The sequence below is a fragment of the Cibotium barometz genome, chromosome 42 (assembly GCF_041138505.1).
Source record: "Cibotium barometz isolate CiBa-2024 chromosome 42, ASM4113850v1, whole genome shotgun sequence".
NCBI lineage: Eukaryota > Viridiplantae > Streptophyta > Polypodiopsida > Cyatheales > Cibotiaceae > Cibotium > Cibotium barometz.
In genome coordinates, this window is record NC_141087.1 from 5,981,909 (window position 1) to 6,053,997 (window position 72,089).

General features: G+C 40.2%; 2 protein-coding genes across 2 annotated transcripts; both read right to left on the reverse strand.

Moving 5' to 3' along the window:
* Window positions 1–37,285: 37,285 nt before the first annotated feature.
* LOC147614110 (uncharacterized) lies at window positions 37,286–39,888 on the reverse strand. Its single transcript, XM_086780398.1, has 2 exons — window positions 38,953–39,888; window positions 37,286–38,089 (listed from the first exon to the last, which is right to left on the reverse strand). Exon 2 carries the CDS (start codon window positions 37,799–37,801, stop codon window positions 37,493–37,495), a length of 309 nt encoding a protein of 102 aa, XP_086636524.1. The 5' UTR covers window positions 37,802–38,089; window positions 38,953–39,888; the 3' UTR covers window positions 37,286–37,492.
* A 1,846-nt stretch (window positions 39,889–41,734) lies between these two features.
* Window positions 41,735–45,853, reverse strand: LOC147614111 (butanoate--CoA ligase AAE1-like). Its single transcript, XM_086780644.1, has 3 exons — window positions 45,703–45,853; window positions 45,388–45,597; window positions 41,735–43,505 (listed from the first exon to the last, which is right to left on the reverse strand). Exons 1-3 carry the CDS (start codon window positions 45,763–45,765, stop codon window positions 42,054–42,056), a joined length of 1,725 nt encoding a protein of 574 aa, XP_086636770.1. The 5' UTR covers window positions 45,766–45,853; the 3' UTR covers window positions 41,735–42,053.
* Window positions 45,854–72,089: the final 26,236 nt, after the last annotated feature.

Genomic DNA, 72,089 nt, shown 5'->3' on the forward strand with positions numbered 1-72,089 from the left:
GACTACCACACGCTTCTTGAAGCTGATGTTGTTGTTGATTGGGTTGCCCTTACACTATTCATGAGCCTCATACCTAGATTGAACTTATCTATGACCTCGGCTCTACCTCTCCTTGCCAAGAACACTTAAATCCAAATGAATTAATTCTTTTATTACTTTTAGGTGGAGGTTGGACACTCTTTTTGGCAATAGTTCCTTTTAGGTGGAGAAGGATTCTTTATCAATAGTTACTTTTACATGGAAGTTGGATACGGAAGGCACTCTTTGTCAATAGTTACTTTTATGTGGAGAGAAGGCACTCTTTGTTAGTAGTTACTTTTACATGGAGGTTGGATACGGAAGGCACTCTTTGTCAATAGTTACTTTTAGGTGGAGGTTGGATACGGAAGGCACTCTTTGGCAATAGTTACTTTTAGGTGGAGAAGGCATTCTTTATCAATAGTTACTTTTACATGGAAGTTGGATACGGAAGGCACTCTTTGTCAATACTTACTTTTATGTGGAGAAGGCACTCTTTGTCAGTAGTTACTTTTACATGGAGGTTGGATACGGAAGGCACTCTTTGTCAATAGTTACTTTTAGGTGGAGGTTGGATATACGGAAGGCACTCTTTGTTGTCAATAGTTACTTTTAGGTGGAGGCTTGATAGGGAAGAAGACACTCTTTGTTTTGACGAGAACACGTGAATAATTATTTTGTTACTTTTATGCAAGGTTAGGTAAAAGATAGGACACTTCAAAAATTCCTTTGTTACTTTTATGCAAGGTTCGGGAAAAGATAGGTTCGACTTAGCCCATGACAAATTTGTGCAAAGGTGGTTCAAATTTGTGGGAGAAGGAGAAGAATAATTCTTTAGGACAAATTTGTGCAAAGGTGGTTCAAATTTGTGGGAGAAGAATCATTCTTTTCAAAATTTTCAAGTTTTAGTTCTTATTTGCAAAATTTATCACCGATACTGCCAAGGATGCTTCCTCATCTCCACATAGCAGCTCAAATCATTAAGATAAAATGCATTCATGTTGTTTACTAAATGGCTCATTAAGGAACTATATAGACTAAGCTTTAGAAACCCCTTAGGTAATAAAGCACTAAAAATTCTAGGGAAATTATGTGAATGGAGTCTCTTGAGATGAATTAGGGCCTACATTAATTCAACATGTGCATTATGAACATTATGGTCTCATCACTTGCACTCGTATTGATATTAAATAAACCAAAACTTAATTAATCCAAGGAGGGGTGTGTCTAAGAATGTTGAATGGCTCAGAATGTTGTCTTGTCTTGTATTTTTGTTTTAATGTTGAATGGATCAGAAGAATGTTGTATTGTATTTTTGTTTTAATGCTGAATGGCTCAGAAAGTTGTATTGTATTACATTTTTGTTTTAATGTTGAAGCATAATGATGGCTTAGAACGTTCCTCTTACTCGAGAACAAGAAGTCATAGAGATCGCATTCCAACATCTAGCGAGTAATAGGGCCTTAGCACTTTCCTACTTTGAGAAGTATAAACAATTCTACTTTAGTCAACCATACCATTAACTACTCATGTATTATCATATCTAGTACCCATAAGAGAGAAAGTTTAGTATCGAGATAGAAATTGATTTTATAATTTTCTATATTTCCAACTTATGCTTGATAATGGAAAAGGTAGGTCTTATTAAAGACTATAAAATCCATGGGGCAAGCTTCTATAACTTAGATTAGTATTAATCCTTTGTTGAGTCACTTGAATTCGTATCTTCCACATAGGAAGTTTGTAATGTTGCTCAAAATATATTTTTTTGTTTATTTAGAAGCGAGTGACCTTAAGATAATATAATAGAACTTTAAAAATATATAGATGTTATCCTTTGCTAATATCTTGTATTTTTAAAGTTATTAATAAGAAAGAAATTTATCTTTTAGAATCATGAATCATGCCAAGAAGTCTTCACGTCACGTCACTCTAGTGTGGAGGAACTAGATAATGATCTTTGTGAATCAATTCATATGTCCCAGCTTAGTGCCTTCCATTAGTGAAGGAAACAACTTGGCTAAATCAGTGAGGAACTAGATAGTTGCAATGGATATTTTGAAATAACCAAGTATAATAAATGTAGCAAGATGTCATTAGCACGACTCAAAAGTATAGGAGTAGTGCATGCCAATTGGAGAAATCACATCGAAGCCAACCACCTCGACCAAGATTAGCTAAGGTGGGATGACATAAAGAGGCATTTTTATAGGAGATTTTTTCCATCCGGCTATGAAGATGATATAGGATGAATAAGTTTTTAGAGTTGTCCCAATAAGGCAAGATGTGGAGAAATATAATGAGGCATATGCTGATTTGATTCGTTCCACTCCACCTATGGATGAGACTACTCTCCTTAATAGGTTCATCCAAAAATTGGATTCCCCAATCGATATGCTTGTTAAGAACTTTAAACCAGATTCTATTGTGCCAAGGTAGTAGCCCGTATGGTGGGGGAGTTCACCAAAGCCTTTCCCAAGGATCCCAAGGAGACTACCAACCAACCCCAAAAGTTATCCCCTGCTCCAAAAAGATCTTCAAGACCTGCCAAAGATTCTAACATGCCAAAGCCAAAGAGTGGCAAGGGATAGGGAAGGAATCATGGATCTGAAAGTGGACCAAGAAGTGTGGACAGTCGATCAATGATTGATGGAGTATTTCAAGAACTCAAAAAGGAATGAAGATGTTTCAAATGCAAGAAGTCACGTGATGAATAATTGCCCTAATTCCGCAGTTTCTGTTTACCCCAAAAAGTATGCCACCAAAGGGGCTAGTGCAAACACTACATGATATCAAATTGGAAACTCCTTTGCCTAGTAGAACACATGATCATTCAATTAATCTAGGATGATAATTCCTAAAATATGGTAGGAAGTCCTTTTTTCATATTATGAATGAAAATGTTTTATGTGTTTATTTTACAAAAATTTTGCCATAGCTCCGCTGCTATTACTGATAGTTCTCAATTTAATTGAAAGAATGAAGTTTAATATTATTGATATGATTAGAATGACCACTCATTGGATCATTATCCAATTATGGATTGTTTCATAATTTCTCTATGAAATAAATATCATAAAAGCATTAAAAAGCCATTATTTTGGCCTCCAATTAGACAAGCATAGAAATTACTTTTGGATTAGAGAAATGCGTCATGAGAAGCTTCATTTGGATTGAGAATAGGTCATAGGAATGACCTTTCTTTGGGGGGAGAGAGAGAAATGCTTTAAAACCATTAAAACTAAGCACAAATGGAAATTTTTGGCTCAGATTTTAATACAATCTAGATTCTAGAGACCTACTATCTTGATGCAAAGCAACTAGGGACCTCTAGCCCAAAATTGGGGTAATCAAAGAAGAACTTCCCAAACCAGGTAGCTACTTCTAAAGTTGTTATTATCGTCTTGCTGATCTGGAAGAAGATAAAGGAAGAATCGATGTCACAATTTAGCATCACGGAGAAAATATACGTTTTTCTATTATTCAAGCACCAACGACGTATCAAGGCAAGCCATTTAAACTCTTAATTGATTTTGGTAGCACATATTCATTCATCATGTCGGCTGTTTGCAAAAATTGAATCTAAATTAAAGGCAAGGTAAACCAATTCAAGTTGAATCTAAATTAGAGGCAACGTAAACTAATGCAAGTTGAATTGGCCAGTGGGAAGACACTTCTCACTCGCCATGAGATAGCCAATATCCATAGACACCAACTTTATTGAATGCAAATTTAGAGTCTTACCCTTAGGCTTGTATGATGGGATATTCTTGGAATGGAGTGGCTCACTTAGAATCATGCAGATATCCACTATTCCAAGGGAGCCATAACTTCTATGAATCTTTATCAACACAAGACGACGCAAGCAATTCGAGCAACTAGAACTCCCACCTTGTGACTTGTAAAGGTATCAAAATTATTGAAGGAGCTTAGAAAGAAGCAAGCCATCTATGTCATCAAAATTAACCCAACTCGAAAATAATTAGGTTCATTCTAACAAGCTTGAATGGGTGAGTGAATATGTTAATTTATTCCCTAAAGAGTTAACAGAAATGCTCCTAGTTGGTGAAGTAAATCACAAAATTGAGCTAATTCTAGGTGTGCATATGATAAGATGGTTGTTCTTGAGGCCATTGAGCTCAAGGAACAATTGAGATAGCTCTTAGAATATAACTTCATTCAACCCATTGTATCACTATGGGGGTGCACCAACACTTTTCTAGAAATGGTTCCTATGGTGTTGGCAATGAGCACGAAATTGTTATTGTCTAGACCTTAGCAATAGACACTCTATAATTGTATGATTCTTATGAGGTAAATTACACACCAAATGATATCTCTTTGTGGGAATACATGTGCTTGTCCCCTTCTTGAGTTGTTGGTTGGGGTTGGATACCCTTGGGGTTATCCCTACTACCACCTGAGCAGATTCTCTACCAACGCATCCATGCTCATGTCCTTAACTAGGACTGTAGCTAGTGCTGTTTGGGCACTCTTGGCTGAGGATGAGGCTTTGGATGATGCATACCCTATCGGTTTAAGTGGATGACTTCTACATCCTTATCTTGTAGGTTGTCTTCTACTAGGTCTGTTGGCTCATAGCACTCCTTATCTTGTAGGTTGTCTTCTACTAGGTCTGTTGGCTCATAGCACTCATCAAAGATGTAGTGCCTAGACCTATAGAGATGTTCATGAAGTGTCTTACTCTTAAGACCGACCATAAATCGATTGATGAGTGTGATAAGTCATCCAGTCTTTCATGGGTGCCGCATCTCATGTGGAGATACTTGGTAGCAATGTAATCTTGCATCTCATGTGGAGATTCTTGGTTCTAGCGGTGTAGTCTCACATGGTTTCTTCCTCCTTCTGCTTGAGGTTATAGATCTAATGTAATAGGGCTCCATCTAGCTCCACTGGGGTAGCATGGTTTCTCCCTCCTCCTACTTGAGGTTATAGATTTGTACAATAGGGCTCCATCTGGGTCCACCCACTAGGCAAGAATCCCACTATGAAAGTGTGTCTCAAGACCTCATAGCTAGCCTTTTCATGTGGATTTAGTGACCTAAACTACTGGCTTGCTGCTTTACCTTCAAGGTAAATTCTGAAGAATGAGTAGATCTTACTGGGATCATCAATCTTTCCATGGCCTCACAAATTTGATCGAACTTTTCTAGGTACTGAATGGGATCTCCAGTTTCATCAAATTTTTTCATCATCCTTGAGATGTGGATTGGCTTAGTTTTGCCCAACTTTGAGCCTCTAGGTGCTACATTGGATCTCCCTTTCCATTTCAAACATCATCCTCAGCATCATGTCTTTTATATATTCACATCATGGTGGGACGTAAGGAGGTTGGTTGCACAAGACCCTCTATTTTAGGGTACGAGATCTCTTACCCTAAGGGGTTAGGTTGCTTGTGGTTTCCAATGGCACTTGTCCTTTGCCAGCCTAGCCTTGAAGCTGTATGCCCACCATGGTGAATCACACGTTTTGTAAATGCTCTCATGGATCCCCTTAGTTTGAGGTAGTCTCAAATACTTTCTCTTTTCCCTTCTTTGTGTTCCTTGTTCCTTGTCTAAAACAGAGAAGAGATGGAATTAGTTCCATGGTAAAGATGCTTGTATAATGGGCTCATGTGGAGAGCAGGACTTCTGTTTGCACTATGTGTGCTTGTTGTTGTATGTACTGTGGAACGCTTATCCTTGGTGGTACATCAAAAGAGACATGTCTCCTTTTCTAGCTACGGTTGTTGCGATATTTACTGGTCATAGTCTTCTTGGGATAAACCTAGCTTAGGATCGACACCAAATGTTTGAAACATTGTGGCATTTAACATGGTTTGACTGCTTCCTCCAGGAGTGAACCTTGAGGTTTTAGGTCCTACTCCTAATCCTTAATTGGAGCTCCCCCCAAAGTGGTTAAATAAATTATTTATAAAATTTAAGGCATTGTTTATAGAGCGGGCTAGTCATTTTTTGGGACCGAAGCTTGGTGGGCTTGAGGAGGGTTGGTTTGATGCACTGCAATTGTCTATATTATCATTTCCAATAATTAGACTAGCTTGGGTTTTTTATTTTGTTGCTAGGCTTATGTGTCAAAGTTTATGACTCTAGACTCACATCTCCATGCCTCCTCTAGGCTCATATCTATAGACTCACATCTATAGGTTCACATCCCTATACTTTCCTCTATAAACTCACATACTATATTAGGTATACCTACCTCCACACTCACTACAAGCTCATGTTTGAGGCATTAAGAGGGTAGGGAATCTGTTGGTCAAATTTGCCTTTCAAAAGGTCTTCTCTCCCTGCTAGCTTGTTTCACCACTGTCAAGGCAGGGGAGCCTACCTTAGGCAAGCTACCACTTCACTTGGCTGGAAAGCTACTTGAATCTGTCGGTCAAGATACCACTTGGCCCACTCCTTGAATATGCTTTTTTCGTTAATGAGGAGAGGCCAGATCTCGGACTATTCGTGTCTACAAGTTCATGTGTCTAGACTCATGGCTTATGTGTCTGGGCTCATGGCTCATGTCTCCAGGCTCACATTTGTAGGCTCACATGTCCAAATTCATATCTTTTTACGCCGGACTATAGGCTCATGTCCGCTACTCGAGAGTTGGTTTGGATTTGAAGTATTTGGGTCTAGATTTGAAGTTAAAAAATAATGAATATATGGGTGCTACAAATATATTATGCCTCTTGTACACAGTGATGCTCATAAGTTTGAGATAGAAGGTCTTCCAAGTGAGGAAGATTTTTTAGAAATACAGAGAAGATTGAATATTGAGCACATGAGAAGGAGGAGTGTGGAGTGGCGGGGGGAGTATTCTTCTTCTTCTCCTCATTCAACGAATGCAAAACTTGTCAACAATGAAAACCAAAAGGTATTAAGTACTCTTTTCATAGTTTAATTCAAGTACTCATTTTTGCCTATATAATCAAGTACTCTTTTTTATAGTTTAATTGGGTTTATATTAAAATCTCATATTTTTTTTGTAGCTTGTGGTCTTTGAAGATGATTTTTTGAGTTGAGGTAAAGGCAAAAGAATAGTTGGGCTTGGAAAAGATGCAACATTGGCAGAATATATAAGGTGGCTCGAGAAACCACAATTCTTGGTATTTAACTCAAAATTCTCCAATGATCAAGTAGTGGTGCCATTATTTATCATCAAAACACTTTCTAGATTTGTAGGTGGATATCCAATATGGTGGAATGTACACAAATTGATGTTTCTAGAGAAGGAATTAGCACTGTATACATTCGGATTTAGACCATGAGTTTTTTCATTCACAATAATACTTACCATTTCACAATTTATCATATGCACTTGGATGTGGACTAGAGGATCCAAGTAATCTTCCAGCTTATGGAAAACATGAGCTACTTTGTTACAACAAAAACCTCATAGTTTTGAGGCCACAGATTGAAGATAGGTCAGGGAATGATCTCCCACCAAAAAAGAGAAGATTATGTGAACAAAAAAGATACCATATCTAAGCACAAGGAATGAATTGTGAAATATGGTTATTGAATTCTGATGTAAAGACCCATTTGTTGGACCATTGACGCAATGCTCTCCATTGAAAACATTTAGATGCTGCATTAGATGTGTGACATGCATGTTGTCTTCTTTGTTTCTGAACAAGTTGTACTACCATTTGTATCTCAAATTCTTTATTTAGTTCTTTCAATCTGATCCACTGAAGTATTTTGCGATAAAACCACTGGAATGCCTCTAGCAAACTATTTGCTCTTATTTGTCCACCATTTCTCCTTGTGTGTTGGAAGAATGAAGTCCTGGCTTTTTGATAGTGGGAATTCTCCATACCTTGAGTGTAATCAAAGAGGTAGGCTTCCATATTTACTTGCAAAATATGGCAAATGATTTGGCCTAGAATTAGGGAAATTTTCTCAAAATGATCGTGTAAGAAATGCCACCTTAGCTTAGAGAAAGAGTATGTAAAAATGGTATCTACATCAAAAAGCGTAGCTTTATGGTAAAACAATTGAAAATAAAATAAAATAAACCCAAATCATGACAATGAAACTCCTTATAACCGAAATCATCATGAAACTTTATGCCTTTTTAAATTCATCTTTATTACAAGTAAATGGTGATGGAGAATTTTCATTGGAATGGAACTTGGCAAGTGATTTAAAAATAATCAATTGTATGTACAACAATAAAATAGATCCAACTATTAGCATCCATGTATATATTGTACGGGGATAGCCAATGAGCTTGATACCACAAGTATTGGACCAATCTACTTGATCAATGTCTATATGACATTCTTGGATGAGGGGTGCCCCTAATTATGTGGACGTCTCTTGCCATGTCTTACTCAAGGCTAGGAGATCTTGCACAATTCCTGATGTTGCAAAAGTATCTCCCTCTTCAGACTGTTGATGTAGTCATTTGCTACTTCTTACTAGGTAACCTAGTCTTTTTGTCTCCAAAGTTAAACTTAATTTTCTGTGAGGTTCTAGATCCATTTAATCTCTGTGTTTTCTAGAATTATCTATGGGGGTGGCAAGAGAGGGATTCCCACCATAGTGGCAGTGATGACTAGAGATGTTACTGTTAGAAGTCATCTCCTATCTATATTCATACACCAGGGCCTCTGTTGTGGGTGTGCCCGCCCTGTATAAGGTGTTTTATCATTTTTCCACACTCCTCGTATTTTTCCCTATTTTTTCCCATTTTTTTCTAATGGTGGGAGGGTTGCCAGAGGATGCCAGGAGCACTCCAGTGCTGGTCGACTGCATGTTTATCAGTCGCTACTGGGCTGCTGGCCGACTAGATTTCCTCAGTCGTGGGCATTCATCTGTGGCCGACTGCATTTATGCAGTTGTGGGACTTTTTTCAGCAGTCGTCGTGGGCACTTTATCTGCTGGCCAACTGCCCTCTCAGGGATGTATATATAGGCCCCTTGCCCCCACCACTTCCTCATTCAGTTTTTCTCGGGATCTTGTGTATAGAGAAGAGTTTACACACCTATCTCTCTGTGTTTCTTGTGCTGTTTATTTTTTGCAGTCTACTTGCTCTTGTCTACCCAAGTTTGGTTATCATTTTCGCTACATATTCTGACATGGTATCAGAGCCCTAGGCTCTAGACAGATCTTGGGCGTTTTTCTGAGCAAGAGGGGGAGCGTTAGGCTGTTGATTGGTGGACTGTTTTGGGCTGAACGGGAAGAGAAGGTGCAAGAGGAAGGCCGGCCAAGGTGCAAGAGGAAGGCCGGCCAAGGTGCTGGACAGCCACTTGCAGGTTTACAGATTTTTTTCCCACCCACCGACCCTTTCAGGTTACTCTCCGCGATGGCAGATTTACTAGAGATGGCTGAGAAGCACGTGAAGATTCCGACTCTCCCCACGTTCCCAGTGGATCGTTTGTTGGACGGGTCCAATTACGGCATCTGGAAGGTCATGATGGAGTCAGTTCTGGAGTCATATGACCTTGCTGATTTTATTATCATTGGGGTGCCACAGCCGGAAGCTGAGGAAGGGGAGTTATTCTCGATGAGGAAGGACCGAGAGGCACAGGCACACATGTGGGATCGTGTCAATGCAAGGGTCCGGTCGTTTATTTTCCTCAATTGCACACCACAAGTGATCAATCATGTGAAGCACATGACGCTGGGCGAGAGGCATATGGGAGCACTTGGCTTCTTTTTATAACAGAATGTCACCCATGAAACGGATCTCCTTGGAAGTGCAGATGCGGGTTATGAACCCTGCAAAGTCTTTGACGATGCGAGAACACATTAACAAGCTATAGGCCCTTCAGCAAGAAGTCCTACAAGCTGGGAAAGAGATATCATCTGAAGATATGGCCATCACTTTGCTTTCCCACTTGCCTGGTCAGTATTTTGCTTTCTATTCCTCGTTGATCATGAGTGGCAGGCTCAGCACCATTACTTGGGAGGAGCTTGTGCCAATGGTCTTGGACCAGGAGGAACGTTTCACGAACCCTCCTCACGGCGGAGGTTCGGAGGCCTTAACTAGCCAATGGTCGAAAGGCCGGAATTCCAACAAGGGCAAAGGGAAGGCTTCATCGGAGAAGTCTTCTGAGAAGAAGCCTGATCCAGAACGAGAGAAGCTGAAGGCCGAAAGATCTTGTAATGATTGTGGCGAGAAAGGCCACTACTGGAGGAAGTTCCCTAAGCGGACAGGGAAGAGTGCTGATTCCTCAGCCTCAGCTGCAAAGACTTCGGCATTTGTGCACTTAGAGATGGTGGACTCCGATGCTTCATCATCTTCAAGCGAGGAGGTAGTTGGCTTCACCGCGAAGGATACCCGGGAATGGATTCTCGACACAGTGGTGCTTCCAGGCACATGACTCCATCCCGTGACTTCTTTCTGGATCTGAAACGGCAGTCAGGTCGTATCTTTATTGGTGATAACTCCACTATTCCGATACATAGTGAGGGCCGGATGGAGATTATTCCCAACGGCAAGGGGGGCAAGCATGCTTCCCGTGTTCTTTATGTCCCTGCTCTGGGTTTTCATCTTCTGTCAGTGCATGAGGTATGCAAGACTGGATTTCGGGTGGAATTTGAGGAGTATTCAGTTGCTCTAAGGGACCGTGAGACATGCAAAGTTGTTTGGAAAGGTGGTGTGGAGAATGGCATCTACAAGCTCTCTACACTCTCCTCATTGACAGGCTCTCAGGTCGGAGATTTGTGGCACTTTCGTTTTGGCCACTTAAATGTGGATGCTTTGCGGCGCGCCTTCCGGGACCAGACGGTGGTTGGCTTGCCAGATGTTGGTAACAGGCAAGGACGCTGCAGTTCTTGCATACATGGTAAGCAGCACAGGGAATCCTTTCCGAAGTAGGCTTCCAGGCGGGGCTTTGAAACCATTGGAGTTGATTCACATTGACTTGTGTGGACCCTAGTTATTACCATCCTTGGGAGGATCTCTCTACTTCATGCTGCTTGTTGATGATTGTACCAGATTCACGTGGGTCTCCTTTCTTTCCCAGAAGGACCAGGCTTTTGCTCGGTTCAAGGATTGGCACGTGATGGTGGAGAAAGAGTCTGGATATCAGGTTAAGACTCTCAGGGCTGATAAAGGCGGAGAATACGGCTCGACTGTATTTTTCAGGTTTTGTGCAGATCATGGCATCAAGAGGGAATTGGCCAATACCGGATCGCCTTCGGAGAATGGAGTTATTGAACGTAAGAACAGGACTATGGTGGAGATGGCGAGGACCATGCTGGAGCATCGTGATCTTCCACGTCCACTTTGGGGTGAGGCTGTGGCAATGGCTGTCCATACCATTAACCGCTCTCCGACGACTTCTGTACCCCATATGACTCCATTTGAGGCATATTTTGGCAGGAAACCCGATGTCTCGCACTTCTGTGTCTTTGGGAGTGACGCGTATGTACATATTCCGAAGAAGCAGAGGGGGAAGCTTGACTCCAAGTCCCGCAAGCTGGTATTTGTGGGGTATAACTCTCTTTCCAAGGGATACAGGTTGTATGATCCAGAGAGGAATGAGATTGTTGTCAGTCGAGATGTGGTCTTTGACGAGCATGTTCCAGTATCCATTGTCGAGGAGCTGCCACTTCTTGGAGATCTAGAGGAGTCTGATGATGATTCCCAGTCTTTCATTCCAGTTGATCCACCTCAGTCATCACAGGAGGTTGAGCCCATAGCTAGAGTTGAGCCCCCACGACCACAGGAGGCTCCACGATCTGTTCGAGTACCTAGGTGGTTGTTAGACACCCTTCGGGAGTCAGGTGTCATGGAGCTACCCTCCGAGTGGACCACAGAGGACGGCCCTCAAAGATCACATCGAGTCCGAGATAAAAGCAACACGGCGGAGCTTCTTCAGGTGAACTATGCCTTGATGTCTCGTATCATGCGGGACAAAGAGCCCACTTTCGTAAAGGAAGCCCTTTCACAGGATACTTGGAGGAAAGCCATGCAGGTGGGACTTGATGCCATCGAGAAGAACAACACTTGGGAGTTGGTACCGAGGCCGTTGAAGCGGTCAGTCATTGGTGTCAAATGGGTCTTTAAGACTAAATATGCATCTGATGGGTCGGTGGACAAACACAAAGCGAGGCTTGTGGCTAAAGGTTATGCTCAGCGGGGCCAGGCATCGACTACGAGGATACCTTTACACCGACAGCGCGGATGACCACGATTCGGATCGTTCTTGCCCTTGCTTCTTCTCAGAGGTGGCATGTGTATCAGATGGATGTAAAATCTGCATTCCTTAATGGTGACCTGCAGGAGGAGGTGTATGTTGAGCAGCCTCCCGGCTTTATTGTTCTAGGATCGGAAGGGATGGTTTACAGGTTACGTAAGGCCTTGTATGGTTTACAGGTTACGTAAGGCCTTGTATGGTCTTAAGCAGGCTCCCAGGGCTTGGAATCAGAAGATTGATTCCTTCTTTATTCGGACTGGATTTCAGAGATCGGTTGCAGATCCGAACTTGTATCTATTTCGGGAACGTGGCATGGTCACACTTATCATCCTTTATGTGGATGATCTCATTCTCAACGGCGGTCATGTGGAGCACATTGGAGTGACGAAGGCTGCCTTGTCAAAGGAGTTTGAGATGACCGACTTAGGCTTACTCCACTTCTTCTTGGGATTGGAGATCTGGCAAACCCAGAAGGGGGTTTTCATCTCTCAGCAGCGGTATGTTCATGAGTTGCTTAAGGCCTTTGGGATGGAGAACTGCAAACCTATTACTTCGCCGATGGACCCGAACACAAAGTTAACCGTTACAGATCCTTGTGAGCCAGTTGATGCCTCGCAGTACCGGAAGTTGGTTGGTTCATTTATCTGGTTGGCTGAACACCAGATTGGACTTGAGCTTCTCCATGGGGCTGTTGAGCTCTTTTATGCAGATGCCATTGAAGACTCATTGGCCAGGGCCTCTGTTGTGGGTGTGCTCGCCCTGTATAAGGTGTTTTATCATTTTTCCACACTCCCCGTATTTTTCCCATTTTTTTCTAGTGGTGGGAGGGTTGCCAGAGGATGCCAGGAGCACTCCAGTGCTGGCCGATTGCATGTTTATCAGTCGTAGGCTACTAGCCGACTGGATTTCCTCAGTCGTGGGCATTCATCTGCTGGCCGACTGCATTTATGCAGTCGTGGGACTTTTTTCAGCAGTCGTGGGCACTTTATCTGCTGGCCGACTGCCCTCTCAGGGATGTATATATAGGCCCCTTGCCCCCACCACTTCCTCATTTAGTTTTTCTCGGGATCTTGTGTATAGAGAAGAGTTTACACACCTATCTCTCTGTGTTTCTTGTGCTGTTTATTTTCTGCAGTCTACTTGCTCTTGTCTACCCAAGTTTGGTTATCATTTTCGCTGCATATTCTGACAGTTACCCCATTGTGGGTTGTGGTAGGGTCTTCTTTTGGCTTTCCTACTCCTTTGGTTGGGTCTTCTTCTGGCTATCCTACTCTTCTTCTCCTTATATTTGGCTTCCTTATCCAATGTCCTCTTGACGTTCTTGGTCTGGAGTGGGGGTATCCTATTTGTCTTGCTACTTCTATTGGTTCTCCAGCATAGTTGTTCCTTGGAAGAGAGCTTTTAGATGTGTTCCCATCTTTATTCTGCTCGTTGCTTTTTTTCAAGTTGGCTATTTTCTCTTTCACGTTGAGAACCTCTACCCATGCCACCTTGGCCCCAACACTTCCTGCACCCACTTATCCTCGGGTCAAGAATAAGACATCTCTATGATTGTGCCTCATCATCAAAACAATCTTTCATCCTGGTGAGTGCGGGCATAATCACTTCGATGTGCTTGGGCATCCTTTAAATCTGTGTGTCTTACTTCCCATCTATCAAGATGGCCATGCACAAACTACTTCATCTGATAATAATCGAGCAAATCATCTTGAGGAATCCCAAATTGCTGATTCAAACCAGATCATGATGCAAAACCCCATTTACTGGTAGATTTTCTAGTTCTTATGCCAATTGATACTTGGGTTGATTTACTGAGCACAAAGATGTTCAAGTGTATATTTCTACCTCACTTGAGGGGGAGTAATTCTATACAAGCTCGTGAAAAGCAAATTATGAAGTCTCATGCAGCAAGATCAAAGATGAAGAACAAACCTTAAATTATGTTTCTGATCATACATGCTATTTTGGATCCAGGTTGACTACATTGTGATTTGTAGTATACATGCATAACATAATGTAAATATGCTATAGCATGTAGATTAGGGTACAACTAGGGTCTTTCCACCACCTGACAAAACCTGGCACTAGCTAGGTATCTACGAAGCACTACAAACATGGGTGCATCTTGCAATTGTTCAATTTGAAAATAATACCGAACACCTTACCTACAAGACCTTGCTGGTCTTAAGGGGGAGTGTTGAAGTGTAAGACCATTCAGGTCTTGAAAAGTGGACACTGTTGAAATATACAAGTGAATAGGGTGTGTGCGGGAACAAGCCCTTGGTTAGAGGCTGTAAAAGAGAATCTGTAAATGTGAGAGAACATGTGAAAATGTGAGAAGAATCTATTGGGAGAGAATAAAGGGTAGCATGAGAAGATTTAGGAGGTGTGGAGATATTCTGGGAGAGGTGGAGAGAATCAAGCAAAAGAGGTGGAGTGAATCAAGGAGAAATCAGTGGGATTAGATGATTTGATGTAAACTCTATAAATTGAGGCATTGGCCTAATGAGAATTTGCTGGTTTTTGATTATCCATGCCTACATTAAGCTATTTGTTAATTACTCACGTCTTAATTATTTGCTAAACACTTTGTTAATGATGTTGATTCTAGTATTTGATCCACCATAGCTTATCACATTGCTTTAATTTCAACATGGTATCAGAGCCATGCCTAGAATCCATCAAGTTTATGAGCCCATTATCTAGTTAATTAGGATCAGTAGATAATTAGAAAATGATCAAATTTTTAGTTATTTTTCAACTCACCTCTGTACCCCCAGCTGGTGGAGGAGCTCTAGCTCCTTGCACACATCAAATTAGGCCCATTTCTTCTAGCCCTACATAGCCAACCCACAAGTGCTCCAGCCAGTCGAAACAGAAGCGCAAACCGCCGAGGGAATGAGGAGAAATCACGATTTTTTCCAGCGCAGTTTTTTTTTGAGAAAATTGCAAATCTTGTCTTCATCCAATCAAATTGCTCTAATTCCTCATAGATCCAAGGGTTTTCAAGCATGCTCTACAAGCTGGTGAAGTCAGAATTCAATTTGATCAAGTCTACAGAGATACAAGCTCTTCATCCTCATCAAATTTGCAGCATGTGACTTTGGTAAAACAGAGATTAAGCATTCAATGTTTGGTTAAATCTTCTGTTTCTTGGCTTAATCCTCTACTAGACTAATTGCTATTGATGTCCTTGAAAGGATTTGAGCTCATTTGAACTCTAAGGCCTCAGATCTGGGCTCCTCGCTATACTCTGTTTTTTGCACACAAAATAGAGAATTAATTTGCTAATCAGTGCTAATCACTATATTTTGGTACAATTGAGGGTTCAAATTAACCATTAGGTATCTGATACAGATCCCTATAACTTCATATTGCAATTCGGAGTTGGTTTGATACTCCAACCATTTCGTACAAAAAATTGGTTACCCTTGATTTAATGTAATTTCTGGTAAAATTATGCTGATAAAATTGTGGTAATCATCATTTTGCATTTAACCCTTGGTTAATGCCTATAAATCTCACTCAAATTCAAGATTATTCACAGCCAGAGTTGCATTTGGGAATGTGCATAAGAATGAATGCTATATGCATTATGTATTGGGCACATTACATCAGTGTAAAAATGGGATCAGACACTGCCCTTGTCCAGAATAAGGCAAGAGGTAAGACCTCCCGCATAGATTTGGGTTTGCATTGCATAATGACACAAGATAAACATCAAAAGCCCAAAATAACTGTCAACAAAACATTTAAACATGTTGCTCACATGGAGCAAGAAGACCTGACGGACAAGCTCATGGCCCCAGCAATGAAAGAAGAAGAACATCTCTTTCCAAGAGGAGGATCCACACCAAGAAGAAAAGCTAAAGGAAGCATTGTAGGAAGACATGGACACGAGAAGAGAAGCTGCCACAAGAAGACTGAAAGAAGAGGAAGACATGGACGCGTGGAGAGAAGCTGCCCCACGACAAGAAGATTGAAGACAAGAGAAGATGTAAGGCTCCAAAGAGTGAGAAGCCATGTGAAAATCTCTGAGAGAGAGAGAGAGAGAGACCCCACGACCCAATGTAACCTGCCCCAACAAAGTAAAACCACCTCTGAGCCACCGATGATGTAGGCCACATGGTAGATGTATATGTGAGCACTTTAGTCAAGGTCGCGAGCACTTGTATAAGCCTTGGACACATAGAGAGAGAGTGTGTCAAGGACTATGAGTTTAGGGACTTAAGGCACTGGTCGCGGGCTATCAACAAGTAAGAGAGAAACTTGGTATAGGGTCTAGGTGTGCTAAGTTAACTTGAGGGGAGGTGTGCTAGACACTGGTCTCGTGGACTATCAAGTAAGAGGGAAACTTGGTATAGGATCTAGGTGTTCTAGGAATATTCACTTGAGGGGAGGTGTTGAAATATACAAGTGAATAGGGTGTGTGCGGGAACAAGCCCTTGGTTAGAGGCTGTAAAAGAGAATCTCTAAATGTGAGAGAACCTATGAAAAGGTGAGAAGAATCTACTGGGAGAGAATGAAGGGTAGCATGAGAAGATTTAGGAGGTGTGGAGATATTCTGGGAGAGGTGGAGAGAATCAAGCAAAAGAGGTGGAGTGAATCAAGGAGAAATCAGTGGGATTAGATGCTTTGATGTAAACTCTATAAATTGAGGCATTGGCCTAATGAGAATTTGCTGGTTTTTGATTATCCATGCCTACATTAAGCTATTTGTTAATTACTCACTAATCACATCTTAATTACTCACTAATCACATCTTATTTAATTACTTATCACTTTGTTAATGATGTTGATTCTAGTATTTGATCCACCATAGCTCATCACATTGCTCTAATTTCAACAGACACCCAGCACCAAAAAGACATGCAACCCTTTGCATGAAGGTAGTTGCTAATAATGTAATAACCCTTTGCATGAAGGTAGTTGCTAATAATGTAATAACCCTTTGCATGAAGGTAGTTGCTAATAATGAAGGTAGTTGCTAATAATGTAATAACCCTTTGCATGAAGGTAGTTGCTAATAACGTAATAACCACTCATGCAATTACACATCAATTATTTGTGTGTCTCTCCCTGCATACTATATATGTGTATTCTGAGAGAGAGGCTATGGCACATACTCTGATATATGTGTATTTAGAGAGAGAGGCTATGGCACATACTCTGATATAAGGGGTTGTTTAAAACTCCCTCACATGCATCATTTAGCTAGGAAACCTGAGTTGGGGCCAAACCCACCCTTTTAAAGAACATTGGGGCTACCAAGAAATCATGATCCCAAATAGCAAAATACCCCAATACAAAAAGGAGCTCGCGGGAATATAGCCACCTTGGCATAGTTGCTATATCTTTAAAGATGCGGTCTATTGGAATGCTTATATTGAATTCCCTCATGAATCAAGGGCATATCTTCAAGAATACATATAAACTCCAATTTAGGAATTTTGGCACTTATTCAAGTGCCATTTTTAAAAAGGTGATGTATTTCAATTGCAAAAAAATGATGTAAAAGCCTTTTTAACTTGATGAGTGTGATAGATTTTTTCAATACATGTTAACATTGACTATAATTCTATCCATATTTTTATATTGCAATAGGAAGAATACAAGTTTGTTAATTTATAGTATTGTATATTTCTTTAGTCATAAAACTTGCACATCGGATTGATTATTGTGCAAAAATATCAAGACATTCATTCAATGTACCATCTTTTAACATGTCAATTTGAAACCATTAACTCAAGTACCTTGTGCTACCACTGACAACATTTTGTAAATTTTTTTGCTCAATGATATGAGCCATGTAATGCTTAGATCTAACTTGAGAAATAAATAAGCCTTGAGTTAGAGCCTCAATATCATGAGGGGGCCTTGAGATACCTTGCTCAGACTTGAATTTTTGCTTAAGATTGAGTTCTATACCTAGGCCCAAACTTAAGTTTGAGCTTTCATCTCTTGAGGGAGCTTTAAGGTTCTCATGTAGACTTGAGATTGGGCACTACAATATGATAGGCTCAAAATTGAATTTGAGGATAAGGCTAAGTCCCAACAATCCCAAGTCTGAAACATAGGTTTGCTTAAGCACTAAGACCTAGGCTCAAACTTAAGTTTGAACCTTAATTTCTTAAGGGAGCTTTGATAGCCTATTGTAAACATAACTTTGAGCACTAAGGCCTAGGCTCAAACTTGAGTTTGAGTCTAAGGCAAAGTCCCAAGGACGAAGTGTAAAACTTGGGTTTGTTTGAGCACTAACACGTAGGCTCAAACATAAGTTTGGGCCTTAATATGTAGGCTTTGATAGGCACAATGTAGTAAACTTGAGTTTGACAACCAATCTACCTAAGGTCAAACTTGAGATTGAGCCTAAGGTTTATTTTGAATTCTAAGCCTTGAAACTAAGATTTATTTGAGCACTTACCTAGGTGCTTAAGCTCAACGCCAAGTCCCAAGCTCAAGCTGATTTAAGTGTGAATCAAAACTTGTAAGAGTTTATAAGAAAAATGCATTCATGAAAGAATGCAAAGCTTGTTAACAAAAAAGAGGCGGATGTGGGAGATTGTAGTCTAGATGATTTGAGTACTAGCGTGCTAGCAAAGCTTGATAACATGGTTACCAACTTCATAAATCTTGATAACATGGTTACCAATGCTGAGAGAGAGAATTCTACGTACACGCCATGAATTGAAAGAGGTTGATTCTTGGTGATGGCAAAGAGATGCGATGGTGAACAAAACCCGACTCCAGAAGAGTGAATAAAACCCGCTAGAAAGAGACACTCTCAAGAAAAATCATTCAGATTACCTTTACATAAAAAATATAGGTGCTTGCTCCCTTTCAAAGCCTTGAAAATTTCCCCCTTTGGGTAGCTCAAGCTCAAGTTTGAGCCCTCTAAAACTTATTTAGCTCGACTTCTATGAAATTTTTCCTTCTCAACACCCCCTTTCAAAATTCTCCATCTTATCACTTTCTCAAACTCATGTGAGATACCATAAAACGAGCTTCTCAAACTCATGTGAGATATCACAATGGTGGTTTTGAGCTTCATGATCTTGGAGCTTTGTAGGTGAATTTAAAACGAAATCTTACGTTTTCAGCAAGGGAGTTCAATAATCTTAATAGTTGTAAGGTTTTTTTTTAAAACCATCATTATGAGGACTTGTGTGCTCAAACCAAAAATTATTTCTCATGTAATTGGAAGCAAAAAAAATTGTACCATGGATCCACTTTGATCAATTTTCTCTATATGTACTCCCCAAGTAGTGGGAGAGAGAAAAAAATTAGCCAAGGTTTAGTTTCTTAGTTTGAAGTTTTTGGCCCTTGAACTCATAATATTATGCAGATCCCCATGCTCTATAGTCTCTTAAATTTGAAAGTTCTAGTACTCAAGTTTTCAAGTATAAATAAGGTTCAAAATATTCCAAAATCTTGATTTTTTTCCAAAATTCTGAAATTGGTCTTCAAAGGGGAAAGTGCCAAAATTGTAAATTTTTCCCAAATTTCATAAATTGGTGTTTCTACAAGAATGCACATCTTCAAGAATATGGTATCCAACATTCAAGACCACTTGAATGGCAAGAAGGTGTTTCTCACTCTCATGTGCTACTCGCATTGTTTCGAGGAGATTCAAGGCCAATTCTTGACACTCTTGGGGCACATGAAGAATACATCTTCTCAGGAATGCACATCTTCAAGAATACATCTAGATCTAATGCACATCTTCAAGAATACATCTTCTTGATCCGATGCACACCTTCAAGAATACATCTTCAAGAATGCACGTCTTCAAGAATGTGGCAAATAACATTTGGGACCACTTGATTTTCAAGGTGTTTCTCACTCTCAGGTGCCACTCGCATTGTTTCAAGGAGATTCAAGGCCAATTCTTGATACTCTTGGGGCACAGAAAGAATACATCTTCAAGAATGCACATCTTCTAGATTTGATGCACATCTTCAAGAAAATGGCATCCAACATTTGGGACCACTTGATTGGCAAGAATGTGTTTTGCACTCTCAAGCACATCTTCTAAATCTAATACACATATTCAAGAATACATCTTCAAGAATGCACATATTTAAGAATACATTTCAAAAATGTGGCATCCAACATTTGGGACCACTTGATTGGCAAGAATGTGTTTCTCACCTCTCAGACATCACTCGCATTGTTTCGAGGAGATTCAAAGCCAATTTTTGATACTCTTAGGGGATAGGTGTTGAAATATACAAGTGAATAGGGTGTGTGCGGGAACAAGCCCTTGGTTAGAGGCTATAAAAGAGAAGATGTAATTGTGAAAGAACCTGTGAAAAGGTGAGAAGAATCTACTAGGAGAGAATAAAGGGTAGCATGAGAGAATTTAGGAGTGTGGAGTTATTCTGGGAGATATTCAGGGAAAAGAGAAGAGGTGGAGAGAATCAGGCAAGAGGTGGAGATATTCTGGGAGTGAATCATGGAGAAATCAATGGGATTTGATGCTTGATGTAAACTCTATAAATTGAGGCATAGCCCTAATGAGAATTTTGCTGGTTTTTGAGTATCCATGCCTACATTAATCTATTTGCTAATTACCCACTAATTATGTCTTAATTATTTGCTAATCACTTTGTTAATGATGTTGATTCTAGTGTTTGATCCACCATAGCTCATCATTATGCTCAAATTTCAACATGGTATCAAAGCCATGCCTAGAATCCATCAGATTTATGAGCCCATTATCTAATTAATTAGGATTAGTAGATAATTAGCAAATAATCAAAATTTTAGTTAGTTTTCACTTCACCCCTTCACCCCCAGCCAGTGGAGGACTCCATTCTTCTTGCACACACAACAATAGCTCAAAATCTTCTAACCATAGCTAGCTAACATCTTTGGGCTCCAGCCTATGCAAAAAACGCAGCAAATCGCCGGCGCATTCAGGAGATTTTCGTGTTTTTTCCAGCGCAGACTTTTCTGAGGAAAATGAACATTGCAGCTTCATCAAATCAAATTGCTTCAATTCCTCTTAGCCCCGAGGGTTTTCAAGCATGCTCTACAAGCTAGTGAAGACAGAATTCAGTTTCATCAAGTCTACAGTGAGATCCAAGCTCTTCATCAAATCTGCATGTGACTTTGGTAAAACAGAGATTAAGCTTTTTGTTGCCATATATATATAGGCAGTGATGTGTGTGAACACACTTAGGACCGCCGGGGCACTTTTTCCCTCTTTAGGAGGTTTTTTCCCCTGGCTTGTATATACGCCCATCCTTCTAGGGCTAACTTATCTTTTGTACATTGACACAATCTAATACACTTTGTGTTGTGTGCATTCTTGCTTCTTCTTCTCCAAGCTTTGTGTGCTTTCCTGTAACCCTAATTCCAACAATTGGTATCAGAGCAGGCATCGGCTCCCAGGGCTACACTGCCAGCACCCTCCGACTCACGTTCTCCGATTGAGGTGAGCTTTCACGAGCGCTTGAAGGTCCCTATACTCTGCAAATAAGCCCGTTGGGCATTGCGTTCTCAGAATTTGCATTTGAGGTTGTTTCGGGCTCCATTTTTGCATTTCAAGTTCTGCACAGGTGTTTTCGTCATTTTCTACAGAATTTTTAACAGTGCAGTTTTCTGCAAAACAGGCATATGTGTTCTATTGTGGACCGTGCTACATAGCACAAGTTGTCTTCTGTTCAGTGTCTGCTTCATTACAGGTAGCTTTTGCATCAGTTTCAGTCAGTGGCCATGGCTGATAACAGCAATGATGTATTTCGCATGTTGTCTGCTGAAGACAAACTGGATGGAGACAGCAACTACCCACTTTGGGTATACATGATGCAGCATGTTTTGGTTGCAAAAGGAGTGTGTAACATTGTGCAGGGTATGGATGTACGTCCAGGTTCTGTGGATGTAGGATCTGTTGAGGATGTTGCAGGTTCTAGCAGCTCTACTGTTGCTGCTGTTTTACCCACTGCTGAACAAGCTCGTTGGGATGGTAAAGATGCGCAGGCTCATGCCTTGATTGCACTTTCTGTCAAACGTAACATCACCCCACATATTCGTTCAGCTAAAACAACAAAACAGGCTTGGGATATTCTAGCTGGTTTGTATGCAGGTCGTAACAAGGCAAAAATCGCTTACCTGCGTAAAGAGCTAGAATTGAAGATTATGCAAGAAGATGATGACATGAATGTTTTTCTTGCTGAGATTAAAGATCTCAAAGAACAGTTGATTTCTGCAGGTGAGATTATTCCTGATCATTCTCTTGTGCAGACTGTTCTTGATGCTTTACCTGAGACATATCAGACTTTTGCTTCCACGTGGAGACTTCTTAATGAGGACAGACCTGATGCTGTCAAGTATGATACTTTAGTCAACAAGCTCTTGCAAGAAGCGCAGTCCAGGCAAAACAGGGCCAGGCAGCATGCAGTTGATCAAGCATTTATTGCTGCCCAGCAAAACAGAGAAGAAGTGGTAAGGCAGTCCCTTCCACTGTTTCTTCTCCTATTAGTAGGTCTGCAACTTCTTCTCCTTCCACAGGTAGCAACAATAAGTCTGAGAAGGCTCTTGATAAAGGCAAGAAAAAGACCAGGTGTAACTATTGTAAGGCAAATGATCATGTCATTAAGAATTGCCCTAAGCTAAAGGCTAAAGAGGCAAAGAAGAAAGAGTCAAATGCAGCCACAATAGCGGATGCTTCTACAAATGCAGATTCTGCAAATGTTGTGCAGGATACATTAGCGTGTATTGCCAATATGACCCTCTGTACATGATGCATGTTTGGCAGTTTTTGTTGACTCTCATGTATGGTATTTTGACAGTGGTGCTACAAAGCACATTACCTGGCATCGTGATATGTTCACTTCTCTTGAGGCTGTCCCTAATGGGAATATTATCACATGTACCAATAATGCTTCTTACCCAGTGAAGGGCATTGGTAAAATTATGCTTACTACTGCAAATGGCAGCGCTTTCACACTTTCAGATGCTTTGTATATGCCAGGGATAAAGAAGAATCTATTGTCTGTCTCTGCGCTTGCTAGACTTGGACTTGTAGTCAAATTTGTGGATGACAGATGTACTGTTCATGATTTAACTTCTGGTGATGCGATTATTGTATCTGGCACCTTGTTTCGTGGGCTGTATAGGCTCAATTCTTATGACAAGTGTGTGGAAGATTCAGCAAATGCAGTTTCTGATGAAAAGGCAGTTTCAGATGCAAAACTATGGCATGCTCATTTTGGTCATCTGAACTTTGCTAGTTTGCTGCGTTTGCAGAAATTTGATATGGTTGCTTCATTGCCCCCTCTTGAGGCACCATTGAAACATGTTTGTGAAGGCTGTATTTTGGGCAAAATGTAGCATTCTGCGTTTCCAAAGGATGGTTCTGTGCGGGCCACTCGCAAATTGCAACTTGTACATAGTGATGTATGTGGGCCTATGCAAACTCCGTCATTTGGTAAACACTTGTACTTCGTGACTTTCATTGATGATTACTCAAGGCATGCATGGGTATATCCACTGAAGGCAAAGTCCAAAGTGTTTTTGTGCTTCAAACAGTTTTTTCTTATGGTTGAAAATGTATCCAATTGTACTGTGGGCACCCTCCGTTGTTCTGATCGAGGGGGGGAGTACATGTCTAAAGAGTTTGATGCATTTCTGGCTAGTCGTGGGATAAAACACCAATGTACATTGCCGTATACCCCTCAGCAAAATGGTGTTGCTGAGAGGAAAAACAGGTCACTTATGGAGATGGCACGATGTATGGTCAAGAGCCAAGCTTTGCCACATGCGTTTTGGCTTGAGGCTGTCATGTGTGCTGCATATGTACTCAACAGGTGTCCCACTAAGGCCTTGCAGTCTATTACTCCATACGAAGCTTGGCATGGCAGGAAGCCTTCTATTGGTCACTTACGTGTCTTTGGTTGCTTGGCCTATGCTTTAGTGCCTATGCAACAACGCAAAAAATTGGATGATAAGGCTGTCAAATACATTTTTGTTGGCTACAGTGCTGAGAGCAAGGGTTACAGATTGTATCATCCGCAGTCAAAGCGTATCTTGATTAGTCGAGATGTTGTTTTTGTAGAAGATGCTATGCAGCCTTTGTTATCATGTACCAAAGAGACAGGTGTGAGCTCACGGGATGTATTTGATACATTGTTGCCTCTGTTTACAGGTGGGAATTCAAATGTAAGTCCTAATGAGGCAAATATTCAGCCTATGCAGATTTCAAACGACATCATAGATCATCCTATTTCTGATGCAGATTTACAGGATGTAATTTCTGAGGATAGGGCTGAAAATGAGCAGGCTAGAGGTATGCCTAAATGGCTGGTGCAAACCTTGCGTGATAGTAAAATTGATGCACCTACATCTAGTCGTACTCGTTCAGGTTTTCAGCATGCCTCTTATGCATCAGATTGTTATGCTTTGGCTGTGTCTAGCATGTGTGAAGAGGAAGAACCTCTTTCATTTGATGAGGCACAAAAATCAGAAAATTGGTTGGCTGCAATGCAAAGTGAATATGATGCTATAATCAAGAATGTTACATGGTCTTTGTGTGATTTGCCTATTGGTAAAAAGGCAATTGGATGTAAGTGGGTTTTTAAGTTGAAACGAAAGCCAGATGGCAGTGTTGATCGCTATAAGGCTAGACTTGTTGCAAAGGGTTATGCTCAAGAAAAGGGCATTGATTTTGATGAGACCTTTGCTCCCACTTGTCGTATGACTACCATTCGTAGCATTTGTGCATTGGCAGCTCATAATGGTTGGAATGTACATCAGCTGGACATAAAGACTGCTCTTGAATGGAGATTTGCATGAGGAGGTGTATGTATCGTTTCGCAGCCTCGTGGTTTTGTTCAAAGAGGGCAGGAAAACAAAGTGTGCAGGTTGAAAAAGGCTTTATATGGTTTAAAGCAAGCTCCACGAGCTTGGTATGAAAAGATACATGCATATTTGACTGCACATGGGTTTCAGAATAGTCCAACAGAAAGCACTTTGTATGTTAAACGTGTGGATGGTGTACATCTAATCATTGCTCTCTATGTCGATGACATGCTGCTCACAGGACCAAATGAGAGTCATATTGCTGATTTTAAGGCTGATTTGAATGCCTCTTTTGAGATGTCAGATTTGGAGCATTTGCATCATTATTTGGGGATACAATTTAAGCAGTGTGATGGAGGTATTGCTTTGTGTCAGACAAAGTATATTGAGACATTGTTGCGGAGATTTGGCCTTGAAGACTGCAAGCCTATTGCTACTCCAATGGAGACAGGTTTGAAGTTGAGTCTTCATGATGCTGGAGATCACTTTGATGTCACACTCTATCAGATAGCTGTTGGTTGCCTCATTTATGTATGCATTACGAGGCCGGACATTCAGTTTGCAGTCTCACAGGTGAGCAGGTTTATGCATAGCCCAGGGTCTCAGCATTGGAAGGTAGTTAAACGCATCTTTCGCTACTTGAGTGGCACCATACATCTTGGGTTTTTTTAAGGGGGGGTCATTGCCGCCAGATTTACATGCTTTTTTAGACTCAGATTGGGCTGGTTGCTATGACACAAGAGTGTCCACAAGTGGTTTTTGTTTCATGCTCGGTAGCTCATGCATATCTTGGTTGAGCAAGAAGCAACCTACTGTGGCCACTTCTAGTTGTGAAGCTGAGTACAGGGCAGCTTTCACAGCTACGGTTGAGTGTGTGTGGCTCAGACGGCTTGTGGCTGACTTGGGTGTTGGACAGGAGTCTGCCACCTCTATCTTCACTGACAGTCAGAGCGCATTGGCAGTTGTGAGAAACCCAGTTTTTTATGCTCGCACAAAGCACATTGAGGTGCATTATCACTATGTCAGGGAGAGACTCTCAGAGTAGGAGAGATCAGCTTGGCCTATGTGCCAACACAGGACAACCTCGCCGATCTTTTCACAAAGGCGCTTCCTCGTGAGAAGTTCGAAGCTTTCCGCAAAGCTTTGGGCTTGCTCCCCTTTGTGGACTGATCTACTTCGGGCATGGCACTCCCCTATACATGAGTGCCAGCTCTCGTTACACCATCACTCCCAGGGGAGATTTGTTGCCATATATATAGGCAGTGATGTGTGTGAACACACTTAGGACCGCCGGGGTACTTTTTCCCTCTTTAGGAGGTTTTTTCCCCCGGCTTGTATATACGCCCATCCTTCTAGGGCTAACTTGTATATACGGTACATTGACACAATCTAATACACTTTGTGTTGTGTGCATTCTTGCTTCTTCTTCTCCAAGCTTTGTGTGCTTTCCTGTAACCCTAATTCCAACACTTTTAATATTTGGTCAAATCTTATGTTTCTTGGCTTAATCCTCTACTAGACTCATTGCTATTGATGCCTTTGAAAGCATTTGAGCTCATTTGAAGTGTAAGGCACCAGATCTTGACTCCCTGCATACTCTATTTTTTGCACATAAAATAGAGCATTAATTTGCTAATCAGTGATTAATCAATGCTAATCACTGTACTTTGGTGCAATTGAGGGTTCAAATTAACCATTAGGTATCTGATATAGATCCCTATAGCTTCAGATTGCAAATCGGAGTTGGTTTGATACTCCAACCATCCCGTACAAATTGGTTACCCTTGATTTAGTGTAATTTCTGGTGATTTTATGCTGATAAATTTATTGTAATCATCTATTAAACACCAGATTGAGTTGTAAAAGGGTAGACACTTCCCTTGAATCTTGAAATTGGATCAAGAGGTAAGACCCCCTTCACATCACCATGAGTTCAGCACAGGAAATAGCCAAATTTAATGGGGAGCAGTTTTATACATGGCAGACAAAAACCATGTATTTGCTGATGAGGAAAAATCTGTGGGGATTAGTTGAAGGGAGAGATGAATGCCCAGAGAGAGGAGAAAATGAGTGGAAGAGTAGGAATGAAAAAGAATTGGGACTTATTGCACTCAGTTTAAATGATGAAATCATTCATCACATCACAGGGATACAATGGGCAAAAGATGCATGGGATGAAAATAAATTATTTGGTACACAAGCAAAAAATTCAAAGATAAATCTGTTAATGCAATTCTACAAATTGGACATGAAGGAAAGTGAACCTTTAATCACACACTTGAACAAATATAAAAGCATTAAGCAACAGCTGGCAGCTATTGGCAAAAAGGTAGAAGATGATGAAGCATTAGCTGTACTTCTGAAGAGTGTGGACAAAGGAGATTATGAAAACATTGTAGCAACACTAAAGAATGTACCTGAATTGAAGATACACGAGATAGAAGCCGCTCTACTAGAGCAAGAGAGCAGAGGCAAAGAGAAGAAAGGGCTCAACTCAACAGCAGGAGAAGAAAAAGCATTCTTCACCCGAGGAGGATTCTCTCGAGGACGAGGACGAGGAAGAGGCAGAGTAGGAGGGAGGACCTTCACTTGCCACAAATGTGGAAAGCCAGGACACATGGCGAGAGACTGCAGCAAACCCAGTGAAGAAGGAACGACATCGGCAAACTTCATGGAGGCTCCAAAGGAAGTGGAGTCGGATCATCTTTTCTGAGAGAGAGAGAGAGAGAGAGACCCCACAACCCAATGTAACCTGCCCCAACAAAGTAAAACCACCTTTGAGCCACCGATGATGTAGGCCACATGGTAGATGTATGTGTGAGCACTTTAGTCAAGGTCGCGGGCACTTATAGTAGCCTTGGACACATAGAGAGAGAGAGTGTCAAGGACTATGGAGTTTAGGGACTTGAGGCACTGGTCGCGGGCTATCAAGTAAGAGGGAAACTTGGTATAGGGTCCAGGTGTGCTAGGATTATTCACTTGAGGGGAGGTGTTGAAATATACAAGTGAATAGGGTGTGTGCGGGAACAAGCCCTTGGTTAGAGGCTATAAAAGAGAAGATGTAATTGTGAAAGAACCTGTGAAAAGGTGAGAAGAATCTACTGGGAGAGAATAAAGGGTAGCATGAGAGAATTTAGGAGTGTGGAGTTATTCTGGGAGATATTCAGGGAAAAGAGAAGAGGTGGAGAGAATCAGGCAAGAGGTGGAGATATTCTGGGAGTGAATCATGGAGAAATCAATGGGATTTGATGCTTGATGTAAACTCTATAAATTGAGGCATAGCTTTGTGAAGTCATGACAAAGTGGGTGCAAAAGTATGAAGAAGAAAAAAATGGTAAGAAGGGATTTTAAGAGACATCGTAGACACTTGCCATGCCTAGAAAACCTAGAGCTACTTCCAAAAGATTGTGATATCAAATGGCTAGATGAGGCATGGACCAAGAATAAAGAATTGGAGAAATGATAATGGATGAGGATGCAACCCTCATGTAAGTGCATCTCTTTTCTTCATATAAATGATATGCTCTTACATTGATGTCTAACTTTTGTATATATATTGTGTATATTTCTTATGGTAGTATAAGGTTGATGTCTTCAATAGTGCAATGTGGTATGAGGGAATAAATTTTCCCATAGAGCACGTGGATTCAAAGGGAACAAACCAAGATATGGAATCATTGCAAATTTTGAGCAAGAGAATCAACGAGATACCAATATTCTCAACGACAAGACTAAGGAGAAATTCAAAACATATTAGAGGTTCAATTAACAACTTCAAAAAAAATTATATTGGATATCAAGTGGTTCAAGGTGGTATCTTGAGGTTCTCATGCAATCGTAATAAGAAGGCATCCAAGTGGGTTTATGGCAATCAACTATAAAAAACAAACGTTGGTCTTAGCTTAGAGCTGTGGTGATTGTAAAGCAAAGACCAAGTGCAACTTTGAATAGAGAGAAAGCAATAAGGATTTATCCAAATACCTAGGTGTCCAAGCTAGTGGTAAGTAGGGACTTCAACACAGCATTGGTGGGTACATTGGTGGGTGCATGAGACTTATTGGTGGGTACATGAGACTTATTGCAATCTCTTCACAAGACTTGAGAATTTCTTTGAAATTTTTAGGGTTCTTTGCCTAAACTTCATCAACAAGCATCACATGATCAATGTGCTTGCATTCATATCTAATTGCTAATTATTGCAAGTCAATCTTGTCCTTATCACCATTTTAAGCGTGCTATTTTTCTTAATCTTCAACATTTCTTGCATTTCATCAAAATGCATTCAACATCTTGCAATAATGGAAGGGATTAAGAGATTTGGGCTTTTCTTGCCCCATACAAATCCTCGTTGACTATGATAAGTTTGGCCTAATCCTCATAAATAATCCACTTCTTGCCTTAAATAGCTTGGAATTAATGCAACATATTGTGCATTTGAGCATGGTATCTTCACCTTATTGTTGTAAGAATGGGGGTTGCTTTTAAGTTTGGCATTTTTGCATCTCAAGAAACGTGATCAAGCCTCATTAACACTATTCATACGCTTGCATTCATGCTTATGCTTTATCAAGCCTCATTAGCATTATTCATGCTTATGCTTTATCAAGCCTCATTAGCATTATTCATGTGCTTGCATTCATGCTTATGCTTTATCAAGCCTCATTAGCATTATTCATGTGCTTGCATTTATGCTTATGCTTCCATATTGCCTTGGTTACTTGTGGATTGTTCTTGATGACCATTTGGCAACTTGGACAAGAATGGAGCAAAATCTTGCAATCTTGAAAGGTTGTTGAAGCCTATGGATGTCATGAACATTGCCTAACCTTGCACATAACCTTGAGTTATGGTTAATTGTGTGGAACCATTAGAGCAAGTACCATGAGTATAATGAAATTTTATAATGGCATGATGTATAAATGCCATTGTTGTAAGTGATCCTACATTCTGCAAGGTCTTCTCAAGTTCATATAATCTAGATTGTGGAGAGGGTACCTTGGCACATCGGCGAGGATGCCAAGGGGAGAGTTTCTTGAATCTATCTATTCGTGGTGGTTATCTTGGAAAAGCATAAAAATAGAGGATTAGGTACACGGATGTGATGATTTGGCCTCAACCCTTGCTTTGGACATAAACTTGGTAAGGGGGTGAGAAAGCTTGGCCAAGAGATTAATAAAGCATTAAAGTGCTTCATCAACTTGGCACCGACTTCTATTAATTGCATTCGGGAAATGGGGCCCAAGTGATTCAACTCATTGGCAAGTGCAAGAGCATTGTTGTTTATGTTGAGATTTGGCACCAAATGAAAAGAAGATGCTATCTAATTTTTGACAAGATCCATGCATGGTGGCTACAGGCTAAACCCTAAATTCAGTCACAAAGGATTTGGTGGTCAACCAAGGGTAATACATCATTGGGAAGTCTCACTATAAGCTTCCAATAGAGCTAAAGAGTTCACTGATTTGACACGGATGTGAAGATTTTGCCTCAACCCTTTGGACGACATAAACTTGGTAAGGGGGTGAGAAGGCTTGGCTGGGAGATTGGTAAAGCATCAAAGAGCTTCATCAACTTGAGACCGACTTCTATTGATTGCATTCAGGCAATGCGGCCCAAGTGATTCATTTCAATGGCAAGTGCAAGAGCATTGTTGTTCATGTTGAGATTTGGCACCAACAAATGTAAAGAAAATGCTGCCAAATTTTTGACAAGATCCATGCATGGTGGCTACAAGCTAAACCCTAAATTTAGTCTCACAAAGGATTTAGTGGTCAACCACCAAGAGTAATACATCATTGGGAAGTGCTCACTATAAGCTTCCAATAGAGCCAAAGAGTTCATTGATCTAACATTGGAAGGATTTAGTGGGCAACCAAGGGTAAAACATCATTGGGAAGTGCTCCCTATAAACTTCCAATAGAGCCAAAGAGTCCATTGATCTGAAGGGCAGTCAAATTAGGGTTTTATAGAAATCACAAAACCCTAATTCAATCCAAACTCGTTCAAGATAAGGTGAATACATGGCTTCAAAGTACTCATTCAGAGCTTTCATCTGAACCAAAAGTAATTTTGACATCATTTGCTAGGTCAACCCTAAGTAGTTGACCTTGACCAAAAGTCAAAATAGAATATACTTAGCCTTTAACTGAAGAAAAATGTTTTGAAGGTTAGTTAGTACTAAGTATTATCTTTCCACAACAAGCCAAAAATAAAAAAAAAAATCAGACCAATGTTTTAGGTTTTAGGTCCAAAACTCGATTTTTAGCAATGTCACATAGACCCTAAAACAAAGAATATTAGGAAACCTCCAAAACTCGATTTTTACCAATGTTTTAGGTCCAAAACTCGATTTTTAACAATGTCACATAGACCCTAAAACAAAGAATATTAGGAAACCTCCAATTTTTTCTATCTTTTCTTATTTGGATAGTACGCCCTTAGATATTTCCATAGAAACAAGAAACTCCAAATTCTGATAAGTTTTGAGCTTTCTACACTCCATTTCTATTTTCAGCCTGTCATGCCTAAAGGAGCAACCACCCAAACAAGCCTTGGTGCTTCAAGAGTTGAAGGAGATGGAGAATGTGGATCATTTGGACATGATTGAGGAAGGAGATACTAATCTCAAGGTTGGGAGCTCTAATGTGAATGCAGATCAACGAGCATGTCATGTACAAGGAGGTACAACTTACGCCAATGTTGCAAATGCACAAAGTCATGGTGGTGAGTCAAATGCAAATGCAATGCCCACTATGATAAGTGATATGGCTCAAATGATGATGTTGATGATGTGGATGAAATCAAAGGTTTTTGTAAAATGACACGAAGAGTGAATTGTCTCAATGTAATAATCATGCACATGTGTGGCAATCTATTCATGGAACTATTCTGATGCATGAATCCTTTGTGGAAAAAGATTCACATGACTTCGATGGACATCCTAGTACATCATACAATGTTGATGGTTCAAGGCAAGCTAAAGGCATTATGTTCAGTGACATGGGTTAAGTTGCATTTGGTAATAAGGAGAACAACCCAAACTTGCACTTTCTCTTGGAGCCATGCCCAACTCAATGTATGCTTCCACACTAAGTGATGCAAATGGCAAAGATCGTGCATATCAATTGTACAATGATGGAGACGTGTTGCTCTCAAGGAATTAAACTTACAAAGAAAACTTTCTAGTATTGGACATGGGACCAATTCACATTGTTTTGGGTTGCGATTAGCTGTCCACTCTTGGGACTTTCTCCATGAATTTGCAGCAAAACACCATAGAAGATAATTTGGAAAATTTTCCATTCCCATTTGAAAAATCGGATCATGGTGAACTTATCTAACAGCTTGTCAAAACCCAGCATATTGGTAAACAACAATACCTTCACCTAGTAGATGTTCTCTTGCAAATGAAGCATGTCTCAAGCCTTTGTAAAGCCACAAGATTTTAAAATATAGGCAAAGCAGACTTCTTTGTCCCTTTGTTTAAAAAGCTTAATAACTTTTCCTACATGTCAATGTTGGGGACATATCCTACTAAATAGTGCATTCCACAAGACTACAGTCCATATTGAAATCTCACTAACACTTCTTCACGATTTTAAGGAGAACCACGTCTGGCATAGAAATCTCCTAGCCCATTGGCAAACCTCCATGCAATTATCTCACAATTGGAGCTTGCATTGAAATACCAGGCCCTAAAATTGCATTGTTTGAAATAGTATATTGGTTCCTTATAGTACATCAGTTTAAAACTTAGTGTTTTCTCACCATATCACTGGTGTGCTTAACCTACTATCATGGCTCCACAAGGCTACATGTTCAATTTCTTCCTCATCAAGGGAGGAGTGTAAGACATATCAACAGACCCACTCCCAACAATCTATCTTTCACAATTAGGGCACTCCACAAGGCTACATGTTCAATTTCTTCCTCATCAAGGGAGGAGTGTAAGACATATCAACAGACCCACTCCCAACACCAACAATCTATCTTTCACAATTAGGGCACTCCACAAGGCTACATGTTGAATGGCTTCCTCATCAAGCAACAAACGAGAAACCCATTGCTAACACCAACAATCGATCTTTCACAATTAGGGCACTCCACAAGGTTACATGTTGAATGGCTTCCTCATGATCAAGCAAGGATCATATATGGCATATTAACAAACCCAGTCTCGAGGTTAATTGTTTCTAATTTCACCCTTTATGCTAAGATGATCCTTAATTTAAACTTTCACTAGACTAAGGCACAAGTTCTTGATTGTAATCTATATACTTTTTCGTAAAGCCTCTAATCCTTTTTTTTCCTATTATTACGGTTTGTTCTTGTTTCTCTAAGCTTGCAAATGAGCTTTAGCCATCTTCTAATCTTTATGCTGAGGTCTTAATTTCAGTATCCCAAACTTCTAGCTTTTTAATCAACTTAATGACTCCAAGGTAGATCTTGGAGTTCTTATCCTTTCTTTAGGACCTTCTTCTTGCATTATTCATTCCTCAAATCTAGAAGAGAATCCATCTAAGATAAGCTCTCCTCATTTATCAAATGATAACACCACATTAACTTATAAACATGCTTTGAAAAGTTACTCTAGAATTCTCTCTAGGGTCTTAACATGCGTTTGAATATGTCCCTATTCTTCCCTCAAGGTTTTAAATCCTTTTATTCCTTTTTGGTTTTAAACCTCTACTGACCTTGATTTTTCTCTAATTCTTAATTGCTACACATTTTATTTCTAGAGTGTCACTACCTCTCTCTAGAATCTTGTAGAATTTGGGGTCTTTTCTTTATTCTAGACTTGTCTAAATTAAAGCTCTTTCCTATATAATTCTACATTTATCATTAAAGTCACCTTTAATTCTGGTTTCTATAGAAATAAATTCCATTAGATCATGTATTCTCTCTCTAAAGATGACTAAACCTTTATTGGGATTATGGTCACATTCACAAACATTCTCTTTCCATTATTTAAGTCATAATGAGAACTAGTCAATATTTAAGCACCTTTTCATAATGACTTAAATAATGACTAGTTCTCATTATTTAAGTCATAATGAGAACTAGTCATTATTTAACCACCTTTTCTAAGGTTCTTTCAAATAAAAGTTATGGTATGTGGCCCTATACATTAGAAGTGTATCTAGATTACTCTAATTTTGCACGTTGTGTGGTCTTTGGGTGATGGCCTCTATATACACCACCAATAGGTACACAAGGAAGAAAAGAAAAGGGATCAAAACTAGGGGATGCTGAAATCCCAGCTCCAAGGGTACTAATCATACCTGTAACTGCTATCTCCAGCCCTCCTGTTGGCTCACTGGGACACTTCAACACCCTCCCAACCTCCCTATCAGATTCAATTGGCTCCTCAGACTGGCCTCCCCCCAGGTTAGCTCTGAGGTTAGCTCTGTCCTCCAATAACTCTGATCTTTCACCTAATAGCGTCTCCTGACAACAGTTGACATCTAGCTGACCAAAAATAATTCCTAGCTGCTGTGACAAAGAACAATATGATTCTATCTCCAAAATCCTTCACTTGTTCCCTGGACAAAAATCTGTTTGCCTGACTCACAACGTGTCCTCCAGTGTCAACCTACCTCAAAACCTTGCTTCAAAGCTCCACTAAGCCTGTCAGATCTCCCCTGCTGACCCTCTATTGACCTTTTGACCTGGATACACCCTAGCTATCCAATATTTGACTCTGAATTCTGACCTCTGTTCCTAGTCAAACAAACATCCTCCATGCCCTTCAACCTTCTTCCTCACACATCATCTAATCTCAAGCTCTGACCCTTAGAGCCTCGGGACCAAGCAGGTGCTCTCAGCTAACACAGAAATGGTAGATTCTACTTGATGTCTAACCCCAGTTGTCCAAAACAAATCCTCCCCACTCCCAAAGCGTCCTCCAAGGTCAGTTGACCTCATAGTCACAACTGCAAAAGCTCTCTGGTTCCTTTGTTGACCCTCCTCTGACCACCTTCACTTGTGCTGAGTTCTGTCTCAAAATTATGACACAGACCCGGCTAACTCAGAAGCTTCATCTGATGTAGAAACCTCTCGCATTTTTTCGTAGACTCTCTCTAGCCCTCAGGTTACTCCCTTTCAACAAGATATCACACTCTAGACTCTCTGTTGACTGTAGCTAACTCACAGTTGCCTCCGAAATGACTGTCCACTTAAAGCCCACTAATCTGACTCAATCAACTTTAGTTTCCTCTCTTCTGTGTCAGCTAGCACCTCTAGACCCACAAAACTATCAAACCAAGCAATAACCCATCACCAGGAACATTCTGCTGACACCAGATACTCATAGTTGACTCTGGATCTACACTTAGCCCACTACCCCATCTGACTACTGTCAGCTGACCACTCTACTTGCCAGCTAGGTCCCACAAACACTTTTCTCAAACACAAACAAGTTAGGGCAAGCCCTCCTCACCTTTAGCTTCTGATAATACTGAAGATTAACTGACACAGAACCTGCCCTGTACCTCCTCAACTCATGTTGACTATCAAAACTGACTCAAAATCAACACTCCTAACATTAAACCAACACACCCTAGTAGTCTATCTTCATCAACTCAATCAAGCAACACCATATCACAACAAAACATGAAAATGAAATTCTTTGTATCCACTCATAATTGACACAAGCCAATCTCTCTGGATCCTTCAGATATAGCAAACATAGCAGTGTCTCAACAGCCCTGAGACATGGGCACCAACAAAAAAGAAAATACAAAGGAAAACTCAAGGGTTCCCCTCAGGCGGCGAACCTCAGTGACAACTCTTCATGGACTTCAATAGCTACAATCGATGATGACTTGACAGAACCAAGTCTCCAATAGAGGTTCTATTTTGAGAACCCATGGATCACACCACCTTGGCCAATTCTGGTCTGGTGCCTCCCTTTGCTCTGATCCAACCAAATTCACCCACTCTGCGCTGTCTTCGCGCTAACTTGAAAAAATGCAGGGACTCTTGCCTGCACGTTCAGCAAGACTATCTTGCATGAGCTCATGTCTCTGCAGTCTTCCACTTTGGTGGTCCCTGAAGCCCACCCCCTTCGTGTTTGTATCTTGAAAACTTCCCAATTGTGTACCTTTATGATCATTCACTCCTTCTAGATTGTTGCCACCGTCTCCCTAGGATCGCCCATATCCTTTCTATTTTCATTTTACACATACGCTCTTATCCATTTAGCCACCACGTGGTTTTTCGTCACTTGGATTGATCACATACCATCATACATGCAAATATTTCACTTATCTACATACCATGCTTGGGATGGGTCATGGATTCACCTCACAACGTGCACATCTTGAATAACTTGCCTCTATCTCATAAATGAAGAAGAGAGTATACCTATGTGCACCTCAATCTTCCCATTCTAAAATTCTCTTCTTATACTATAGTATGAATCGTTGGTGAAGTGCTTTTCCCCATAAACTATGTCTAAAAAATAGGGTTTATATATGCACAAATGGACTCAAATTATCTTGGGCACATCCTGAATTATTAATCATCCTAAGATTCCTAAATTAGAAGGCTTTTATGCATAAGGTTAAAAGGTCTTTCAATTACAAGACATAATTTCTTAGCTACAAGATTTTATCTAAATGAACGTACTTTCATAATCTACCTTAACTTGATACAAGTATTTGGACTAGGATAAAATATTAATTGAAAGAGAGACTAGATCACTAAGTTACCTATCTAAATAGAACTGTAAATAATCTACCGTATGGTTAGCTTAAAGGTTTTTTGCTCATTCAATGGTTACCCTTAGCAAAAGGTCATAAAGGCTTAAATAAAATTTAATTTTCTTATTTTTTTGTAATTTACAAAAAAATAGAGAATTGAAATAACAAGGAATTTATAAATACAAAGGTTCAAGTACATTATAGGTACACATGTACTTGAGAAATTTTTAAAAAAATGACAAGGGATAAATCACATGTACTTGATCTTAATGTGCTGCGTGTTGAAGGATAAACATGCCTAATTCTCAAGAAATACATGCCTACTTCAAGCATGGGATTCAATGCCCTTTCAATTTTCACGATGGCTTAAATGTTCTTTTTTACTAGAGTAGCTAGTACTATTAGGTGTAAGATGTCATAAAAGTACAAATACAAAGGTGTACTTGAGAAATTTTAAAAAGTTGGCAAGGGATAAATCACCTACTAGCACGCATACATAGGCTAAATCTTAATGTGCTGCCTGTTGAAGAAAAATCACTCCACGCCTTCTTCAAGCATGGGATTCAGTGCCCTTTCACTTTACAAGATGGGTTAAATGTCCTTTATTACTAGATTAGCTAGTACTACTAGGTGAAGAAAAATAATTAAGTGAAGTTGAAATGAAGAGGAAAAAACAAATTTGAAGTGAGCAAAACCATTTTCTTCATAATTTTGTCCAATTAGTAGAGGCTTGCATTTTCCCTTCTCCTCTCAAGATGACGTGGATTTTGCTGATTTTTCAAAAGTTCAGCAGGCTCCAAGTTTATCCGCCGCCCCGAAGCAGCACCCAGCGCCGCCGCCCAGCAGCGTCGCTTGTAGCTTCCCATGTGTGCACCCAGCTCCGCCGCGCAGCAGCGTCGCTTGTAGCTTCCCATGTGTGCACCAAGCTCCGCCGCCCAGCAGCGTCGCTTGTAGCTTCCCATGTGCGCCCCTGCGTGCCGCCTATTGTTGTCATTTTGTGTGCCTGCAGTCGCCCCCGTGTGCCACCTAACCGCCTTGCAGAGCTATCAATTGCTTGTGTTTCACGGCTTTCTTGCCAGTGCGATGTCGTGTGCCGCCTGCCCAGCCCCATGCCTGGGCGGCATAATCACTATATCCTCCACCCATCTGTCATCATCTTTGTTTATCACTGCTTTTGATGTTGTGTCACTTTATTGTTGTATGATTGTAGACAAGGATTGCTCCACCATAAGTCTCGGGAGCTACCCTATGTCGCTCTGTCTCACTGCCGCCCCATGTGGGGCGGTAGAAGTGGTTGCACCAAAACATGGGGCGGCAGAGTTGCCAAAGCCCTCATGAATGCATGGATCCACCCAACTTCAAACCTACTTTTGCAATTCTTCTTCTTGGGGATAGTTTCCTATCAAAACAATTCTTCTTTTCTTTCCCTCCTCTCTCTCTCTCTCTCTCTCTCTCTCTCTAAATAACGATGGGAAACAACGAGCAAGGAATAGTAAAGATGAAAGATTGGTGAGGAAGGACATAGTAAAGATGAAAGATTTGTGAACATAAAGAGAAGAGAGAAATGAGCTAACCTTACCCTAGTTGCTCACTTGCACTTATCTAGGCTCTAGTATTAGTAAAAACAATATTGTCTTTGCCTTTGAACTAGTTGAATTTCATGCCTAGAGAGGATTTGGGTACATAAAAATCGATTAGCATCAACATCTTGATATAATAGAATGTAAGAAAGAGGTTAAGCTTAATGACAAAACTAATGACAAAAATGGAGGATAATGACAAGACAAGAGAATTTAGCAAAAAGCACATATGATAATCCATTAGATAGATGGTGTTAATATAGGTTCAACTACATCTCCATTAGCCCACTAATTGTGACTCCTAAGCTTGATTAAGCTGGACTTCTTTTGAGCCTTTGAGCCATAATCTATGACTAAAGCAACTCATACATCAATTGAGGGTCACATAGCACTCTCCCTTACTTGTAACATTTACCCAACATCACTTGCCAGTTTCAAACAACCTACCCTAAGAAGCTCTAATACTATATATATATATATATATGTGTGTGTGTGTGTGTGTGGAACCTAGCAAGGATTTTCTTGAGGCTCTAATACTAAATAATACTAAATTTTACGGAACCTTGACATCACAACATTTTGTCACGGATCATGAACCAAGCTCAAATGATACACTCCCCCATAGGTGGACATGACAAATTGATTTAAAAAAAAAAAACAAAGCCAAAGGAGCTAGACCCACCTCCGACGCCGCGCAGGCCCGCCTGATACGACGCGTCTTGCCTGATATTTGGGCACGAGCTTTTTCATAGCCTGAGGTCCCTGCTCCTGTCAAAAGCTCGTGTTATGCACTTCTATAGGGTGGAACTATAGGAGGGCCGTGTGTTGATCGTCCACCAACACAATCTTATCACCACACTTTTCAATAGTGCTTCGTTGTAATGAGCATGCGCTCTTTCAGGGAGCTTTCCACTTGCTAGCAATGAACACTTGGAATGATGCACATTCACTCAAGGAGAGAATGGAGATATCAACTGTGTTTACAAGATGAATGCCAACTGTAGAAAGTTGTAGCAATAAACATTGGCTAAATTTCTAGTAGGGATACCACAGTCGTGAAGGAGGGGATGGAGATGTGCACTCAATGTTTACAAGATGAATGCCAAGTGCAATACTCTCTATGTTGACTACTATGCTAGGCACATTGAGTATGGAGTTAAGGAACTCCATTTAATTGGAGGAGTGAATAACGATGTGTTAAACATGTTGGCTAAAGATGTGTCATATCTAAGTGAGCTAGTAGAGACCCCAAAGTTCTGCACTCCATGTTGGCTAGAGGTGTGAATAAATATGAATAGGAGATTAAGAAAGAACACATGTTCAGAAGAAGTGTGGATAAAGATGAACTATGGGCTAAGAAAGGATCCATGTCGGCTAGGGGTGTTGAAAAAGAAGAACTAGGGACTAAAAAAGGGGGTCCTTATTTTCCACAGAAGAGGTGAGATTTAGAGGAGCCAATTGTATGGTTAATGAGGGGGTTCTAGAGAAAGGCATCAAGATCAGGTCTTGTAATATTAGCTAATAAGATTATACTAATGCTGAAGGCCACAACTGAAACAAGATATTAACAAAAGGAGAACAAAACAAAATAAAGCTACTCATGAGTGCTCCCATGGGCCCTTGATCACTTACAAGATGGGAAGGGGACACCAAGAGCCACTTGAAATTAGTCAATAGGGGGGGGGGGACACGTAGTGGGTTCCTTTGGGGCACGTTGTGAGCCACAAAAGGGCTCGTGGATCACAGCATTTTGTCACGAAGCTCAAATGATACCCTTCCCCAGACAAATTGATATTAAAAAAAAACAAAGCCAAAGTGGCTAAGACCCACAATCCCCCCAGCCCCGCCTGATACGACGCGTCTTGCCTCACAGCTCGGCCTTTCTCAAGCAAGCACGCCTACCCTTGTTTGGGCACCAGCTTTCGCATAGCCTGAGGCCCCTTATCTTGTCAAAAGCTCATGCTATGCCCTTCTACAGGGTGGAACATAATAATTAGGGCGCAATGAGTCTTGTTGATTTGCCTGAGAAGTTCGAGTGTAGTATGCTGTACAGATAGTTTCTAACAGGCCAAAGTGAAGCCAAAATGCGCCCCGGTTTAGCCATCCAAGGAGGGTGTAGGCATGCACACTATAGGGATGTGTGTTGATTCTCAAAAGATATTCAACCCTAGACACATGGAAGTAACTTGTTTTAGTAAGTTCTTTAAAGATGTTCACCCCAAATCTGACCTACTACCTTAATGACAATACATATTGTAAGGGGGTGGCAATGTTATGTGCCCAATGTTTATGGCAATGGTTACAAAATCAAGATGTATAAGACCACACCTGAGTTTCATAAGAGTTTTGGTTCTCATGTAGTTTATAAAAATTATATGTAAAAGGGGTTTTAATATGGAGAAGCCCAAAAATAAGGGGTTTTTATAGGGAAGAAGTCCAAAAAAATAGTATGTTCGAGTGTTCTCGATTGAAATGCATGACAGACTGACATAGGTTGAGACCGGGTCAACTCGCACACACAATCACAAAACAATGGTTTGAACAAAGGAGCAATGGAAATGCCTTGGAAACATCTCCTTCTGCGCACTCGTGTATCTCCTCAAATAATTATCAATGCATTGCATGATAAAAGTGGGAAAAGGTTAGGGGAAGCCTCAAATAATCATCAATGCATTCCATGAAAAAAGTGGGGAAAAGTTAGGGGAAGTGTACACTTTGCCCTAAAACCCTAAGACAATATTCATGGAAACCTTAACAAGTGCATGCCATATTCTTTAAACCCCTAAAAAAGCATGTCTCAATTTATAAAAAAACCTTATACACATAGTAAACTTGTGCTCCCAAACTGATTCTAATACAGAAGCTTGTATATGGTACAACAACAACTATGAATGGCCTAATCTCATCCCCTAAAATACCTTCACATTCATGTAACTTGGATCCCAATATTTGATTTTCTATTGCAAAGCTTGGCTCTCTATGCTCACCAAGCTTAAAGCATGCTTCCAATGTTAGCATCCTAAGTCATTTTAGAATCAACTTACCTTCCTTGCATTGAGACTACAGTCCATGGGGAAGATGGCTTGGCTTTCTAAGCTCGGCTTTGGCTTTCTAAGCTCGGCTAAGCTGGCTCCTTCACTTCACTTCACAAAATTCTACTCATTACATTCACCCTGCTAAGCAAGGCTTGCCCATATCGGCTTCCATAATAAGCTATCATGTCCAAATCTGCTAAAGCTCACACTTAAAGACAAGATTGCTTAGCTAGAACCGCTAAGCCTTTTCTATACACTCAACATTGTGAAGATGATGAAAAAAAAAAAGCACATTTGGACATGAGCATAGAAAAAATAGTTTCTGGACCCAAACTGTACAGTCCCCTAATGGAGAGAGCCAGTAAGGAGACGTGATGTAATTCCTGCCAAAGGGTTAATGTAACTAACACAAAAATTACTTCCCCAAAATTTAAAAAAATGCCCGATTTATTCAAAAAATCATAATCATTCTGCTCCAATATCCTCCATTAGGAAGAGCAGCTACTGTTACTTATTGAAATGAATAACATGTCTTTTGCAAAGCAATATGCTGGCTACATTTACGACACTGGTATGTGTGTCTGGTTATCTTTGTGGCTATAATAATAGACAAGCCTACATACTGCGACGGAGATGCGATAAGGGTATTTTTACATCAAAGCTTGCCCGCAACAGAGATAAAGGGACAATTCCAGACTTATAAGGCCACAAATGGCATTGAAGTAATCAAAGCCAGCCTCCCACTAGTTCAGAGTCTGCTTAACTTACCCTTTTGCAGGGTACCCAAGGCCTTGGCACGTTCCCGTAGGATGTATTTCTGGATTTTGCCAGTGGCAGTCTTGGGCAACTCCCCAAACACCACACTACGAGGGGCCATAAAACGAGGTAAGCGCTCCCGACAGTATGCGATGATACTTTCAGCAGACACATTGCCAGTGGAGTGCACGAAGGCACAAGGGGTTTCACCCCAGTGCTCATCAGACCGAGCTACTACCGCAGCTTCCAGAACCTCAGGATGATTATACAACACTGATTCTACCTCTATGCTGCTTATATTCTCACCACCGGAAATAATGATATCCTTTGATCTATCCTTCAGCTGGATATATCCATCTGGGTGCATCACACCCAAGTCCCCTGTGTGAAACCACCCTCCTTCAAAGGCGGCTTTGGTGGCCTTTTCATCATTCATATAGCCTTTCATTACAGCGACCCCTTTGAGCATTACCTCTCCAGTTGTTTTCCCGTCACTTGGAACTTTTTCCATGGTTCTGGGGTCCATTATGGCAGCCTCAGTCACTGCAAGCGTAGCCAAGCCTTGGCGAGCTTTGAAGGCAGCTCTTTTCTCAAGCAAGAAAGAGTTCCATTCAGGTTTCCATCTGCAATACAGTGCTGGGCCAAATGTCTCCGTGAGACCATACGAGTGTGTAACATCAAAGCCGAGGTCTTCCATTCGAGAAAGAATTGATGGAGGCGGTGGGGCACCTCCAGTAAGAACATGTACTGTAGAAGGCAGAGGCTTGATTTCATGGGCAGGTGCAGAAGCAAGGATGTTCAAGACCACTGGGGCCCCAGATAAATGAGTGACTTTGTGATCTGCAATGGCCTGGAATGCACTCTTAGCCGTAACATTTCTAAGGCAGACATTGGTCCCGGCCTGAGCAGCTATAGCCCAAGTAAAACACCAACCATTGCAATGAAACATTGGCACTGTCCAGAGATAAATTGGGAAATCCTTCATCCCCCACATCAATATTGAGATAAGAGAATTAATATATGCACCCCTGTGGTGGTAAACCACCCCTTTTGGCCCTGAAGTAGTTCCTGATGTATAGTTTAGACTGATGGTTTCCCATTCGTCCGATGGCCAGCAAAATTGGAAGCGTGGATCACCATCTTTTAAAAGGCTTTCATACTCAAGCTCTTTGTAGCTTGTGGCACCACCCGGACTGAATTGGTCCTGCATTACAATGATTATTGGTAGCCTTGAAGTTTCTGCAGATAACAGTTTCACGGCCTCGAGCACAAGAGGCAGATACTGGTAATCAGCAAACACTGCCTTCGAACCAGCGTGTTTAAAAAGGCTTGCCATAGTTTGGGCATTCAGCCGAACGTTCAAGGTGTTGAGGATTGCACCTGCCATTGGCACCCCAAAATGCATCTCATACATAGCGGGGATGTTTGGAGCCACTGTAGAAACCTAATTTCAAGAACACACAAAAAAAAAAAAAACGTAAGGCCCGAAGCATATGAGTTCTCTCAAATATAGAAAGCCTTTACATAACATGAAAAGAAAAAGCCACTCATTTGAGATAGAAGTCGTCAAACAAGATCATTCTCATGTGAACTCAATGCTCTTCATAGTGTTTTCAAAGTTAATACCAGAAAAGCATGTATTAATATAGAAAGGCAGTCAAATATAGAAAGCCTTTCCGTAATTGAGATAGAAGGGATGAAAAGGCAGTCAAACAAGATCATTCTCATGTGAACTCAATGCTCTTCATAGTGATTTCAAGGTTAATACCAGAAAAGTCTGAATAACAAGAAAAGAGGGTGCAGTTTTGAGGCAACAATTACACTTTCTTCTGCGGTACTTAAGCGACTATATGCACATCTCGTGTATCAATCCTACATAGCCCACTTACACCTAAGTGACTTCTACATTTCTAACTTACGTAGAACAAGCTTGACTTTGCATTGCCTTCGTATAAACATAGCACCTGTCAGGTATTTATGCAATTTAGTTATTTACAAAGGTTTTCCTACTCAGAAAGGCACATGTTTGAGATAGTTCGTAAGGCCAGATCTTCACGCTGGTGGCTAAATTTGGGAAACAAAAGGTACAGATGTACATAATATAGATGAGACACGAACCTAGCCATTATGGAAGATACGTAAAACTATCCTTCATTGAAGCTTACTACAATTTGGAGCATTACAGTCACCCTTCAATTTAGGCTTACTTCGCAATTGCTGATTCCACATATAACGTGTCAAACACAAAGTTCTACTCATTCATACTAAGTAAACAAAAATTCAGACAATTTCTCGCAGGACTTCGAGCCATACAAGACTAAGATTAGGCCATAAGAAGGGGTAAACAAGTTTTGATGTGGCTAAAAAATGCAAACAGATACCTTGCTGACTTGTGTTCGTTCCTGGCTATTATTATTCATGGGAAAGGGGATCTCAGCAGGATAAAGCAGGGGGGAACCAGTGACATCTCAGCTGTCCTGGAATCGATTACCACTGAGACTCTGACAGCTCAACTGCCATGAAATCTGTTCTGACAGAGTTGAGGTACAATTACTGGCAACCATGACGGGTTGAAGACTCACCACATCCATTCTGGCTTGTACCAGTATCTACTATCGAGTTTTACAGTGGAATCTTGACTCAAAATGCACAATCTGATTGGGTATGGATAGGCCTTATATTGAACAAGGTTTGATGTCGGTAAGCCTTCTTAAGATTGGTTGATAATTAACCTGGGTAAGTCTAAGATTGAAGAAAACTAACAATTTTACATATGGGCAAGCCTTAGGCTGAAAAGATCTTGACATATGGTTAAATGATATTTAATGTTAAACAAATTTTGATGGGTAATCCTTAAGTTAAGCAACTTTCATGGGCAGGGCTTAGGTTAAACAATTTTGATGGATAAGCCTTAGGTTGAGAACAATTTTTGACATGGGTGAGCATAAGGCTAGTTAATTTTCTACCTGGCTAGATATTAGATTAAAGAAAATGTGCAGTTTCATAGGTGAGCATAAGGCTAGTTAATTTTCTACCTGGCTAGATATTAGATTAAAGAAAATGTGCAGTTTCATAGGTGGGCGGGCCATATGAGTAAATTCTAGGTTAAGCAACTTTCATGGGCAGGGCTTAGGTTAAACAATTTTGATGGATAAGCCTTAGGTTGAGAACAATTTTTGACATGGGTGAGCATAAGGCTAGTTAATTTTCTGGCTAGATATTAGATTAAAGAAAATGTGCAGTTTCATAGGTGGGCGGGCCATATGAGTAAATTCTAGGTTAAAAGGTATTTAATTAAGGATGAGCTTGTAGGATTATGAGCATACCACATCTCCTGGTTGTATTCCGAGTGAAACGATTGCAGAGGCGAGCCTTCTGCAGCGCTCAAAGGTCTGGGACCATGTGTAGCGGATGCTGCCGTAGATTATCGAGGTGCGCTCCCCATAAGAGGTCGCCGTGCGCTCCAGAAACATCACAGGAGTGAGAGCTGGATGATTCGCAGAGCATTTCTTCAAGGTTTCCATCTCCGCCCTCTCCTGCAAAAAACGCCTGGTTCAAAAACCTAACTGAGAGGCCTGCAAAACCCTAACTGAGAGGAGTTCTTGCTGTATGAAGGGAAGCCTCTGCGCAAAATGTTTTACGTTTGTGGGTTCTTGGAGAAAGAGCTCGCGATAGCCAATTGGGTATGGAATCACAACGCCCATCAACCGGCATGTTGACACAGCTATATATAAGCACCAACTAACATTGTCATAGCTGACCTCATTCCAAGCCAAATCCTTAAGTCTACATGTATGGTAATGGAAACCAATTTTTTATTATCCAATAAGGGCCTCCAATGAGTAAAAAAAGAAATTCCATTAATTAATTAATGGAAGATGAACATTATTAAACATTGTTGCTCACCCACTTTTATCATTATTATACATTTATGCTCATCAGCAATGAGACGGAATCCTCATCATATAAAGGTCCGAAATGTTGTCTCACTTGGAGATCTAGCTTACTGACTCAACACTATTTCAATGTCAATCCTCTTGATAAAGTAGAACTAGAAATTACCATCCCCAAAGCATGCAATCTCCTTTGGTAAAGGCATCTTTTACGGTATCGTGAAAAGCACATCCGTAATACTTGTACAAATGGAAAAGGACATCATATAGCTTAATAAGTCAGCAATGACCTCAGTGTCGATTCTCCTCATAAATGTACCGCTACATGAAAAACACACCTTGAATCATGCTTACTTCTGTGTGCACGATGCATGTGATTGTGTATGTGTGCGTGTCTGTGTGCGTACGTGCGTGCATGCATGTGTGTTGTATGCACATGCACTCATGCGTGTGTGTCATTTTACACGAACACGATATTTAAATAATGTGGATGATTGGAGTGTGAAAAGTTGAACTTTTTCAATAAAGTGATTGTGCATGCATACATGCATGTGATTATGTGTGTGCATGTGTATGAGCCCACGCGTGCATGTGCAGGCACGTGCACATGTGTGTAATAGTAGGAGTGAAAGTGATGTTCATTTATGTTCAAACCCTTGTGGAATAATGTGGGCAACTTCAAAGTGAAAAGTTAAATTCTTTAGATTAAGTCATGTGTAATAAATAGCAGTAAAAGTGAAGTTCATCTATGGACGACTTCAAAGTGGAAAGTTAAACTCTTTGGATTAAGTGATTGTATATTTAACCATGTTTCACTTTTTTTATTAATCCAATGTTTTGACCAAGTCTCATGTGGAAAAAGTTAATATAATGCACACGTTAATAATACCACTCTATAAAACAAGGAATCCTTAGTTAGCTTCCTCAAATTCTTACTCTCGATTCTTTAATATGTATTACCAAAAAGATATCATACAATGCACACATTAACAATACCACTATATAACACAAGCAATCCTTATCTAGCTTCCTTGAATTCTTGCTCTTGATTCTTTAATATGTATTACTGACTTTTTTCCTCCTCTTTCAAATAGTCACTTTCACCTTTACATGCCCTAGTTTGTTAGCTTCTTCAAAGTCATGCTTATAGCTATGTTGTTCATATCATCATCTTATTTGTCAGATTAGCTTCCGTGTATTTCTTTCTTCAATCTCTTTAACATAATATACACCATGATTATCTTCCAAGTATTTCTTTATTTGATGAGACGTTCTTTGGCTTTGCAACCTATAGCTTTTTTACCTGCAAGATTAAAAGACAAAGGTTATTTCACAAGTTTTATTTACATATTTGAGCTCCAATCATAAATTCAGAAGATCCTTGAACACTCTTGTGGATTTATGTGAGAAGAAAATCCTCAAATTGAGGTATTTAGAATATTTAAAAAATTCCTTAGAAGTAAGATTTTTTTACTCGCCTTGGCATAGAAGGGGCACTTACTTTCTTGCATAAACTTTATCCAAGTTTTTGAATGATATGAAAAAGTAGAATTCACTTAATGCATCATACCATGTCAAAGTACTTGTAAAAGCCACATTAGTATCGGATATAGCCAACCTATTTGCAATACATATGAAAAAAGGTAAACCAAAAACTTAATCTAATTAAAAATAGGACATAGCCCATGGTTACTAATTATTATCCATTATTGATTATTAATTTTTTCACACTAGTATCGGCAATACATATGAAAAAATGTAAACCAATAACTCAATCTAAATGAGAAAGAGGACATAGTGTATGGTTATTAATTATTATCCACCTTCCCTTTTAAACTTGAGAGGTAATTATCATGATACTCCTCCATTTACTTTTCTCATAAGATATTATCGACAAAAACAATGTAGGAATTCGATTGTGGGCTTTAGCTTTGATGCTATACCACTTAATATTTTTGGCTATCTTGCATAACAATTTCTATTAGAAAATATGACAATATTTTTTATAAAGATCACAAGAAACAAAAAAATATATATATGTGAATTGAATTAATACTATTCTTTTTCCTTTCTTGCATTACATGGGAATTTTAAGTGACATCAAAGCTATGCTTGCTTCTAAATAGTATGAGTTCTCTATTTTCTTATGGTGTGTTCTTAGTTCTTGCATTGCATGGGAATTTTAAGTGACATCAAAGCTATGCTTGGTTCTAAACAATATGAGTAATTGTTCTCTATTTTCTTATGGTGTGTTCTTAGTTATGGTATAGCATTCTCTTGACATAAAATTCATTATGCTAAAATTTGAGATATGCAAGAATTATTCTTATTTGAACTAAATGTTACCAAATCAAATGTAATAGTCATTGTGGCTACTTTCTCACTGTTGAGAGAGAGAGAGAGAGAGAGAGAGAGAGAGAGAGAGAGAGAGAGAGAGAGAGAGAGATGCATACATATGTGTGTGTGTGTGTGTGCACGCACGCACGCACACGTGCATGCACACACACACACACACACACATCCTCAAAGACCCAATTAAGCAAATACATCATCTACGACTATGATTCCATAAACATTACAAGCCTGCAGTGTTAGTTAAGGACTGAGAGTTTGTAGGGCTAAAAAGGAAAAAAAGTACATAACCTATGAAGACTACTCATGGGAACAAGAGGCTCATTAGTAAAAACATCAGTAAAAGACTGCAATGCCCTCAATGTGTGAGAAACTTCTGGATGAGGGCTCTTCCTTTATGATAAATTGGCCATTTCCCCACCTTGTGTGATGCCATTACCTTTCCTAATTTAGCTCCCTTTTGCTTGAGTTATATTGGTGTGAGCTCTTTGGATATCCAAAGCTACATACTGTTGAAGAGCTTGGATTGCGTAAGTATGTCTAATCTTGCTTCTCTCACAATGAATGTTATGATGGCATGCCCATTGCTCAATTGAATGTGGTAGTCATCTTTTGTGTGTGTGTGTGTGTGTGTGTGTGTGTGTGTGTGTGTGTGAGAGAGAGAGAGAGAGAGAGAGAGAGAGAGAGAGAGAGAGAGAGAGAGAGAGAGAGAGAGAGAGAGAGAGAGAAGAGGAGGAGGAGGGGAACAAATAAATAAAGAAACCAAAGAAGATTATACTAACATTTGGAAAAGGCCAGAATGACCAATGAGAGATAATATAAAACATGAAGGTCTTGAGCTAAATTTATGGTCTAGCAAAATCGGCTAGAATGACCAATGAGACCAAACATAGAACATGAAGACCATGAAGGTGTTGAGAAAAATTTGTGGTCTAGAAAAAGATTTTAAAAAAAAGTCCTACTAATCATCTAGTAGATCCAAAATGCCAAGCATCTTTGATATACTAGATCTAAGCATCTAGTAGATCCAAGATGCCAAGCATCATGTACATTCTCATACACATTCACCACAAAAAGGATCTAGTTTAGTTTTAGGTTTTGGTTTGGATTTGCAAAAATCCTCAATGAGGAATCTACCCTCATTGAGGATTCGGTTTGGATTTGTAAAAATCCTTTATGAGGGCTTGAAAGTCGCAATAGAGTTCCCACCTATTTTTTATTTTAAAGAGAGATGGAAATTCATTATTATTATTATTATTATTATTAGGGACAAATGGGAGAAAATGCATAAGGCTTCTAAGGAAAAGCTCCTTTACAATGGTCATAAGGGATTGAGCTTAGAAGCATTATAAGATAATAACGTATTGGAAGAAAAGGTAAAATCCAAATGAGAGGAGAAGGATCATTTTTTAGCTTTTGAAGGGCCATGCGCAATGCAACCCATACCATATAGATGTATAGATATCATATCATTTTTTAGCTTTTGAAGGGCCATGCACAATATAACACATACCATATAGATGTATACATATCAGATCAACAACATTAGTACTAAAGGTAACATTATATATTTCTATAAGTGATTGAAGAATATGATGGAGTCATTAAAAAAATAAGTTTTGTTACTTCCTATCTTTACTAGTTCTAAAGAAATGGTGCACTGCCACATGGCAGTATGCGGCATGCCTCCTTTCCTTTAGTATTGGCCCATGAGAGGAGATGGGTAAATAATGTTTTGGGTAAAGTCATAATCAATATTTACATGTTTGGTGCATTTCAATGAGTTTAGATAAAATTTCAAAGACACTGGAAAGTATAATTCTAGGAGATATAAGGGTTGAATGTCTAATGAATGTTTAATGAAGCTATAAGTGGTTTTGATTTAAATATTTTGTGTATTTTTGCATCTGCAACAGCTTTCTACAACAAGTTGTATTTTTGTAACGACAGTCAGGATGATAAAGGGTAAGGTAGGTAGTGGCACTAATAGGAAAGCTTGCATGCATAGGAAAAAACTTGATCATGGCATGCTAACCACATTGGGGACACAAAGTGTAGGAAAGCATCTATGTGACTATAAGATTGCATGATGTGAATGGGCATAAAGCCTACCAATTAAGGGATGGAAAAGTGGGAAAGCATATGTGAATCATAATGTGCATGGCACCAAACCCTAATTAAGGTATATGCTAAATTTGTGAACTAGGATAGAAGAATTTTAAATGGGAGAAGAAACTCTTTAATTAAGGTATATGCTAAAGTTGTGAACTAGGATAGAAGAATTTTAAATGGGAGAAGAAACTCTTTATAATAGCTTCATTAATTAAGGTCTTAAGATATTTAAACCTTATTGGTCACCCCGACACATATATTATTTATGGGATAAAATCTTAAAATTAGAGCTTTAAGGCTTGGGTATTTGCCATAAAAATTCAAGTAAATTTCATGCCTTAGCTATGAAAAACTCTCTCTAAAGCTAGATTTACATTTTCATCTAGCACCCCAACTATGCTTTCTTAAAAGCTAGGAGCCATGGCATATCAATTCTTAGGCTTAAAATCTTAATGAGAACCAATGATAATGAGAATAGTAAGGTAGCTAGACACTCAAACCACCAAAATAAATCTATAAATCAAACGTTTTCTTAAAACAAGCACATGCTTTTATAACCTTGGATGGAGGCTTCTCGATCCCAATAAATTAGACTAGCATTTTTCATGTGACCACACATTACTTATGTGACAAGCATGTAACTTGAATCTAGCACTTTCCATGTAACATGTCTTTTAATACCAATGAATATGAGACTCTAACACTATATACACTACCCATGTGACTAGCATCCACTAGCATTTTCCATGTAACATGTCTTTTAATACCAATGAATATGAGACTCTAACACTACATACACTACCCATGTGACTAGCAATAAATATGTGACTAGAATCCACTAGCATTTTCCATGTGACATGTCAATTATATTTGACGGACTTTAACAAAATGACCTTACCTACATAATAACCTTGACGTACCACTTTGGCTATAGAATCATTTCAACCAATATGGAGATAAAATTTTGCATCAAATTCGAGTCATTGGCAATGCTCTTTTACATAAACTCTTATGTGGTTTAGATTCCATAGCGTTTTGTGTTTTTTTTTTCACTTCAACAGTTCTTGCTTTTCAACAAATCTCTCCCAAGAGCCTTTCTGAAGATATCCACACAATTCTTACTACTTATTCAAGCGGTAACTCTAAAACCAAATAAAAAACCATAATTGTATCCTATTATCACAATCTCGTAACCACAAAATTAAGTCAAGGTCCTTCTCGAGGTATAGATGATGGCATACTCTAATGCACCTAGGATGTCTCACACCCATGCTTGATCACCTCCAAGTGAACCTTCTAGCCCAAGCTAGGAATCATCATTTTTTGACCTCTTTCTTGAAGCATGGAAGTCCCTTGATATTAGGAAGAGTGGTAAGACAAGCCTAGAGGTGTGTCAATCCCTCTAGTTTGAGCTTTCAATCCTCCATGGCAGCCCTTCCATAGACCATATCTAAGCTAGCAAGCTTGAAGCCACTTCCTACACCTAATCCAAGCATTTACAAGCCACTCAAATGAAAGTAAGCATGCACACATTGCTCACCACATGCATGCAAACAAACACAAGCCAGAAGATAAAAACTTTAGAGAAGAAGAAAGAAGCTTATTCACCAAAAGATGTATCCTTCACATTATGATAAGTCACTTATATATATAAAGGGATTTTCCTAGTTGCCCAACACTTAAGGGGTGCCCAAAATAGACTCATGCATATACAAGCCTTATATGGTCGGCCTTCCATTACAAAAGTGGGCCCATGGCCGTGCATAATGTGAACCACTAAGCTAGGATAGGAAACTACAAAGGTGTGGATAAGTATGGATTGAGGGGTAGCATCCCCCTTGCCTAGACTTGCTTCCATCCTCCGACGCTTCATCGCATTACGAGTGTTGGGTGAGAAAAAAGTTATAGATGGCATCATGCCATAGAGTTCAAGAGGATGAACTCATTAAAATCAATCTTGGTGAGAATGAGCCCAAAACTATGAGGGTAAGTGCAAAGCTAGGGCAAGAACTAAAAGATGAACTGACATAACTGATCACAACATACAAGAATATGTTTACCGAGGACTACACAAACATGAAGGGAATTGTTGATAAGTCACTTATATATAAAGGGCTTTTCCTAGTTTCCCAACACTTATGGGGTGCCCAAAATATACTCTCATGCATATACAAGCCTTATATGGTCGGCCTTCCATTACAAAAGTGGGCCCATGGCCGTGCATAATGTGAACCACTAAGCTAGGGTATGGAACTACAAAGGTGTGGATGAGTACGGATTGAGGTAACATCCCCCCTTGCCTAGACTTGCTTCCATCCTCGGACACTTCATCGCATTGCGAGAGTGGGGTGAGAAAAAAGTTATGGATGGCATCATGCCATAGAGTTCAAGAGGATGAACTCATTAAAATCAATCTTGGTGATGAGAATGAGCCCAAAACTATCAGAGTAAGTGCAAATCTAGGGCAAGAACTAAAAGATGAACTAACATAACTGATCACAACATACAAGGATATGTTTATCGAGGACTACACAAACATGAAGGGAATTGGTCCAAGCTTCTACTAGCACAAGATCAACCTCAAAGAAGAAGCGATTGCTTATCAAGCAGAATGAACCCAAACTATGCAAGACAAGTAAAGGAAGAAATGAACAAATTGCTCAAGGTGGGATTCATTTATCCCATTGACAAAGTAAATTAGTTGTCACCCATTATGATAATGCCAAAGAAGAATGGGAAGCTGTGAGCTTGTATTGATTACATAAAATTAAATGTAGATATAAATACAAATCCCTTTCTGCTACCATTCACTGACTCGCTTCTAGATGTAGAGCAAGACATGAAATTTACTCCTTTTTGGATGGATTTAGTGGGCACAACAAGGTTTGTATGGATCCAGAAGATCAGGAAAAGACTATATTCATCATAGAATGGGGGGAGTTTACACCAAATGTTATGACCTTTAACCTCAGGAATGCACCAATAACTTTCCAATGGGGGTATTTTGCATCAAATGTTATGGCCTTTAACCTCAGGAATGCACCAATAACTTTCCAATGGATGGTACAAGAAATCTTTAATGAATTTCTCACCACATTTATGAGGGTGTTTATTGATAGTTGTTTGATGATGGCCAGGTCTAGTCAACCCAATAGGATCCTAAAAGGAATTCTAATCAAGACAGTGAATGAGAACATGACTGACAGGTATAGGAAAGTACATTGTATTATGCGGTTTTTGTGTTGAGTGTTGACGATCCAAGGGCCAATAGCTAGTAGCACCATGAACGAACCCATCCCCCTCATTGTCACTTTGTGTGACGTAAGGGAGTTTGTAGAACTACCATGGGGAGAGATTCAAGTCAATCTCCATGCGAATGAACAGTTAGAGAGGCTGCAGAATAGGAAAAACAAAAACCCACCATCTGGCAAAACAACTACGTTCACAGCCAGCTATGTGGCAAAAGTATTCAAGATACCCTCAACAGAGGAAAGGGACTTTGTGAGGTAGTATGGGGATCCAAAGAGAGCAAAAGAAGACAAAATCATAAGAAACCTGAATGAAGATAGGTAGAGTCACACATACGCTTTGTAATAGAGATAATCACGCTAGTGCACTAGCCTTACTCTCATGCTCTAAAAGAATCACAAAATCATCCAAACAAGGCAGCAGAGTCAGGGGCCAAGGTGGCATGAGTAGAGGTTCTCTATAACAATGTGAAGGAGGAAATAGCCACCAACAGAGTCTAGGGCCAAGGTGGCATGGGTAGAGGTTCTCAACCTGAAGGAAGAAATAGCTAACCTAAAGAAAAGAAGCAGCAAAATAAAGATGGGGAAACATCTAAAAGCTCTCTTCCAAGGAACAATTGTGCTAGAGAACTAACAAAAGCAGCAAGACAAACATGATAACCCCACTCCGGACCAAGAACATCAAGAAGACATTGGAGAAGGAAGCCAGATCCAAGGGGAGGAGGAGTAGGATAGGTAGAAGAAGACCCAATCAAAGGAGTAGGATAGCCAAAAAAAGACCCTACCATAACCCACAGTGGGGTAACAACTCTAATCATCACCACCACTATGGTGGGAATCCCTCCCTTGCTACCCCCAAGAATAATTCTAGAAAAGACAGAGTCTAATTAGATCCATAACCTCACAAAAAATGAAGTTTAACTTTGGAGACAAAAAGACTAGGTTACCTCTAGTAAGAAGTAGCAAATGACTACAGTAGGAACAAAAGAGGGAGGTACCCGCAACATTAGGAATTGTGCAAGATCTCTTGGCCTTGAGTAAGACGGGGCAAGAATTCCACATAATTAGGGGCACCCCTCATCCAGAAATGTAATTCAAGGTACCTATCTCTCTCCCAACATACACAACATTTGTGGGAGTGGTTACATCCACTAGAACTTCTTTATTTCTAAGCAAATTAGAAATGATATGGGTGTAGGAACCGCTGGGTTATCTATAGAAGTATATGCATAGGGCCCAAGAAAGATTCAAAACTTCAGGATGAGCGAAGGGGAGAAGGAGCTTTAGGAGAAAACATATGAACTATTGTTGATGAAGGTTAAACTACAACAAGGGTAGAAACTCAAAGAACAAATGGCAAGACTACATGAAACAAACAAGAATATAACCAAAGAATTAGCCAACCTCAGGTGACTTTGGCCAAGTAGGAGTAGAAAACCAAAATCATCAAGGATGGTTTGGTTGATGCCACCAATGCCAAATTAGTTGTTGAACTAGATTAAAAAAGGTTGCTTAGTTCTTGGGCAACCACTAAGATAGTCCAGGTTGCTTAGCGTGTGAACCACCACTGATATAGTGCAAAAGAGAAGCTACAAAATTGGACAGGAACAACAAGTTTATAATCTATAAAGAAGGAGATGCAATCCTGTGATTTAATTCAAGAATGAGGCCACATCTTGGCAAACTAAAAATGAGGTGGATATGATAATATAGAATCCAAAGGAAGTTAGGGGATGGAACCTTTGAGTTGCAAACGTTGGATGGGGTAGCCCTAAACAAGCCAGTAATGGGTATAAGCTCAAGCCATATCATGGTCTTCTACTAGATAAGAGCACTAGAAAACCCAATCTAGACATTACCCAAATTGGCAAAGTTCTAAAAGAAAAAGGAGCCCAAAAAGAGATGGGTGTGTTAATGGTTAAGGTGTGCTGGGAAAAGGAAGAGACAGATGTTAGACTCACAATGCTAATAATACGGGAAGAGAGGGCTATTGAGATGTTAGACTCACAATGCTAATAATACGGGAAGAGAGGGCTATTGAGATGTCAAGCTTAACATGAGCTGACACTTATGATATGCCTGGGGGACCGTTTCTGCCACTTACATCATTGGCGTGTTTGGTGGGATGTTGACATGATGGATCTTCGTGAGTGATTCTACAGCTAGACTATACCAACTACTAGTCCACCACTGAGTTATGGCATACTTATCTTGCTAGCTCCCTCACTTAGTATGTTCACATTGTGGACCGCATGTACATAGTACTTCAGTACTTATGTTGTATTTTTCTTATCTCTTTGGTAGAACTTTTTTTGTTGAGAAGAAGAAGAACAAATTTTCAGCCTCTCATCTTGTGTATTCTCTTCTAAGGTTTGTGTGAGTGTGTGTGTGTGCTTGCAAGAGCTCAAGCTCTCTTCCTCCCTGCATATTTTTGTGGTATCAAAGCGTGGTTGATGCTAAGGAGCTGAGCAGTAAGCGCAGGAGAAGAGAACTGCAAGAAGGGAATTCGGTTGTGCATGCATCCGCGTGCACTGCAGGTAAGTTTCGATATTCTGTAGAACTTTATTTTTGGAACTGCAAGAAGGGAATTTGGTTGTGTAGACACTGTGTGTACTCTGCAAAGAGGTCTTACAGGTGCTATTAGGTGAATGTATGCAAATTGTGGTCAACTAGTTGTGATAGTTTAGGTACAGTATAATATCGCTTACAAAGAATACAACAATTTGTGCAGGTCAAAGTTTTTGGTGAATTTACACCTTGGTGAAGCTGTATGAAACTAACACCAAGGCACAAAAGATTCAGTTGAAGAATGAGCTTCATAGTATCGAGAAGAAAAACATGTCTGTGAATGATTATGCCTTGAAGATCAAAGGCATTGTAGAATCCCTTGCATCGATTGGTGTTTCTGTTGATGATGATGATAAGGTGGAAGTATGTCTACATGTGGCCTCGAGCCAAAATAGAAGGCATTCAAGATGTGTATTTAGACTCGAGAGAACATTCCCAACTTCACAGATTTGGTGTCAATGCTGATCATTAAAGAAAAGATTTTGGGTAAAGACCAGTCTTCACAAAACAAAGGCAGTTCGGAGTAACAGGTCTTCTACATAAGTGCACGTAGAGAACGAAGTAGAGGTTAAGGCCGTGGCCAAGGTGGTGGTCGAATAGGAATCAAAATTATGGTCAATAACAATAGTCCCATGAATCACAACAACAACACACAAGTAGAAGAGGCTAGTTCAGAGGCAAGGGGAGTCAAAGAGGTCGTCGGAATTGACAAAGGTAGCTAAATGATACACGATGCTATTTTTATCATGGCAAAGCTGGGCATTTGCAACAAGCAGATTACTATAAGAAGCAAAATGATACATGAGGCTGTTTTTATCATAGCAAAGCTGGGCATTTGCAACAGGTAGATTGCTATAAGAAGCAAAATGACATGAGAAATGAAAAAGTGTAGCAAAATAACTATGCGTCCTCTAGTAGAAGTAATGAGGACAATGAAAGGTTGTTTGTTATGCGGCATGTGCTTAATGTCGTATTGGGAAATAATGTATCCGCATGCAATGATGATGTATGGTATGTGGATTCAGGTGCTTTGAACCACAGGACCAGTCATGGCGTGAGTGGTTCAAGGATATGAAAAATCTTGAAAAGCTAGGTTTTGTTGAAATAGGGGATGATACTGCTCATTCAATTGCCCATGTTAGAAATGTGCCATTGTCTATGTAGGATGGTAAGGTGAAGTACCTTGTAGATGTATTTCATGTTCTAAATATTACAAAGAATCTTGTTTTTGTTGGTCAAATGATTAAGCAGAGTTTGCAGGTGCACTTTAACCTTAATGGTTGTTATGTCAAAGACTTTAAAGATAAGTGCAAGTTGGTAGCAAAAGGCAATAGAGTGGGCAGAATGTTTACACTAGATGTAAACAGGCTTGAAGTGAAAGCTCCAATGTTTGCACAAGGATTAGGAGTTGTTGTAAATTGGATTGAAGATGTTTCTATCAGTAGTTTATATCATGAACATGACTCTTATTGTAGCCATACATGATGTAATGCCTTTGGAGAAATTCATTGGCAAGAAACCTGATTTGTCTCACTTGAAAGTTTTTGGATGCATTGTCTATGTGCATGTGCCAGATGAGTTACGTTTGAAGTTGGATCCAAAAGCAAAAAAATGTGTGTTTATTGGATATTCCCTTGAGAAAAAGGCTATAACCCTACTACACGTGAGTTGAGGGTAAGCAGAGATGTGTTTGATGAAATGAGTAGCTGGTATGTTGCTGAAAAAGATGTTGTTGGGGTTGATGTAACTCGAAATGTGATTGCATAGAATGCAAGTCAGCAATCACAATCATTGAGTGGACCTGGAGAGTCCTCTTGTGTTGGGTCTATTGATAAACCACGGAGTGGCAGGCTGTGTCAAAACACCAGTCCTGAAAATGTAGTTGTTGGTACATCATGTAAAGGCAAATAGAAGGTTGGTGAGACTCTTGGTATGCCTGAAATTTCTACAAGGCATTCTTTTTTTTATGGATAGTCTAGTGACTCAGAGTAGAGCCTTGATGATGGGCTTGGGATTCCAACTATTAGAACACTTGGTGAAAGGAAGGCAAAAGAAGCCGTAAAAATGCTAGTAGGTACTGATCATGGATAATGCAAGTCAGGGAGATTTAGAAAACCTGTTGTGATGAATAGGTTGAAAAATGATGGTTATGTGGCTCATCATTATGCATATATGACTAAAGTTGTGCAAGATGTCAAACCCACATGTCTTGAAGAAGCTGTTGGGAATGTAGATTGGGAGAAGGCCATGGATGAAGAAATGGCTACATTGGATGCAAATGAGACTTGGTACTTGGTGCCATTGCCTAAGGACAAGAAGGCTATTGGATGCAAGTGGGTGTACAAAATAAATCACAACTCATGTGGAATTATTTAGCAAGTATAAAGCAAGATTGGTCGCAAAGGTTATGCTAAACTTATGGCATTGATTATGAGGAGACGTTTAGCCCCGTTGCCAAGATGGCAACCATGAGAGCTATTTATTGTGGTGGCTGCATCAAAAGGATGGGTTTTACATCAAATGGATGTTAAGAATGTATTCTTGCATGGTGATTTGCAAGAAGTGTATATGGATTAGCCACCAGGTTATAAAGATGTGGGTCACCTTGATTTGCAAGAAGAAGTGTATATGGATTAGCCACCAAGTATAAAGCAAGATTGGTCGCCAAAGGTTATGCTAAACTTATGGCATTGATTATGAGGAGACGTTCAGCCCTATTGCCAAGATGGCAACCATGAGAGCTATTTATTGTGGTGGTTGCATCAAAAGGATGGGTTTTACATCAAATGGATGTTAAGAATGCATTCTTGCATGGTGATTTGCAAGAAGAAGTGTATATGGATTAGCCACTAGGTATAAAGCAAGATTGGTCTTATGGCATTGATTATGAGGAAATGTTCAGCCCTGTTGCCAAGATGGCAACCATGATAGATATTTATTGTGGTGGTTCCGTCAAAAGGATGGGTTTTACATCAAATGGATGTTAAGAATGCATTCTTAACATCCATTTGATGTTGTGGTGGTTGCATCAAAAGGATGGGTTTTACATCAAATGGATGTTAAGAATGCATTCTTGCATGGCGATTTGCAAGAAGAAGTGTATATGGATTAGCCACCATGTTATGAAGATGTGGGTCACCTTGATTTTGTATGCAAGTTGTATAAACTTACCTTTAAGGCTTGAAACAGGCACTGAGAGCATGGTATGATAATATAGCACAATATCTTATCACCATTGGCTTTCATGTGTAAGCTATAAACTTGCCTTATATGGCTTGAAATAGGCACGGAGAGCATGGCATGATAAGATAGCATAATATCTTATAACCATTTCATGTGCCAGATGATGATCATTCACTCTATGTGCAAAAGAGTGATAAGGGCCTTGTGGTCACCACAATCTATGTGGATGACTTGATTATTGGTGTGGGGATGACAATGGAGAGGAAATTAAGAGTGTGAAATGTCTCCTCAAGCAGAAATTTGACATGAAGGATTTGGGTGAGCTAAGATACTTTCTTGACATTGAGGTTATTTACGAGACAACCAAGGGAATATGGATGTCACAAAGGCAATTTGGACATGCTGTCCAAATATGGTATGGTTGGTTGTTTACCAATTTCTATGCCATTAGATTCCAACGGCAAGTTGAGTGCAGTTGGCGGTGGGTGAGATCTTGGAGAACCCCACTATGTACATGAAGATAGTGGGTAGCTTAATTTACATGATGATCACCGAGCCAAATTTGAACTATACAGTTGGATTGGAGAGTTAGTTTATGCAGGTTCCTCGGAAGCCACATTTGGATGGTGTGAGGCGCACACTACGCTATGTGAAGTCCACATTAGACTATGGTCTCTTTTATGAGGCTGGTATGAAGTTGCAGGTGTTTGGATACACCAATGCAGATTGCGATGGTAGTATCACAGATCGAAGATCTACCAGTACCAGTGGATTTATGTTCTCCTTTGGGAGTGGTGATGTGAAGTCCACATTAGACTATGGTCTCTTTTATGAGGCTAGTATAAAGCTGGAGGTGTTTGGATACACCGATGCAGATTGGGCTGGTAGTATCGCAGATAGGAGATCTACCAATACCAATGGATTTATGTTCTCCTTTGGGAGGAGTGGTGATGTGGCATCATGGAGCAACAAGAAGAAACCAGCAGTTTCCTTGTCGAGTATGGAGGTAGAGTATAGGGATACTACAATGGAAGCATGTGAGATAGCTTGGTTGCACAAGGTACTTGGTGATTTGGGGCTGCAGGTTGACAGGCAAGTTGTCATCTATTGTGACAACCTTAGCAGTATACAGTTGGAGAGGAATCCAATTTTTCATGCGCGGACCAAACACATAGAGGTCCATTATCACTTCATTAGAGAGAGGGTCTTAGTAGGAGACATTGATCTCATGTATGTTAGCACAGAGGAGCAAGTAGTGACATTTCCACAAAAGCCCTAGGAGCAAAGAAGCTTTGTAGATTTTGGACTATGCTTGGAGTCCTAGAGATAGAGTTGAGCTTAAGGGGGAGTGTTGCGATGTCAAGCTCAACACGAGCAGACACTTATGATATGCCTAGGTGATCGTTTCTGCCACTTACATCACTGGCGTGTTTGGTAGGATGCTAGCATGATGGACCTTTGCAAATGATTCTACAGCTGGACTATACCAGCCTACTAGTTCACCATTGAGTTATGGTATACTTATCTTGTCAGCTCACTCACTTAGCATGTTCACAATATGGACCGCATGTACATAGTACTTTAGTACAAAGAAGCTTTGCAGATTTTCGACTATGCTTGGAGTTCTAGAGATAGAGTTGAGCTTGAGGGGGAGTGTTGCGATGTCAAGCTCAACACGAGCAGACACTTATGATATGCCTAGGTGATCGTTTCTGCCACTTACATCACTGGTGTGTTTGGTAGGATGTTGGCATGATGGATCTTTGCCAGTGATTCTACAGCTGGACTATACCAGCGTACTAGTTCACCACTGAGTTATGGTATACTTATCTTGTCAGCTCACTCACTTAGCGTGTTCACATTATGGACCGCATGTACATAGTACTTTAGTACTTATGTTATATTTTCCTTATCTCTTTTGGTAGACCTCTTTTTGTTGAGAAGAAAAAGAATAAATTTTCATCCTTTCATCTTGTGTGTTCTCTTCTAGGGTTTGTGTGAGTGTGTTTGTGCTTGCAAGAGCTCAAGCTCTCTTTCTCCCTGCAACTTTTTTGAGAGCCACATACAAAATTTCTTGGATGCAGGGAAGGAAATAATGATATTAAATGCCCATCCTTGTCCACTCATTATTTTCATAAATTTTTATGCTATGTATGCAACCATATCAACGGAAGAAAAGATCATGGGCTATCATAAAAATCCTAATGTTGAGTGCCAACGGTCCAAGGGCCAACAACTAGCAGCACCATGAATGAACCCATCCCCCTCATTGTCACTTTGTGCGACGACCTAAGGGAGTTTGTAGAACTGCCATGGGGAGAGCTTCAAGTGCGAATGAACAACTCGAGAGGCTACAAAAGAGGAAAAACATCATTGACAAAATAGCTACTTTCATAGCCAGCTATGTGGTGAACTTATTCAAGCTACTTGTAGAGGGCATGATAGAGACATACCCTCGACAGAGGAAAGGGAATTTGTGAGGCAGTACGGGGATCCAAACGTTACAAAAGAATATAAGATCATAGGAAACCTAGATGACGATAGGTAAAATCACATACGTTTTATACTAGAGATAATCAACTTAGTGCACAAGCCTTGTTGCCATGCTCTGAAGGAATTACAAAATCATCCAAGCAAGGCAACAAAATCAGGGGCCAAGATGGCATGGGTAGAGGTTATCTATAATAACGTGAAGAAAAAAATGGACAACATAGTCAAGGCCAAGGTGGCATAGGTAGAGGTTCTCAACCTTAAAGAGAAAATAGCCAACCTGAAAAAAAGCAGCAATAGAATAAAGATGGGGACACATCTAAAAGCTCTCTTCCAAGGAATAAATGTGCTAAAGAACCAACAAAAGCAGTAAGACAAATAGGATACCCCCACTCCAGACTAAGAACATCAAGAGGACATTGGAGAAGGAAGCTAGATTCAAGGAGAGGAGGAGTAGGATAGTCGAAAGAAGACCCATCCAAAGGATTAGGAAAGAAAGAAGACCCTACCAAAACCCCGAATGGGGTAACATCTCTAATCATCACTACCACTATGGTGGGAATCCCTCCCTTGCCACCCCCAAGGATAATTCTAGAAAAGAGAGAGCCTAGCTAGATCCAAAACCTCACAAAAAAATGAAGTTTAACCTTATAAGAAGCAACAAATGACTACATCAACAGAAGAGAGAGGTACCCACAACATTAGGAACTTTCCAAGATCTCCTAGCCTTGAGTAAGAAGACACGGCAAGAGAAGTCCACATAATTTGGGGCACCCCTCATCTAGGAATGCAATTCAAGGTACCTATCTCTCTCCCAACATATACAACATTTGAGGTAGTGGCTACATCCATTAGAATGTCTTTATTTCTAAGCACATTGAGATGGGTGCAAGAATTATCTATATAATTATATAAACAACATGACAAGAAATCATAAAGCATTCGTAGTACTCAAAGAGAACCTTGGCATGGGCGCTTTAGGTCCAATCAAAGAACAAAGTCTTTTTTATTCGATATAAAATGCCCATGCCATAGGAGCTATTCAAAGGACGTCAATGCATGGCATGGGTTCTCTATGCACTATCTATGATCTTTTTGCTCGTTGATTGGATGTTAAGTTCCTATGATATCCAATAGGTGCTTTATGTCCAAATGAAAAGTATTTTTTCTTGGCAATTGGATGTAGAGCACACATACATGGCTTGGGTGTTGTACATGTAATTGATGGTGAGCAAAAATGCTCAAACCAAGTGGACAAAGAGTGCCCATGTCATGCATGGGTGCACATTGACTAGCACCCATGCATGACATGGGTGCTTTATGCTCTCTAAATGGCCGTAGAGTGCAGACGCCATGCATGGATGCTACTCCAAGAGTGCATATGCAATACATGAGTCTCAACATCGATTTAACAAGCATTTTTACTTGAGGATTAGACATAGAGATCCCATGCCTTTCCTAGGTGCTACTTAAAGAGCATCTATGCATGCCAGGGCATCACTTGGTGGTTGGAAAAACTACAAGACTAGAGGAATATAAGATTAGAAAATACCATGTGGGGCTATAATAAAGTTGAATCCCTCACGTTCGAGGTAGTCGAGAACAAATTGGAGCCCATGCTTGTGCCCCTCACGATACTTTGAACTAATGGGCCGGCAGCCAGGAAGCCACCACTGGCATCCTCCTACAATGGGATGCTACGCATTAAGAACATGCAGGAAACAAAAGAAAACACACGCATACTTCATAGATTTAAGAAAATGTTGTCACAATGAGTTCTTCTCTTTCTCTAGTGGGAAATTACTCTTGGGAAAAGAAATAGTAAAAAAATGTAAATTGAATGAATAGATTTTCACTTAAGGTTTGAACTTAGAACCTTACTGTGATACAAGAATACGCAACCATTAGACTAAGTAGCTTTTGTGATATCCCTTATGAAAATAAGATACTTAACCTTATCTTTCTAGATAAAAATAAAAAAAAATATAAAATGGATATATATATATATATATATTTTTGACATGAGAGAGGGAAATTGAGGGGAGGAGAGAGACAGAACTAAGAGTGAGAGAGGGAGACTAAGGGGGAAAGAGAGGGATAGTGAGAGGGGGAAGAGAGAGAGAGAGAAACAAGAGCGAGAGAGAAAGAGAGATATGGGGGAGAGAGGGTGGAGAGAAGGAGAGCAAGAGAGAGAGGGGTTTGTGAGGGGGTCGAGAGGTGCATGAAGAGGATTAATCAAAGGGGGATTGGAAGAGTGAGAGGGAGAGCGTTGAGAGGGGGTGCAGGAGGGGGGTGTGAGAGGGGGACCAAGAGTGAGAGAGACACATAGTAGGGTTGAGAGGGAAGGGAGGGATTGAAAAGGGGTAGGGGGATCGAGAGTGAGAGAGACATAGGGTAAGGTTGACAAGGAAGGGAGGGAACCAAGAAGGGGTAGGGAGGGGGTATGCGAGGGGGATGGAGAGTGAGAGAGACATAGAGTAGGGTTGAGAGGGAGGGGAGGGAACCAAGAAGGGCAGGGAGGGGGTCGAGGTGTGAGAGTGATGAGAGGGGAGGTTCGATAATGTAGGGGGGTAGTGTGTGCTGCCTAAGAAAGGAGGGTTTTAAATAGGTGAGGGAAGGTAGATGGGTGTGTGTGTTTATGTGTGTGTGTGAGTATGTGTGAAAGAGGAAAACTAGTGTGGGCACAAGGGTCAAGCTAGGGGAGGGGAGGACCCATGGCCGGTGAATGAAGAAACAGAGGGGGAGGTATAAGTGAGGAAGGGAGGGCGATGGGATGGTGACAAAGGATAAAGGAATATGGGGAGGGGTCCGGTGATGTTGACACCTCCTCCTTTTTTTCTTAAAAAAATCATTTTATAATCAAGCTTCGTATTTAAGTGTAGTTTTACTTATCTAGAGAGAAATTAAAACAAACACTAAATTGAAGTAACAATGGAGTATAAAGTGGGCAAGGAATGGATAATAAAATATATTGATTGAACATTATGAAAATCCTACATAGATACCTTTCTAAAGTCATGGATTCAAAGTCGTAGAATGAAGAGGCCATGAGTCATGGATTCAAAGTCGTAGAATAGATACCTTTCTAAAGTCATGGATTCAAAGTCGTAGAATGAAGAGGCCATGAGTGTTTTGAGAATTGATGGTATGCATGGGAGCAAGAAACCTATGCATAGAGCTTCTCATGGTGGTCATAAGGAAGGCAAGCAAGCTATGCAAGACTCTTAATTGAAAACCCTACATAGATACCTTTCTAAAGTCATGGATTCAAAGTCGTAGAATGAAGAGGCCATGAGTGTTTTGAGAATTGATGGTATGCATGGGAGCAAGAAACCTATGCATAGAGCTTCTCATGGTGGTCATAAGGAAGGCAAGCAAGCTATGCAAGACTCTTAATTGAAAACCTCTTCATTTGGATTTATGAGTGATTCTAGGAGACCCCTCATCAAGGACTTGCGACTCTCTTCATTTTAGCTCGGTACTTCTCAATTGTATGGCAAGCCCTCACAAGTTGCATTCAAGCCTATGGATACATATTATGGATAGGCCAAGTGGGTACCATGGTATCCAAAAGCAAATCAGCCCATGGAGGTGGAAGAAGAGATGCACTCGGTGACTCAATGTGGCCCTCCATAGCCAAAACATTGTAGCGGTCCTCTTCTCAGGTTTGAGTTCATGTCCTTGCTCTTCCATTGTACCGTGGTTTGAAACGCAGGTACTGGCATATTATTCTGTAGGACGTAATACTCAGGCATGACCTCCACCGTTTCCTTGTAGTACTCTCTGCTAAGTTCTATTTCCTGCACCATATCAACATCTTTTGATGGCTCTTCAATCAATACTTGATTGATTTTAGCCTGTGGTGGTAGAACTGGTGGTGGCAGAGGTGAAGAGTCTTGTACCCAGAACATCCCCCTAGGTAAGTAGGAACCGCTGGGAATTGGGTCTTTTGTCATTGCTCCTTGGGGAGTTGTTGTGGGGTGGATGAGCACAGGCGGTGTTCTTGGGTAGCTCAAGAATATGGTTCATACGCACCAACCCCAACAAGTGGCGGCTACGCCCAATGATATGCCTCACCTGTAGTAAATGTGGGATTGATCAAGGATTGTCCATACTGCAAAAGTGGTTCGACTTCTACTACCCAACCAAGCCACCATCTGGACCATTAGTGTACAACCTGGAAATATCACACCACTCAACATCCTAACAAGAGCTCAAGCTCAATTTGGAGACAAGGGAAAGAACCGAGTGGAGGTGACTGTTTCCAGAACTGGCCACACAAGAGAAGAGTGAAAAAAGTAGGTAAGGGTGACATAAGGGTCACATGTTGAAATTTGAGCTAAATGATGAGCTATGGTGGATCAAACACTAGAATCAGCATAATTAACAAAGTGATTAGCAAGTGATTAAGATGTAATTAGTGAATAATTAGCACATAGATTAATGTAGGCATGGATACTCAAAAACCAGCAAATTCTCATTAGGGCTATGCCTCAATTTATAGTGTTTACATCAAGCATCAAATCCCCTTGATTTCTCCATGATTCACTCCCTGAATATCTCCACCTCTTGCCTGATTCTCTCCACCTCTTCTCTTTTCCCTGAATATCTCCCAGAATATCTCCACACTCCTAAATTCCCTCATGCTACCCATTATTCTCTCCCAGTAGATTCTCCTAACCTTTTCACAGGTTCTTTCACAATTACATCTCCTCTTTTACAACCTCTATCCAAGAGCTTGTTCCCACACACACCCTTTTCACTTGTATATTTCAACACCTCCCCTCAAGTGAATAATCCTAACACACCTGGACCCTGTATCAAGATTCCCTCTTACTTGATAGCCCGCGACCAGTGCCTCAAGTCCCTAAACTCCATAGTCCTTGACACTCTCTCTCTCTATGTGTCCAAGGCTACTATAAGTGCCCGTGACCTTGACTAAAGTGCTCACACATACATCTACCACTTGGCCTACATCGTCGGTGGCTCAGAGGTGGTTTTACTTTATTGGGGCAGGTTACATTGGGTTGTGGGTTCTCTCTCTCTCTCTCTCTCTCAGAAAAGATGATCCGACTCCACTTCTCTTGGAGCCTCCATGAAGTTTGCCGATGTCGTTCCTTCTTCACTGGGTTTGCTGTAGCAGTCTCTCGCCATGTGTCCTGGCTTTCCACATTTGTGGCAAGTGAAGGTCCTCCCTCCTACTCTGCCTCTTCCTCGTCCTCGTCCTCGAGAGAATCCTCCTCGGGTGAAGAATGCTTTTTCCTCTCCTGCTGTTGAGTCGAGCTCTTTCTTCTCTTTGCCTCTGCTCTCTTGCTCCAGTAGAGCTGCTTCTATCTCGTGTATCTTCAGTTCAGGCACATTCTTTAGTGTTGCTACAATGTTTTCATAATCTCCTTTGTCCACACTCTTCAAAAGTACAGCTAATGCTTCATCATCTTCTACCTTTTTGCCAATAGCTGCCAGCTGTTGCTTAATGCTTCATCATCTTCTACCTTTTTGCCAATAGCTGCCAGCTGTTGCTTAATGCTTTTATATTTGTTCAAGTGTGTGATTAAGGGTTCACTTTCCTTCATGTCCAATTTGTAAAATTGCATTAATAGATTTATCTTGGAATTTTTTGCTTGTGTACCAAATAATTTATTGAGTTCATCCCATGCATCTTTTGCCCACTGTATCCCTGTGATATGATGAATGATCTCATCATTTAAACTGAGTGCAATAAGCCCCAATGCTTTTTCATTCCTACTCTTCCACTCATTTTCCCCTCTCTCTAGGCATTCATCTCTCCCTTCAACTAATCCCCACAGATTTTTCCTCATCAGCAAATACATGGTTTTTGTTTGCCATGTATAAAACTGTTCTCCATTAAATTTGGCTATTTCCTGTGCTGAATTCATGGTGATGTGAAGGGGGTCTTACCTCTTGATCCAAATTCAAGATTCAAGGGCAGTGTCTACCCTTTTACAACTCAATCTGGTGTTTAATAGATGATTACAACAATTTTATCAGCATAAAATCACCAGAAATTACATTAAATTGAGAGTAACCAATTTGTACGGGATGGTTGGAGTATCAAACCAACTCCGATTTGCAATCTGAAGCTTTAGGGATCTGTATCAGATACCTAATGGTTAATTTGAACCCTCAATTGCACCAAAGTATAGTGATTAGCACTGATTAATCACTGATTAGCAAATTAATGCTCTGGTTTGTGTGCAGAAAACAGAGTATGCGGGGAGCCCAGATCTGATGCCTTCCACTTCAAATGAGCTCAAATGCTTTCAAAGGCATCAATAGCAATGAGTCTAGTAGAGGATTAAGCCAAGAAACACAAGATTTGAGCAAATAATGAAAGCTTAATCTCTGTTTTACCAAAGTCACCTGCAGATTTGATGAAGAGCTTTGATCTCTCTGTAGACTTGATGAAATTGATTTCTGTCTTCACCAGCTTGTAGAGCATGCTTGAAAACCCCCGGGGCTTAGAGGAATTGAATCAATTTGACTTGAGCAAGTAGTAATGGCAGAATCTGCAGAGAAAAAAGGCGCCTGCAAAATCAGCGATTTCTCCTAAACGCCTTCACGTTTTGCTACGCCGTTTGATGTGCTTGTAGCTAGGAGTGTTTGCTAGCTTAAGCTAGAAGGGCATAGCCTAATATTGAGTGTGCATGGAGAATAGAGTCCTCCACTGGCTGGGGGTGAAGGGGAAGAGTGAAAACTCACTAAAAATTTGATTTTTTTGCTAATTATCTTACTAATCTTGATTAATTCACTAATGGGCTCATAAATCTGGTTGATTCTAGGCATGGCTCTGATACCATGTTGAAATTTGAGCTAAATGATGAGCTATGGTGGATCAAACACTAGAATCAGCATAATTAACAAAGTGATTAGCAGGTGATTAAGACATAATTAGTGAATAATTAGCACATAGATTAATGTAGGCATGGATACTCAAAAACCAGCAAATTCTCATTAGGGCTATGCCTCAATTTATAGTGTTTACATCAAGCATCAAATCCCCTTGATTTCTCCATGATTCACTCCCTGAATATCTCCACCTCTTGCCTGATTCTCTCTACCTCTTCTCTTTTCCCTGAATCTCCCAGAATATCTCCACACTCCTAAATTCCCTCATGCTACCCATTATTCTCTCCCAGTAGATTCTCCTAACCTTTTCACAGGTTCTTTCACAATTACATCTCCTCTTTTACAGCCTCTATCCAAGAGCTTGTTCCCACACACACCCTTTTCACTTGTATATTTCAACATCACAATCCAAGATGGATCCAAAGAAGACACAATCGACACCGGATCCACCTAATCAAGGGAAGAGGGGGATCAAAGAATCAATCACAAGGACCAAGAAGAGCAAAGGGAGCAACTAACAACTCCTAAAGGGGTCAGTTAATACCCCAATGCCGACAAGGAAATAAGAAAGCTCGAAGACGCCAGGGCCTTAGTCAAAGAGTACCAACGGCTTCATGAAGCCAACCCAACCGGGTCACAAATACAGTTTATCCATGAAACGAGCCAACCAGGGGGGGAAAGGGAATTGTACGTGCCTACCCTAATTCTAGAAGAAACAAAAGAGGGGTCCCAAGCAAACACACTGTCCAGAATGTTTGAGGAAAATGTGTTGGGGGAGTCCATCCATTCCTTCCCTATGGAGGAATACGAGGCACATACATGGGGAGAACCCTCTAAATCCAAAGAACCCAGAGACATAGGAAGTCTCATGGCTGTGTTGTCCACACTTGTGCAAATGCCATTAGGATAACTATTATGCAATTCACCAACCCTATGGACAGACATAAAAGAATGGGTAGAAGGCGGCGGACTAAAGCCGGCCAATCCTATAGATGAGACTCTGCCACCTCGATAGACATAAAAGAATGGGTAGAAGGCGGCGGCGGACTAAAGCCGGCCGATCCTATAGATGAGACTCTGCCACCTCTGGCAGAAAGAACCTTGAGACACAAGGAAAACTTGAGTAGTTAAGATACCAGTTAATCAATTGGGACGTTACTACAAAAGCGATGACAAAAATAATACAATACCAATTCATTATAATGGGTACCAGGCAATGGCTATCCTAGATGGTGGAGCGAGGCTAGCATCATCACAAAACGTTGCTCGGAAAATTGGGAGAAACCTGATCTGAAAAAAGCAAATCTAATCGTTAAAATGGCTGAAGGAACATCTTTGAGGCCCATTGGACTTCTGGAGAATGTGAAATTCAAACTCTTTACGTTTCGCTACCTGACCATCATACATTTGTGGTCATGGATTTCTTGCACCAACCTCCTGTAAGATTCCTCCCTCCAGCCTTGAGGTGTAAAGGTGTAAGAACCTCCCCTTCTGCTCTTGTAATTATTTCCCTCTCTGAAATACAAGAAAGATCTCATTTTACCCTATTTTGGCCTAGAGAGAGATAATCCCAAATTGAGATATGTTTGGATATAATTATCCTCCTAGTGTCTAAAATGGATTCCCCTGAAACAGAAGTTCAAAATGAACTTTCCAATGTGCATTAAAAAAAAGATTATGGTCCAATTAAGGTTCCAATGGGCCAATTGGATTAATCCAAGTGTTGGGATGAGATAAATCCAAAGAATAAAAGAAAATACCCAAAAATGAGTAAATGCTCACATAAGATGAAGAGTTGACTAAGTACAAGGTTTATTAGTTAAAAACTATGAGATATTTCTTTAAAAATGAGATATTTTAGAATAATGATGCATTTTTGACACCTTGGTAAGGAAAGGGAGACTCTTGAGATAGGCGTCTCTTTCACATGTGTGGAAGGGTTTTTAACTCAAAAAAATTGTGATATTTTTATCTCTCCTGTCTCCTGGATCAAACCAAATCAAAAAGGGAGCCAAACTGGTCCAAAGCTTGTAATTGAATATTGGAGCTATACCATGCTAGTATTATATTAAATTAATCATATTTTCTATTATCCCTTAAATTTTTCTCTCTCTTGGGAGTTTAGAGCTCTCTCTCTCTACAACAACTCTTGGAGTTTCTCTTCTCCTCTTGGTGGACCAATTGATTGGTTGGGGGCTTCACTGCTGCAATTAGAGAATCAAGCCAAACTTGGAGGTAAATTCAATTTTTATGATTTTTTCCAATTTTCTCAATAATTTTCTTCTTCTCAACCCCTCTCAAGCTTAAGAAGCTTTCTAAATTATTGTTTTAATTCAAATCAAGCTTTTCCTTAAAGTCTTAATGTTTAATTAAGAGAAAGTTAATCTCTATGCTTATTTGTAATGCTTTCTTTAGGTAATCTCTCTCTCTAAAAGAATAGCCATCTTTATGGCTAAATCCCTTGAAAAAGGATGCTTCTCAATGATAGTCTTTTAATTCAAAGCTAAACTCTAGGCTTGATAAGCTAGAGATTAATAGAATGATATTTTCATGACTTTGTACTATTAAAATAATGGTAAATTCTTTTAGATTGTTTATGAGTAGTTGAAAACTTCTCTAATTGAATCTAAATGAGAAATGGATTATTCTAACAATTTGGGAAAAGAGGAATGATATGGCTTATTTTCCCTTTTTAAACCTTCAACAACACTCTGATAAATAGATTCAATGGAATCGAGAAAAAGTACCTTTAAACTAGGCCAAGCAATTGGCAGAAACTTAGAAAAGTCCTATCAGTATCGAAAGTAGAAAATAGTACCAAAAGTGGATGTGATAAGATGTGAATGTGATAGGATGAGATGTGAGTGGATGTGGATGAGATGTGGATGAGATGTAAATAGATGTGGATGTGAATGTGATGAGATGTGATGATATGTGAAAGGATATAATGTGATGTAAATGGATGAGAATGAGATGTAATGTGATGTAAATAGATGAGAATGAGATGTGATGTGATAGATGTGCATGTGAATGAATGGATGGATGTGGATAGATGTGAATGAATGAATGGATGTGGATGAATGTGATGAGCTATGAATGGATGTGGTGTGATATGGATAGATGTGGATGTGATGTAATGTGGATGGAATGAATGTGATGTGATGTGGATGGATGTGAATGAGATGTGATAAGATGAGGATGGATGTGACGTGATGTGAATGAATGTGGGATGTGAATGAGTGTGATGGATGTGAATGGATGTGATGAGATGTGAGTGGATGTGGTGAGATGTGAATGAGATGTGAATGTGATGTG

Excerpts from the sequence above, each read along its gene's own strand:
- LOC147614110 (XM_086780398.1), bottom strand. The coding sequence starts at position 37,801 with ATGGGGCTGGGCAGGCGGCACACGACATCGCACTGGCAAGAAAGCCGT.
- LOC147614111 (XM_086780644.1), bottom strand. The coding sequence starts at position 45,765 with ATGGGCGTTGTGATTCCATACCCAATTGGCTATCGCGAGCTCTTTCTC. Across the intron at positions 45,598-45,702 it reads TTCTCCAAGAACCCACAAAC|GAGAGGGCGGAGATGGAAAC; the intron begins GTAAAACATTTT and ends CGTTTTTTGCAG. Across the intron at positions 43,506-45,387 it reads GAATACAACCAGGAGATGTG|GTTTCTACAGTGGCTCCAAA; the intron begins GTATGCTCATAA and ends TCTTGAAATTAG.